A 68,155-nucleotide genomic window follows, 5' to 3' on the forward strand; every position below is an offset into this window, starting at 1 on the left:
ATTAGCCAGCTGTATGGAAATGCTTGCTTAATAGCTGATAATAGCTGGTCCTGATGGAGGAAGGAGGGCTGTGATCTGTGACTAATGACTGGCAGGAGGTGTAATCAGGCTTGTCTGCCCTTGGCCACTGCACCAGGCTGGGCTGCCTCGGTGCGGGGATGGTCAGGGGAGTGCTGGGGCTCTGCCCCTGTCACCCCGTGGCTTGTGTGGCATAATGCTTCCCTGCTCAGAGGGGTGGGTTGGTGTAAGGATGGCAGAAATATTTTTCCCCCAGTAGGACACTGCACTGGTCAGAGCAATGTCTGATTTCACACTGAATTTAGCTGATGAGCTCCCAGCCCTTGTTCTGCCTGTCCCTGCCAGATCACCTGGCATTTCCAGCCTTCCCTGGTACTGCATGAGCTCTCCAGTTCTTTCTGCCCTCCCTTGGCTGAGCTAAGCAGAGAGGTGGCCTTTCACCATAGGACTTCTTTCTCAGTCACTGAATAACTTCTTTGCCTCCCTCACTCCAGTTCCTCCATGGGGGTGACTGTGGAAGGACTTGCTCCAGCAGATTCTTTCCCCAGCCTTGGCCAGGGAGCTTCCAGTGTCTGCCTTGGGCCACGTGAGATGTCGATTCCACAGCCAGAGGTTTCATCCTGCTGTATTTGTGGGTGGCTTAGATACCTGGCCAGATCATGCTGCTCTCCAGATTGCCTTGCTCGTGCCGGGCAGTGGGAATCACTAGCTCAGCCCTTACGCAGCAGCAACTCCTGCACCAGGCACCTTTCAGGCAGTGCCTGCAGGATGCTCCTCCTGGGCAGGGAGGTGCGAGGGGCTGGGAGCTGGGCTGTTTGTGGGGTCTGCCTGCAGGTTGAAGGCGATGGAGGCGAAGTGCCTCCTCCTAGCCAGCCACCCAATGCTCCTTTCCCTCTGTTGTCCAGCACTCATTCATTTTCCTTTCTGTTCTCTCTAGCGCATGTAGACAAACCAGGCTCCTCTCCCAGTCTGGGCTGGGTCTGCTTGTTGAGAATATGATGATGGGACATGCAAGCCTGGCATCAGCTATGGGGCTGGGGAGGGGCTGGCAGGCACTGTTTGCTGGGCATCAGTGCAGGCTGGGTGATGCTCTGCCCCTGTAGCACATGGTGGCAATGCCTGGCTCTGCCATTGCACTGGGCAGATGCTGGGCAGGTCCCTCAGGCTGCACATGCTTTCCTCCTGTTTCTCAGCATTTCCTGAATTTTTGGCCCTGGCACTCAGCTGTACAAAAGTTACAAGAACCCCTTAGAGCTGTGATTTTGTGCCCTGGCTTGAGGCTTTCCCAGGCAATTTTCTTCAGCTGAATTTTGCCCACCAGCTTAGGTTCAGTGAGGGGTTCGGCACCACCTGGGGTTTGGGTCTATGTAACCCTCCTCCTCTGCCCTCAGATGTGCCCCCCAAGTGAGGTACCCACAGAGAGGCTTTGCCTCCTGCATCGCCCTGGGCAGGCAGGGTCAGTCCCCTTCCACAGCTCTGTCCAGCTTGGGGTGTCCCTGGGGGCACAGGCTGCTCTGTGAGGCCCCTCGTAGCCTGTCAGGAGAGTCCCCTAAAGGGTCCCATCATGTTTCATTCCAGCCCCTTCCCATCGCCTTCTCCTCCCAGGGTTTGTATGCCTCTGGATGGATTTGCTCCCCCAAGTCAGCCCCTAACCACACTCTGGGTGTGCAGCCGGACTGTTTTCATCTTCTTGCCCAGGCAGAAAATCTGGGGTGAAAGCAGTAGGAGCATGTGCCAGGATGGGCCTGGGGAGAGGCAGGAGGAGGTGGGAAAAGGAGTTGCACACCGTGAGCATCCCTGGGACAAGCTCTTTTATTTGTTAAAACAGCAGTGGGGAAGCAGAGGGAGAGGGCGAGCAGGTGGCACGTAGCACCGTGTGGCAGCTGTCAGCGAAGCGGTGCTGCAGTCAAGGTGGTCTCTGAGCACAAGTTGGTGGCTGTCCCCGTCTATCTGGGAGCTGGCATTGGGCAGTACAAGCCTTAGCAGAGGTATGGGCAGCTGGCTGGTGCCTGGGTGGCACGGTGATGCTGAGAAAGCCCTCAGTCTGTCCTGGGAGCAGGAGCTCACACTGGGGAAAGGGAGAGAAAGCAGCAGGTTAGGTCTGGTGCTCAGAGTAACTCCAGCCCACGCATTTGGCCATTAATCGCCCCACCAGCCTGACAGTGGGAGGCTCTGGCAGCTGGACACAGCTCCCTGCCCAGAGCCACCATCACTGTATCCCCCCTCTGCTACCCGGGGAGGTGGGCACAGGAGGGGGGGCTCCCGAGACCCTACCGTAGGAGACGGAAGGTAGCCTCGAGATGCATCTCCTTCCGCAGAAGGTTGGGCAGCACTTCTTGTACCGTGGACAGTGCCGGTCAGTGTAGCAGTGGTTTGGTGGGTTGACCATCGCGCAGGTGATGTGGACGGGTGGGCAGGATGAGGCACTGCCTGCAAGAGGACGGAGTTGTTTACTCCAGGCTGCTGGTAGCTGAGAGGCCCTGGGGAGATGCTCCCTGGCAAAAGCCCCCCTCTTCTCCCCTCCCATCCCACAGGATCCATGCAAACACAGGTCCTTCCCAGCCCCTGTGCTTTTCCTCCCTGTACCTTATCCTAGGACATCTCATACCTGTTGGCAGCTCTGTCCAGAGGATGAGCATCCCCACCAGGAAGAGAGCAGCCACTGACTTCATGCTGCTGTGTCTCTGAGAGATGCGAGCGTGGAGAGCTGGGGCATGCCGACATTTAAACCCTTGGGGAGGATGGGGGTGGGAAGTTGGGCTGGGCATGTGCTGGTGTTTGTACCTTTTTCCTCTGCCATTGCATTGTGTTTCCTGGAAGCCTTTTGCACAAGATACAAACGGGATTATTCAATTGCTCAAAAAGCAGATGTTCCGTTGCACAACTGTCCCCTGCAGCCACACCGGGGGCTGAGGGACAAGCCAAGGGGAGATGGTCTAGGGCATCATCCCCGAAGCAGGCTGGAGGCAGTGGAGCTGCTTTCTGCTGGGCAGGTATGCTTGTCTAGGAGAAACCATTGTGGTGACCATGCTGTGTTCCCTTCTGTGGGTCCATTATGTGCGTTTCCCTTCTACCTTGTTTCCACATGGACCTGCTAAACCAAACCTTACAGCGTGATCCAAATCAGCATGGGGCTGCCTGTGCCTTCCCAGGGATAATCCTTTGAGGTTTTTCCCAGAGGAAACCTGCCCCAGCCTCTCCTGGCTCCTGCCCCACTGGTGGCATAAGCTAGTGTGGGGAAAGCAGCTTTGGCTTGGCCAAGGGTGAGTCTTTCCCAAGCTTTGTGGGGGGCACCTGAATCCCAGCATCTTCTCCGGGTGGCTGCTGCTGTGTGGGAAGCAGGTGGGTGCTGGAAGGAAGTGGCTGGCTCACCAGGGTAGGAGCATTAGCTCCATACAGCCCTGTCATCAGCCAAACATCCGTGGTGTGACTGAGCCCTAACTCTTGATGGCTGTAGGGATAAAGGGCTGTGGTCCTCGCTCAGAGGGCAAAAAACCTCACCAGCCTTCAGGCCTCCATCTTCTCCCTCACAAGGAGATTGTACCCCTGCTCTGGGCAAAGCTGTTTTCTTTAGGTGCTCTTGGGTAATGGGAAATTACTCCATTTCCGACCAATGGGTCAATGTCCCCCTTGCCTTGTGTAACAGGTTCCTGGAGCCTTTCCTTGGGATTTCTGGGGCTGGCAGGAACCCGAGCTGTGCTGGAAATGGGCACTGGGAAGGCCATGGGAGGGGAAGGCATGCTGCAACCAAACTCCCTGTGCTCCCGCAAAAGGCTTGCTGGGGCAGCCCCCGATTTTGTAACTCGGCAGGGCAAGGAGCAGCAAAAGCCCAGGCATTGCCCCTATGTGCTCCATGCAGCCCCCGAGTCCCCTGCCATTGCCCTGCCCTAGCCCCTGGAGCCCCTGCTTTCCCTCCAGGGCATGGTGGGCATCTCACTGTGCCCTTTCCTGCTCAGACTTCCCTTCTCGTATCTCAATGTGCCACATGAACTGGACCTTAACTTACTGGGTATCTGTTAATTATTGTCCAGTTTCCCTAATGATCCTGTGGCTGTATTTAGCTCTTTGTAAAGTAATTTATTAAATAACTGGGAGAGTATTTAGCCAACTCAAATAGACTTTCTGGGCTGTGCACCAACAATTTAGCACTTTTAATGAGAAATGCAAGCATTGGATTAATTTTTAAGCAATCCTTTGGTGTTCAGCTGCTGCCAGGGCTGGAGAGGTCAGTGCTGTGCTTCCAGCTGGTGCCAGGATCTGGCTGAGGTGGTGCTTGGGGCTGCACCTCTAAGAAAGGAGAAAAGACAAGGAGCAAGGCTTGGATTCAGCTGCAGAGAAGCTGGTTGGGAAGAAATCCATCTGAAGGACTTTTGATAGCACTTTATCCATGGTGAGTCCATAGGGGAAAAGTTGAAAATCTGCTTCTATTGCAAACTCCCATGGAATAACCTGGACCATGGCATTTCTGTGCACAGAACTGCCTGCAGTTCCCATGTTGCACTCTGCTATGTGTGTAGCACCCGTTGCCCCAGGGTCCTGCAGAGCCATCCCCATCCCATACTGCTCATGCTGTCCTCCATGAAAAGCACTTCATGAGCCTCCTCCTGAGGCAGCAAGGCCTGAGCTGTGCAATACTGAGGATGCTGCTGCTTGATGCTGCAATTTCCCAGCCTTAGCAGGGCTCTCCAGTTTATATTTCCTGGGGATGGCAAGGAGGGAGGCCAGCAGCCCCTGGTCCCCCAGCTTGGGGATTGACCATGGCCAAGCCCCAGCCTTAGCAGGGTGCACAAAGCACCCGAGGGATGCCTTGTGCCCCACCAAGCAGCCCTTGTCCCCTACCAGGCGATGCAATGCTTTCAGCCTGATGTCAGGCTCCATCCATCTATCCCCAGATCATGGCTGAGGATGCTCCACTTGCTCCCGGGCTTGGTCCACCGCCTCGGGGTGCCCAGGAGAAGGGGGTGCCCCCCAGCCCAGCGCACCCTCATTAGCGCTGGTGTCTGGTGCCATCTAGTGAAAAGCCATTAATAAGGCTTTGCAGGACCACGCACACACGGCCCGGCTCCCAGATGCGATCCCACAGCCTTGTCCTGGGGATGCTTTCCCAAAAATCCCACCTCAGCTGATGCCCAGCTTCTGCTGCTCTTCCCTGTGCCTCCCACCTGCCCACCGACGTTTTGCCATCCCCAGGGCCATGCTGTGCTGCCAGCCCTCGTCGAGCCTCTCCATCTCGCTGCCTGTCCAGCTCTGCTTTGTCTATGGCTTCCCTTAATATTTGCCAAAATTACACTGGGCCAACTGGGGCTTAATCATGCCCTCAGGGTGTGCTGTTATCTGCTCTAATCAAGCCTGTTATTAAATCCCAAACTCAGCTAATTGCTTCCTCCCCCCCCCCCCCCCCTTTTTTTTTTTTTTTTTAAATTTTCCCTGCAGTTACTGTGCATTTTCTAGGGAGCTGCATACAAAGCAGGGAAGTCCCAGCCCCCAGTTTCGGAGCTGCTGAACACTGCTGTGGCTTTCTGGTCACTGCTCTGCAGCAACAGGATCTGGCTTGGAAGTGGTTTGTGATCATCAGCCCCTTCCTAACCTCTCCCCCCCCAGGGCTGTCTGCTGGGCTGCAGGGTAGGTGAAAGGGACGGGGACGGGGACGGGGGGGGGGGGATGCATGGATAGGATATGGGTCTGATAGGTGGGATATAGGGCTGACAGGAGAGCCATGGGGCTGCCAGCTGGGATCTTGTGCAGAGCTAATCAGCAGTGCTTCGTTTGCTGGCCCAGCAAACAGATACAATGAGGCTACAAATGCCCCAGTCCATGCCAACTGGGACAAGAGCCCTGCTCACAAGCCATCAAACCCCCACGCTGAACTAGGGAACCACTGCTTTTGATTGCGTGTGGCAAAAGCTACTCCTCACCTTGTACAGCGAATATCTGAGCACTTCCCAGCTCCTCTCCCCAGAGCAGTCCCAGCAAGCCCCACACCCCAGCCCAGGACCTGCCTTCATCCTCCTGCTCTTTGGCTCCAAATCCCAGCCTCAAGCACACAAAACCTTGCCACATCCCAGCTCCAGCCCCCTAGGACATGAGTCCCATGGAGCAAACCGTTCCCAGAAGCGGGACCATCAGGATGTGTCCTCCAGCCACCCCTGAAAGTGCCCTATAAACCCACCAGGAATATTCATGGCAGTGGAAACACCCAGGCTCTGCAAAGCAAATTGGCCAAGGTCGGTGCTGGAGCCACTAACAATGTCCCCGGGGAGAAGGAGCTGTGCTGAAGTGGTGTGAGCCCAGGGCTGTAACCTTCATCCTCCCCCCCTGCCCCACCAGCCCAGGCTGCACAGCACCCTGCACAGCCCCACGAGCCCCTCTGGGCACATGAATCCCTCCTGCATGAATTGCTAGTTCAGAAGCAACATTTCCTCTCAGTCCTGCTTTGCTCTAACATCCTGGCTACAGGACCAGCAAGCAAGATGGGTATGTGAAGGACCCCTCCAAAAACTTGTTGTCCCTATCCAGCAGCCTCTGCCAGCATGCAACAGACAGGACTAAGTGCAGACCTCCTTCCCCCTGTCTGTGGAGCATGGAGGCTACACCAAGGTGGGTTTCTGTGATTAAAAAGCCATGCACCTCTGGGAGATGGGTCCCTGGCTGCCTTGGCATCCTTCCCTGTGCAGCCAGCCAGGGAGCTTGGTGCCTCTCCTGCCCAGAGCAGACACATCCCAGCACCAGGGCCACGTCCCCCATGGGTGTAAGCGGCCCTGCACCACTGACTTGGCATGTTTGCACCCCCTAAAGTAGATGATGAGCTCCCTGTGCTCTGACAAGCACAGGCTCCAAAGCAAACATTGGGAATGGTGACATGGCGTCCGTGCTGCGCTGGCTCCCTCCAGCTGAGGCCGGCTCTGCAGCATCCTGGGGTGCTCATAGAGGAAAGATTTTCCCAAAGGATTTTTAGAGCCTGAGGACAGGGAGCCTTTGCAAAAGCCAGAGGCCCCCATTCTGATGCAGAGATGGCTCTGCAGCCCAGCTGAAAGGAGAAGGACATGTCATACAAATCTTCAGGGTGTTTATTGTCAGGATAGAAATTTCTTTATATAAAAGAAGTGTTTAAAAATAGCACTACCCTGCTCTCAAAATGAAATATATATATACACACACACATAGATATTTATAGAAAGAATTATTACCATTTTGCTATGTGATAAGAAAACAAGATAATGACCGATTCCCAAACAATTCTGCCAAAACAGGGGCAAGGGGATCTCCCGATTCGTGGCCCCCACTTTCCCATGGGTGCACACCCAGGCACTGTGCTGGGAGCCAGATGGGAGAGCCGGGGGGCCCACATCCCCATGCGCTGCCCGCGGCGCCCGGCTCTCCCTGCCCCACCACTTGGCAGCAGCCGCTGAGACGGCAGAAGCTCTCAGAGTGCGATCGCTGTAGTTTTTTTTTTCTCTTGCAAAGCAGCTTGCTGGGGGGGCTGCGCAGGGGCTGGTTCATCCCAGTCGTTCTGGGAAAAGGCTGGGTGTCGTATCTCCTCATCCAAAACCCAGCCTGCCCACACAGTCATCCCACCTTGTCCCAGACTTGCCAGTTCGGAGGAACGAGGCAACAGCGACGGCTGAACCCCTTGGCTTCACAGCAGGGGTTTTTGCTGAAGTTTGTTTTTGGGTTTTTTTAAGGATTTTTGTTTTTTTTAAATACACTCCACATCCCCCTGGGGATTTTGTGATACAAGAACAAACACTGATGCTTTACAATAACCTAGCAATAACAATGCCACATAGCTACTGTATGTCCCCGTGCCCCGTCTGAGCGCTGCAGCCCTCTGCAAGGATCACTTCTTGTTGGCAATCTGCTTTTCCAAGTCTTCAAGTCTGGCCGTCATCTGAGCAAGTGAACATGCTAAGGAAACAGCGTGAGCCGGACGGTCTGGTGGACAAAGGGCTTTTTCCCTTTGAAGGAGCCTAAAATTTTCCCCAATCTCATGTATCCATCCCTCCCTTCCCTGTGTGCAGTCTGTCCCCAGGCTGCCCTGCACCCCGGCAAGCCCAGGCATCACCCCAAAGGATATTTTTCTCAGTCAGGCTCTGCAGGATGGCCACGGTGTTTGTCTGGAACTGCACCAGCGCCTCACACTCACACGGGCTGCGGATCTCCGTCTCCCCTTTGCCCTCCTCTGTGACCGCAGGGGTTTGGGGGCAGTCAGAGCCATGGCCCCACGGTGCCCAGCTCCCCCCTGCTCCCACACAGCACGAGTCCCTTGTCCTTCCAGCCACCTCCCGGACTGGACCTGAGCCTCGGGGCTCTCCTGTTTTCTCTTTTTCCAGCCTTGCTCCTTTTCGCCAGGCTGCATCCCTGCAAGCCCAGTGACCTTGCCACCAGGCATCCCACCAGGCATACTGTGGAGCTGCCGTGCAAGTGATCACAGCATGCTGAGGAGAGCTAGTGCTGAGCTTCACTTTGCCTTCAAGCCAGGGTGGCCATGGGGGGCTGCTGACCCAACGTCTGCAGCCCCACAGGAGCCCCTGGGGGCCACAAGAGCACTGGGGAGCCCCAGCCTGCCCCAGGGCAGGGAGAACCCCACAGTAACTCAGCATGGTCCTCCTCCACCTGGCACCAAGAGAAGTGCAGGTCTGGCTGAGGAGACGGACCACCCTTGGAGCTAGGGCAGCATCCCTCAAGGCAGGGTGAGACCCCAGACTCTGCCCACGCAATGGTACTGGAGTGGATGCTCATAAGCCATCCCTTTTACATTAAAACCCCCAGCTCCACCTCTTCCTCTTCCAACTACCTCCCTGAGACCCACCTCTATACCCACAACAGCCCGATGAGATCCAGAGATACCCTAGGCTCACACTAGCCCAGATCGGCACTGGGGCACGAGACACAAGGTGACAGACACACAAACCACCCCGGCAGGGAAAGAAGGGCTCCCTCCAGCTCAGGGCTGAACCCCCGGCTCGGTCAGGACTGAGGGCACCCACCTGGGCAGATGTTCAGCTTGAAGTTCTCCACGAGGTGGGTCATGGTGGTGAAGTCCGCCGAGTAGGAGAAGTGCTGCTCCACCGGCTCGGAGGCAATTGCTCTCAGCTCCTCTTCCACAGCCTTGCCAACACCCACGGCGAACATGACAATCCCTGCATAGCAAGAATGGACCCTGAGCACTGTGCCAGCCACCCCGCACCAAGCAGCCCCAAGCCCAGAGGGAGCAAAGCCAAGGCTGCAGAATTTCCCCTGGGCAGTCAAGGATGCAGGATTTCCCTGGGGCTTCCCAAAAACACAGCAGGAATTTGGGAAGGACAGACACGAGTGCGGCACCACCGCCATGGTGCAGGCTGCTGCACGAAGGATGCTGCTCACAGCACCCTGCGACCACAGCAGAGGCACGTCTGCCCCTGAGGACCTGGGCGATGCAGCACCCCAAGGCTGGATGCTGCAGCCTCCCCCAGAGCCAGCCATCCCGAGGAACCATCCTGGGATGCCCAAAGCACTGCAATTTGGGGTTCCCCAGCTCCCCCGCACCTGACTCCTTTGCTCTCCTGGCCCATTCAGAGATGTCATCCTGGGAGCGCCCGTCTGTGAAGACGAGCCCGATTCTGGGCACGTTGTGGGAGAGAGGCCTGGCGCCTTCCAGCTCAGAGAAGCTGTGCTCCACCATGTGCTTGAGGGCAAGACCTGTCATGGTGCCTTTCTCCATGTACTCCACCTCCATCACCGCCTTCTTGATCTCATCCGCGCTGTGGTACTTGTTGAGGGGGAACTCGGTGCGGACGCGGCTGGAGTACTGCACCAGCCCCACCCGCGTGCCATGGGGTGACACCTCCAGCAGGTCCACGATGCGGTTCACAAACTGCTTGACCAGCTCGAAGTTTTGGGGCCGGACACTCTTGGAGCCATCGATCACCATCACCAGGTCAACGTGCCCAGCCCCGCACTCTGTGGGCACAGGGGGAAGGTGAGAAGGGACCAGCTTGGCCAGGGGCACCGTCGGGGTGAGGATGCCCAGGGCTGGGGCAGAGCTGCTGGGCTTCAGGATGCTGCATGAACCCCCTGGACCTGCAGCCGAGGTGAGGCCGGGAAGCAGGGCAAAGCATGCCCAGGGGTCTCAGCCCAAAAACCTCCACTGCCACCCCAGCGTTCCCTGAAAGTCTTTCCTAGGTCTCCCTTTTCCTGAACCTTTCCTCAAAGCTCCTGCTGCATCTTCCGGGCCACGTCTCTGAGGACGTGAGCCCACAATCCATCCCTGCAACAGCCGGGGTGCTCCCCCAAGCCCAGCCAGCTCTCCATCCTCCTTCCAACCCAGCTCTGACAAAGTCCCACTTAGACCCCCAGCCTCGTTTCAGGTAAGCCCTCGCCAGGAGCCCGGAGCCCAGATGAGGAGGATGCCAAGAGCTGCGTCCCGGTACTCACTGCTGCACGCCTTGCCGTCAGCCTGGAGCTGCTGGCCCTCGGGGCACACGCAGCGGTAGGAGCCCTCCGTGCTCACGCACTTGAACTCGCAGCCGTGATCCACCCCGTTGCAGAGGTCGGTGGCTGGAAGACAAGCCAAGGGCACAGGGTTATCCCCGGCCAGGCAGGGTGGTCCGGGAACAGCCCTTCCCCCGGCGACTGGGCAGGACATAAAGGTATCTGCCATACACCGCGGCCTGTGCCGTGCCGCCACGTACCTCTGCAGGACTTGCTGTCGGGCTGCAGCGTGAACCCGCTGCGGCAGCGGCAGTAGTGCCCGTTGGGGATGCTCACGCACTCGTGCTGGCAGCTGTGGTTGCCGAAGCTGCAGTAATCGATCACTGGTGAGAGAAGGAGAAGGGTGGGCAGAAAGGGGAAGACAAGAGAAGAAGAGGAAGGGCGAGAAGCAAACGAAGAAGGGACAGGAAGGGAGACAGCCACTTACTAGAGCAGCTCCTCTTGTCCTGGTTGAGGTAGTAACCCGCGCGGCAGTGGCACAAGTACGACCCACGAGTGCTGACGCACTGGTGCTGACAGCCATGTCTCCCGTCTTCGCAGGCATTGATGGCTGCGGGGGAACAGGACACCTGTCATCCTCCTGTCCCAGCCTCCCCGGGGCAGCTGAGCAGGGCCTGCTCCAGGGCTTCAAAGCAGCTCCCAGCACCATGAAGCAAGAAGGAACAGTCCCAGGGTGGTGGCCAGACCAACTAGTACAGCTTTGCACCCAACATACAGGGCCAAACCACCGTGCACTTTGGTGGCTGGGATGTGCATGCTCTGGTACCCACTGCCCGGAGCCCCCTCAGGTGACAGGCAGCTGATTGTGCCCACATGAACCCCAAGTGTCCCATCCCAGAGAGGTGACCAGGATTTAGCAATGCTGAATGTCTGCAGTCATTACAGACCCGGGAGGAGCGGGCCCAGTGAACAGAGCACCCAGGCTGCTGCTGGCCTCGCTGGGTCCTCTGCTGCATTTCAGCTTCCCTCCATGAGACCTGTAACTACAAGCCCTCTGCAAGAGTTAGGATAAAAAAAGGGTTTTTACGGGAACAGGTCTTTCCATCCACGTTGAGCCTGTAGCCAGGGTTGCATTCGCAGTAGAAGGAGCTGGGGGTGCTGATGCAGCTGTGCTGGCAGCCGTGCTCCTGCTCCATGCACGTGTTCACCCCTGCAATACAGAACGGGCATCAGAGCGGCACACGGGCATGCCAGATGCACAGGGACCCCAGCTCTGGCACATGCCCTGTCCCTGCAGCGAAAGCCACCAGGGCAACACACACAGCCCCAGTGCTCACCCACTAATTTCCAGTGCACAGACACAGACACTGTGCCGGGCAGGTTTCTGAACTGCCTCAGCTTTCTGATCTACTCAAGCGCTAACTCAATGCTCAATATTAATTGATACTGTTGATAGCTTGAGCTGAATGAGCAAAAGCTTGACCTCAGCTGGACCGTGCTGAAGGAGCCAGGTCTGTGTGTCCGTGCCGCCAGGAGCCTGTGGAGCTGTCTGGGAAGCAGGCACCAGGGCAGGCAGGCAACGGGCAGGGCATTGTAAGCAAAGGCATCAAGCACAGGAGCACATCAGGGCCCCAGGGGGCAATATCTGGTCAGCCCAGACCCCCCACCCCAGCAAGCAGGGACTCACCACGGCACTAACGCAGCCCTGCAGGCACGCACGTCCCCCTGGCTGGGAAACGCTGCCTGAAAGAGGCTGGCGGCTGCCTTCTGCCCTTCAACAGATGCTGAAGCACAGGAGCAAGGTCTTGCCAGCCCACTGCAGTGCCAGGTCTCCAGCAAAGCCCGCCAGCACAGGAGGGGACAGACAGGTCCCAGTCTGCAAGCTCCTGACCCACGCCAGCACGGCCATGGTGCAAACCAGCCTCCCGGCTCCCGGCCGAGACTGGCTGGACGCTCCAGAGCAGCACCATGTGGCCAGTGTTTTATTAAACACAAATGTGCATGCATCAGATGCCATGCACGTGTCTGCGTAGGAGGAGACCCTGCTAGAGCCACGTCGAAATGTGTACAGGGCTCCGGGATATGTCACCCGTCCTCATCACACCCAGGGAAACCAGCTCCACATTTCCTGCTCTTTAATATTCCCATCGCTGCTGCTACCACATCCTCACTTGGGGCAGAGCTACCGGACACGGGTGAAGAAAAGTGCTTGCTTGCAATGCTTTCAAAACTTTCCTTATCTCACTCCAGCAGAGGAAAGTTGAGCAAAAGGAAAGGTGAGCAAGAGGAAAGGCCACCTATCCCAGCACCCCAGTGGGGAGGTTGCTTCCCTGTCCATGCTGCTCCTAGCAAGGGCAGCCACCCCAAACACCCCTCTGAAGGTCATCTTCTAGCCTGGATGAGCAGGCACCAGGGCAACCCTTGCCCCCCTACAGCCACGGCTCTCACCCACCGCAGAGCTTGTCCTGGAACTGCTTCCCAAACTGCTGGATGAGCTCAAAGGACTCCACCAGGAAGACGTGCTCCTCCAGCGGTGGTGAGGCCATGGCCCGCAGTGAGTTCATGTCTGCCCGCTGGATGCCCACGGCATAGATCTCGATGCCAGCATTCCGGGCCTGGGTGGCCACCTCGGTGACACGGTCCTGGGGCCGTCCGTCTGTCACAATGATGGCAATGCGGGGGATCTTCTTGTGCAGAGGGCGTGCGCCCTCCTGCGTGGTGAAGGCCACATTCATGACGTACTGGATGGCCAGCCCCGTCATGGTGCCCTGGGCCAGCGGGACGATGCTGTTGATGGCCTTCTCCATGTCTGCCCGCGTGAAGAAGGTCTTGAGGGAGAAGATGTTCTGCACCTGGCTGGAGTACTGGATCACCCCCACCCGCGTGGCGTTGGGGCCCACGTCCAGGCTGCCGATGATGTCCATCATGAACCGCCGCATGGTCTCGAACTCGAAGGGGCGCACGCTGCGGGAGCTGTCGATCACAAACACGATGTCCAGGGGACCCGTCCTGCACTTCAGGGCTGGAAGGGGGCAAAGACATGGTTCAGCCTCATGGATGCCTGTGGGGAAGCAGGGCTGGGAGCGGAGACATCCCTGTTGTGTGGCTTGAGGTGTGCTCAGTGGAGGATGGAGAGAGCAGGTCTGGGCACCCCCCACAGACCAGCACCTTCCCACTGCCAAATAAAGCCAAGAAGGGTGCCGGCAGAACGGGAGCAGGGGCGACAGGGTGCAGAGACATGCCCTGGCCATGGGGCTGTGGGGAAATGGCAGTGTCCCCTCCTCCCTGACACTGTCCCTGCAGCCAGACCCAGCTCCTGCTCCCTGCATTTCCACACCCGACAGCCCCAGGGGCTGCAGAAACGCCTCTGTCTGTCAGCATCTGCCCTGGCAAGGTTTAGGCACAGGTTTAGGCAGTGGCATCTTCATCTCTGCAGCAAATCAGAGCATTAAAGTGTAAAATAGCCCAGTGCCTCGTGCTGTCCTCCGCAAGCTGCAGCTCCTGCTCCAGACCTCTGCTCTGCATGGGCTCCCACTGCTGCGGCACGAAGCACGAAAATACTGCTTTGGGCAATTCTTCTGTTGCCCCCACAGCTCCAGCTTCCCCTGGTTTTTACTGCATTTTGACAGTTTCTGCCTAAAATGAGGGCTTGCTTTGTTGTTGTTTTTTTTTTAAGGGCAAAAAATGAGACAGCGAAAAGCACAGCTCAGGGCACACACATGGCGGGGATCGAGCCAAAGAGCCTCTCTTGGACATATGGGTGCTGCTTCCAGTGCAAACTGGGAGTGTTTAGCAAGTAAAATGCCAATGAACATATTTTGCTTGGCTTGTGCGTACCCAAGCCTGGGAGAATTTGGCCCTAATGGTAAGCAAACACTTTGAGTCCCCTTGGGACGATGCCCAGACCTGGGCTGTCATCTCAGCTGCTCCGAAGTTCTCTGAGACATACCCATTCCTTTCTCCATTCGGTGCCTTCACTGTTTTTAAACTGGAATTGATTCAGCCCCCTCTGCCCTGGGAGGAGAGAGGCTGGTACCTCTGGATTTGCTTTTTCCCCTGCTATCAGGAGACCCATGCAGGGACGGGGTTCCCCCTCACGCCTGTGCCTCCTGCCGAGGTCAGAGCCCATGGGCAGGAGGGTGGTAAGCCCTGAGCTGGGCTGTGTCAAAGCCAAGGACGTGCCTGGAGCGAGTGGCACCAGACCCACCATACTGGGGCCAGGCTCAGGCTCCCGCTCCCCTGGGCAGCGCTGGGAAGTTCGGGTCCCACTCCCCGGGGGGATCCTCCATCCTCCTGGGGATGCCTCCAAAGAAGAGGCATCAGGTCCCCCCCACCTCAAGCAGCAAGCTGTCCTCCAAGGGCTTCACTGCCCTGACACACTCGCTTCTCTCTCCTCCAGGCAATCCCCACTGGCCGGGGCTCACCTGCAGGTTTTGGTCTGGCTTCCAGCGTTGTCAGTAGAAGCAGGAGGATGGGGGCAACGGGCAGAAGCTTCATCATGGCTCTGTGAGACCACACGGCTCCGGGGCTGGGGGGACTCGCTGCGGGGAGAAGATGACGTGCAATCAGCGCTGAGGGTGAGCTGAGCCACGGGGCCATGCTTGTCTGCGGTGGGTGTCCCCAGGCAGCGCCAAAAACCCTGGGCAGCAGTTTTGACAGATCCATCCCCAAATTTCTCTGAACCCACGTGGGACTTTTCCCATTTGAGGACTGGCAGTCTCAGCACAGCTAAATTTCATTACAGTAGCAACAATCTGCCAAAAGGTCTGATTTTCTGCTCTGGGTGGAGCTGGCCATCCGACAAGCCTTATTTTCACTTGCAAACCAGGCGGATGGGATGTTCAGCCAAATGCTTTTTCACTGGCGGTGCAGCTGCTCTCCGCAGCCAGCCGGAGAGTGGGAAAGCTGCACCCAGGGACGCAGACCACCGGCCCTCCTGCCACTCCCTCCGCCTGGGAAGAGAAGCCCCAAGATGAAATGCCAGCACAGACAAAACCTGCTCAAAAGTCTCTCAAAGTCACTGGCAAAGACCATTTTTCCAAGAAGCTCCATAAACTGATACTCTGACTTTTTCCAAACTACCTTTGGAGAGCAAAGAGCAGATGCCTCGGCAGGCACCAGGCGTTAACGGTGCCTGTGCAGATGGGCTTGCACCCATTCCCCCCGGGCAAGGTGCTGGGTGAAGCACTGCCAGCCTGCTGCTCTCCTCCTTTGCAGGGAGGCATCACCCCAGGGGACCCCATCACACTGTCACCAGCACTTTGCAGCTCTCCCCATCCTGCTGGCTTTTCTGAGGGATGCTCTGCACCCTGACAGTTTTTTCATGCATTTGAGGTGGGATAGTTGGGGGAAAGATATTTAGACTGGTTACCCAAAGGCTCAGCTTGTCACTTGTCTCCCTCCCTGCCTACCTCTGTGTTGCCTTGCCTTGCCTTTCCCTGCCCTTGCCTGGCTCCTGCAGGGACATGAATTTATTTGGTTTATTTTTATTCCAGCTCTGGTTGGAAACCCAAGGTGCCGGGGGGGATGGGGAATGCCACAGTTAATGCGGCTTTCCCCAGGAGACGTGCAGCGCCACGAGGGCACAGATACTGGAAGGGTGCACATGGAAATTCATTTTATCAGTAGTTATCAGCCGATATTTATTTAGCCCCAGGAGGTCTCAGTTGTAATTCATCACCAGGGCTGCCATTTAATTGCTCAGTGGTTACGTGCAGCCCTGAACCTCATGTATTTGATAGCAGGGACACTGATAATAGGTTTCACAGCTGCTTCTTAAAATTGTCTCCAGACTCAGTGTTCACACCTGAAAAATGATACTGAAGAACTAGAAGGACAGAAAAGGGCTACAAGAGGAAACTGGGATCCAGAATACCATCTCAAAGTGAGAGACATGGCCTTTTCCCGAAGAGCATGAGCAACCCAGCCAGCCCAGGACGTGGGGGCTCTGCAGCAAGTGTCAGGAGCTCCTGCAGAGCCATGAGGTGGAGGGGCCGGCGGGATCACTGTGGGTTGCGGAGATAAGGGGAGGCTGCAGCCCGGCAGGCATTTTCTAGGAAGCTGTGGGGCCGAGGCGAGCATCGCTTTGTGGCCAGGAGTGCTCGGGTGCCTGTGTCCCCTCAACAAGAGCACCATGTGCAAGCAGAGGAGCAAACGGCCCCTCCTATCCCAACTTCGTTTCCCATTTTACTTAGCAGATTCTTTTTCCAGCGATGCTTTTTTTTGGGAGAAAGCACTCACTAACCACGAAATATTTTGGGGACAGCTATGCCACCTATAACATTTCTGCAGCTCTCTGCTCTCCAAGCCTCCCTGCAATGGCAGGCTGGCACGCAGCCTGCGTCTCACAGCATCCAGATAGCTTCAAAGCCAGCCCAGAGAGAGGAATGAGCTCTTGGGCCAGGAACCAAGGAGGAGAAAACCAGTTCACGACTGATCTATTTTTAACAGCATCTCAGCTTTGGATGAAGTCTTGGCACTCCCCATGGCTGGAGGAGCTGATGCTGCCTGGACTGGGCAGGGCACGGCAGCTCAGCCATACATCCAGCACCGGTCCTGGCAGCAGAGACCCAGGCTGGGACAGCGTCCCGGTCCCCGATTCAATACCCAGCCCTGCATAAAAAAAAAAAAGGCGGGGAAGCACAGGTGAGAGGACAGATGCCCTCGAGTATCTCTCCCACCATCCCGCACTGGGCAACTTCCCTGCCTACGCAGTGCCTTCACTCCCTCGGGACTGGCAGCACTGGGGCAGACTTGCAGCCCTCTGGAGGGGTTCCCCCACCCTCAGGCTCCCACACCCCCCCCCAAGACCCCTTACTACCACGCAGGAGCAGGAGGGAGATGGGTGGGAAGCGACCGGCTGGCAGGCAGGTGCTGTGAGGCAAGGCAAACACTGCACCGGCTGCAATGCCACAGACCTTGAGATAACGCTGAGCTATAAAGGAAAAAAGGTCCAGGCGGGGCAAACGCTGCTGGCTGGGCTGGCTCAGCTGAACCCCACAGCAGCCGAGCCGAGAGGGACACTTGGATTATCTCCTGACCTTTCTGACTAGCGCGAGGGGAAAACCAGCCATTGCTTGTCCCTGCTGAAGGAGATGCTCAGTACATGGCGCAGAGAGGGTGACCAAGGGAAGAGCCACATGTAAGGACAGAAGGGTCGGCAATGACCCCAGCCTCCTCTTGACTCTCCTCATGATCTCGGACAAGGAGGACATGGAGATGAATCCCCAGAGGCAAATAGGTAAGCCAGCATGCTTTCCCCAGGCACCTCCACCGGCAGTCCTGCCCCTCAGGGCGCTTGCATCCCTCCCTGCTCCGCCACTTGTCCGTCTGCTCTCCCTGCCAAGTGCTGAGTCTCGGGAAAAACAGCCGCTTCAGGTTTCAGCGTGGCCTCCTTGGCAGCTCTCTCCTGGCTACAGGTTAACAGAAATGCTCTGAATATTACCCTTCTGGTTCATCTGCGCAGGTTGGACCTGGGCGCATCCTCCCTTGGGCAAGCCCAAAGGACAGGGCATGGCAGGGAGCAGGGTGAGGCATTCAGCCAGCTCCCTACCCTCCTTGTTGTTACAGGGGTGGGGGCTTTATATATTGAATTGTAGAGGGGATGAAGCAGATGGAGAAAGAAGGGGTGAAAGGCTCAGGAGGTGGCAGTGCATTCACAACCCAGGAAAAGCCCCAGCTGTAGAGTCAGGAGGAGGAAAGCAGGTTGTGGACCATGGCTATGGAGTCACGAGCCAGGTCTCTGGTACAACCACATGCAAGATTTCATACATATGGGCACATCAGCCTTTAGCTGAGATTTCTGTTTATGGCAAAAACACACAACTCCAGCCATCTGCCTGGGCTTGGCAGACCTTTGGCATGTTGTGGCAGCAGCAGCTCTGCCCTGGCTTCAGACCCCATGAGAAGCCAGGACAAGGGACCGCCATGCGTTGCAAGGAGTGGGGAACAGCCGAGAGCCTCTGACCGAGCACGCTGTTGCCCAACATGAGCAAAGCCGGAGGGCTGACCCATGCAGCATGCCGGTGTGCAGGAGGAGGACGTGCCTGGGCATGCATGGCAGGGGTGCACGGCACTGATGCTGCATGTGCTACCAGCTAATAGCACGTATTTCTGTGCTGGAAACCTTGGCCAACAGTAGAGCAGCCCTAGACATGATGTTCCTGAGACTCACCTGCCTTGCCTACCTCTCCAGCTACCCTGTTTGTTCTGCAGAGCTTTTCTTTGCAGATACCCACCCAGGCGGTTTTGGCAGGACATAATTCAACTCCCACATCAGTGTTATTTGATGAAAGTGTCAAAAAAACCCCCAAAATAGGCTCAGGAGCCTGGACACAGACTCCTTGTGCTTAGGACACCAGAGTCCTGCCAGGACAACAGCAGAAAGACAGCAAGAGCTGGCCTCAGGCTAGAGGATGGGGAGACAAATTTTCATGTCCTCAGCAGGACAGCAAGTCATCCTTCAGGTCCATGCCCAAGAAAAGGCTGCCCAAACAGTGCATGTGGGACCAAGAGAGTATGACCGTGTCTTGCCCCAGGCACAGGGGACAATGAAGCAAACAGAGCTACCTGGAGAGATGCAGACAACTTACATCAATCTGGAGGCACCTCTTGATGTCAGATTTTGCTGTGGAAACTGATGGACCACTGGCACATTGTTCATATGTTTGCAAGACCCTCAAGCCGTGTGAACAGATGAAGCCCAGAACAGTCCTGGAACTGGACCCACCCTCTCCTGGAGAGTTGCCCAAAGGTTGATTTCTCCCAAGGTGCACAGCTGTCAGCGGTGTGTCTGCTGCCTGTGAGCACTGAATCCACCCTCAGGACCATTTTACAGGCAGTGTTGACCTTGCACTCAATCACAGCTCCAGCATCTCAATGCTCATCCTCCACAGCAGCTGGGTGATGAGTTGCAAATCCCACGAGAGAGGACAGCAATGCAGTTTTCAGAGCAAGGAAGAGTCAGGGAGCACAGGCATGTCAAAACCAGGGAAGTGGCATGAATTTCCAGCCAAAAATGGTTTTTTCCCCCTTTTTAAGGACTGATGTGTCCTTGGTTTGTCCCAAACATATGTGTGGGAGAACAAGAGCAGACTCTTTCCAGGACATCACAGTACTCTCTGGTTACAACGCTATGGCAGCTTTACTGGGCCAAGTGCCACCTGGAAGTACATGTAGTTTGAAAAACAAGGCTGTATTTCTCGAACAGCACATCATGGCTCCAAACCCAACAGGAGTGAATCGGCAGGAGTGCTGTAACAGGAAAACCTTGCTGGATGCAGAAGGGACTTCTCTTTCTCTCCCCTTGCTCCCCCAAAAAGCCAATTCCCTGTTTTATGGGGCCCACTCCTGCACTCACTAGGATTACCATATTCACAGGGAGGGCAGGAAGAAGACAGGTTTCTTGTCCAGGTCCATTCGCAGGCTGAGTGACAGACGTCTTTGTCTCACAGCTCATGGACTTAACATCATACAAGTCCCGACAGGCTTATACTATGAGATGACATGTGAAGTCCCCCTGGGAGGGAAATGCTGGGTGTAGCAGTGGACAGAGCATCCCCTTTTAGATGTTCTCCATGACAGCACGTGGGGTCATTCTCTGCCACCACTCTATCTCTAAAAGACCTCCCAGTGCTCTGCAACTCAGCTAGGAGGAAAGCCTCTTGTCCAGCCAGCCTCTGCACTGAAACAGGCTGTACCTGGGCTGCTGCAGCAACAGCTGGCAAGAATAAGTGCCATATTCACTTGCAAATTAAATGTGGCCTTCCGAAGCACGTGTTAAAGATCTAGCCAAGAGGAAAACATGGTCAGCCGATTCCCCTTGTTCAACCAATCATGTCAAGAGATGGCTCCTATTTCAGGACTGTTGATGGCATTTCTCTGTTCCTCTCTGTCCCACTCAAGACGTTAGGCTGCACTTGTCCCCTGAGCTGCATGACAGGCAAACTCAGCCCTGCTCCTGACTGGTATTTTAAGCAAAACTGGAGGGATCTTGGAGTACTTTTAGATTTTGATGGAGAGTGATGAACGGGGGAAAGACCCACCTTACTGACTCTCTTTAAAAAGCAAATGCTCTTCAGCAAACAGGCCCCTGGAGGACAGCTGAACTGGGCCAAGACACTTCAACTTTGGAGGGAAGGAGGTCTGGGCCATCCAGAAGCTGAGGCAGCAATCCATTGCCCAAGTTCTTGTTCTAGGAGGAAGGTGTTAGAGCGCATTTTTTTCCCCAGAAATATGCACGTTCAACCACAAAGGAAAGAGAAATGGCCCAGAGCAGCTCCTGGTGCAGAGTTTGTCAGCTGAGCTCCTGATGCAGCAGAGCCAGTATCTCTAAGCAATGAGATTGATAGTTACCAGCAGGACGTCTGTCTCCCAAATCTGCTGGGACCAATATCCCCAGCTGACCTCCAGCAAGCTTACATGGCACAGACAACCACAGAGAATGCCTGCTATTTCAGCCCCACAATCATAGATTCATTGCCTGACCTCCTTCTCTAAACCTTTATATCATATTTCTCACTCTGGAGACGTGACTCAATGTGTTGGCATAAGGAAACACGCCAGGAGAATATTCTTGTGCCTCTCCCCTTTATCCTACCCATCCTGCTATGTGTTTAATTGAAATAGCAGAAAGCAAGGAGTGTTTGGCAGCTGCAGAAAAGCATGCGGAGACTTTTCAGCCCTCCTCAAGACAGAAGAGCAAGCTGGTTGAATTCTTTGTCTAAATACTTTTCACAGGGACAACCCCAACGGTAGCATGAGAAACTGTTTCCACCTAACTTCACAGCTGCCACATCCCTCTGAGAGCAGGATGGCAGGAGAACTGCTGTTCCAGGACTGGGATGCCATCAGCCCGTAGGAGATGCACCAGCAAAGAACTTCCACCAGCGCTGCAGTGGCTGGTAGCCTCACTCCTGCTCACACTGAAGAGCAGGTGCCTTGGGGACCCTTGTGCCTCAGCATCATCCTGTCATTGTCAGCACACACAGATGCTGCATGGAAACCTCCTGCGAGGCCTCCCCACGGACTCAAAGCAGCATTTGAGGCCATGGCTGAGGACCACTTGACCTCAGCCTCACCCCTGTGTGGGATTACCCCTTTCTGGTCAACTTGTGAGCAACTAGTTGAAATCATCTAATTCTGTTGCACTTACCAAGTTCTCGCCAAATGTGCCTACAAGGTCTTTGCTTCCAGGAGAGATGAGGGAACAGTCTGAGGTTGCTTCACTGAGGCTTTCAGGCCTCATGAGGCTCTCCAAGGAGAGTCCTACATCATGGCGTGAGGAACCAGAGACCCAGAGAGTCAAAGCCACTTGCTCAAGCCTGTGGGAAGTCTGTGGCAGAGCCAGGACCCGGGCTGGCTCTCCCACCTGCATCCCAGGATGAGGGCACAGACCCAGCTGGGGTGAAACTAGGGCACTTCAGACAGACAAGGGAAAGCCCAGACGTGCTTTAGGAAACCTGGGCACAGGGCAGCCACTCTCAGCCCATCATCTGCCTCAACAACTTGACACGAGAGGTTCAGCAGATGACAGGGAGAACAAAATGGAAGAGCAGTAGTGAGATTGCTGCCTGGCATTTGAGCACAGACTGAAAAGTTTTGTGTTACACTCATCCTGGCTGGTACTATTAAAGCCAAAGCAAGATGCTGTGAAAAGAGAAAAAGAACGAGGGGGATGTCTAACGTGACACTCTGGGGAAGCCATCCAAGTCCAGCTGCAAGCATAGGAGCTGAGAATACCCAAAGGCAGGGTTTTTCCGTCTTTTTCAGCTTGTGGACCCTGCTAATTTTCCAGCCAAGACACAGACTCTTGTGTAGTGGGTTGCCTCTGCTGTCAACAGGTCTGCTCCTACTGATTCCTGCCGTAGACCATGGACTCCTACAGGTCCACAGGCTACAACTCAAAAGACTCCCAAACTTATACATTAGCAATCAACCAGCGAAGCAGCACGACACAGCCCAGAGAGGGGAAGGCTCAAGTCTGGAAAGAAACTAAGTTACTGCCACCTCTCTGTAAGGGACCACAGCTGACCCGTACAGATTTCCATGATGGGCACCAGAGGGATCAGGTTGGTGATGGGTTCATGTGTGCAACCAAGGGCTGGCAAGGCGAGAGATTAGAAGTTTGTGGACAGAGACACAAGCAAGGGCAGAAAGTTGCTAGGGAAGATGGATCTGGCCTCCAGTAAAAAACACCAGGAAGGACAAGCTGCCCGAGGACCAGAAAAGCTTCAGACACAGGATCAGGCACGGCAGCCCGGGGGCACCCCACGTGGAAACACTGCCATAGATGTGCACCAGTCTCTGGAGTCTCCTGAGCATATGCCTATCCCCTCCCCTGCTTTAACAGACCTGTTTTCAAACTCCGTATATTTAGCCAGGATGGGAGAGGGAACCAAAGCCTTCTAAGTGCTAAAAATGTTACTTGATACCTAAAGGTACATCTGTGCTGCAAGTACCTACAAAGGGGTGACTCTTGCTAGCCTGCAGCAGGTAACAGAAAGCACAGAGTCCAGGTCCCCGCGCCCGTCTGCTCAACGGAGCCCTTACGGCAGCTGCGTGAGCTCCCTTCCAGCCAATGGAGCCCAAGTGATCAATTTGCTACTGTTTGGGCCCAAAGTGGAGAAAATATGATTACTGAGAGGTAATGACAAGTGGTGGGAGCCACTCAGCCTGCTGGCACGGCTGGAGGAGATGCGTGTGACATCTGGCACAAGGAGGACCGACTGGTTCTGGGGGAATAGCTGATTTTTATAAGTTTCTTTATAAGCACCACTCAATCTTTTTTTTTTTGGTGTGTTTCTTTCTAGGTCCCATTTATTCACTCACAGTAGGGCTCGTCTGTAATTCACATGTGCGTGTAGATACAAACACTACTTATCTCCCCCTCCATGTTTCAGCCCTATTCATCAAGCATTTGTAAATGGCATTTTATGAGGGCTGAGTTTTTAACAAGGCAGGCACACTGCTCCAAAAGCGAACAAAGGGGCCCCTATTGGAAACTTTAAAGATGTTTAAACAAAGGCCTCTCTTGAAAACCTTTAACCCCTAATGCCAACCTCAAGGGAAATGCTATGTTATGAGCAATCGGAGCACAAACATCTTCTGTGACCACAGATTGCCTACAACAGGCTGCCTTGTTGGCTACATCTTTTCTGTTCGCTACCATTGCCAACAAGGGCAGCTTCCAAGCCCATCTTGTACTAATCACATAAAATTTCTTTAATTCTTCAAGAAAAAAGAAAGTTAAAACTTCCACAAAAATCAACAACAGCTTTTTCCAGTTGGATGCAGCAATACCCTGCCTGCTTCAATGGAAAGTGTCGTTTTACTACAAACACCAAGATCTCCTGCATGCTTTCCAGACAGGAATTTGTATTTCGGATGAGGCCAAATTTATCTATATCCTGGTGGCAAAGATCAGGGCAGATATCCAAGAATAGATTTCCCCACACACACTTGTTGCTGATACCAAATGCCAATCCAATGAATCCCTGCATAGATCACAAGAATCTGCTTGTGAATGCAGTTTCTACTTGCTACTGAGAACCTGCACGCTCACTGCCTGTGATTAATTGCTCCTGGTTTTGGAAAAAGAAAAAAAAATAATCTTTACTATCAAGAGACACTACAGAGGGTCCCACAGGGAGGACTTCATAGTAACTTCATCAATAATCTGGGCTTGACTGAAGCAAAAATCCTATGGTTTTAAGCAGAAGAGCTGAAGTTGTGTGCCTTCTCTGAGTTAGGGCTCTGAACAGGCTCCTCTCTTGGAGCCCTCTTTCCCCCCTCCCAGTCCCACTGCACACACATGGTGGCTTCCTTCGAAGCAGGACAGTCCCATTTCGCTGCCAGCCTCCTCACCGACACCGGTTCCCTCTCTGCAACCCTGCCTCCCGGATGGATTCGGCAGCTCTCTGCACCACAGCAAAGGCCGTCCTCGCAGAACGAGGGGGAACACCCCAGCAGAGCACGTACCACCACCACATCGTATATCTGCTCAGCTCCACTTATCTCGGACGGCTGCATGTTAGCACAAATACGATGAGTGCAGAATAATCTGATTTTCCAAACAAGTTTTCCCACGTAATTGCTTGGAACAAAAGTGCCCAAAGCTAATTTTTCCCCGTGAAATGGTTGGAATTATAAGCCAAAGGTGGTGATTGCTTGTGCAAACATATTTATGAGTACACACAGACCCAATTTTCCAGTCGTGCAGAAACAGTGCATAACAAACTTAGGGCACACTTTCAAGCTTATCTTTTTGCAGGATCTCAATCTCCTGTTGCTCAGTACGCCTTGCCCAGGTGTACCAGACCTTATTATTCTCTGCTAAAAGAGATCCCTGATTGTATAAGCAGGAACCTGCCCGAAAGCTAGGCAAAAGGTGAGCAGGGCAGGCAGACTGCGAACTGTGCCATCCCGGCACCGGAGAAGGGTTTCACGTCCTCCGTACAGGCACCGACAGACAGACAGAGCGGGGTACCGTGCCCTCTTACTGCCCCACCAAACACCCCCCCCAGCCCACCGCTTTTGGGAATAAAACCCACGTCAAAGGCTCTGCTCTTCCGCCCACCCCCCGGCTTTGCTTGCTGCTCTTCATGCCCAGGACCGCTGCTCCCCCTCTCTGCCAGCCCCCCTCCAAGGAAAAGCCCCCCCCCGGAGGCTGCCAACCCCCGCGGCAGTGCTCGGCGCTGCGCACAGCCCCGCGGCTCAGCCCCCGCCGGGCCGGGGCCGGGGCCGGGGCCGGGCTCACCCTCACCCCCGCTCCTCTCCTCTCCCTTCCCGCAGGGGCGGCGGTGCCCGCGGAGCCCCTCACTCACCCGTGCCGGCCGCGGAGCCGCTCCCCGCCGCGCTACTGGGTCAGGTACGGCGGGCGCGGAGCGGCGCGGAACTGCGCGGTGCGGGGCGCGGAGCGGGGCGCGGCGGCGGCGCTGGGAGGCGGCGGGGCCCCGCGCGGCATTTAACGGGGCGGGGGGAGCGGGGGGGGGGGGGACGGCGGGGCGGGCACGGCCGCCGCGCCCCGGCCCGGCCCCGGGGCAGCGCTTTGGGGAGGGGGGAAGGAGGGGGGGTGTCCAGCCGCCTGCCCCGGCGTGGGGGGGTGCCCGCGGGCTCCCACCTCCCTCCCGCGTCCGTGCAGGTGCCCACGGGCGAGCGGAGCTGCGCGCAGGTGGAAACGGCGATCGCCAGAGCTGTGCGGCGGCATCGGCATCGAGCCGGGCACGGCCCGGGGTTACTCGCAGCCCTTGCCTGCCAGGAGCTCGTCGGGCAGGGAGAAGGTGTTTTTTTTCCGGTTTTTTTTCTTTTTTTTTTCTTTTCTTTCATCTTCCCCTGCTGTGGGAGTGCACCTGGGACCCCCATAAACTCGGCAAGTCCTGGAAAAAGGAGAGTCCAAGCTTAATAGCCATTTGCGCTACAGTGCCCTGGGAGTTTAGGAACCCCTGCAGGCAGTGGCTGCAGGGTGGGGAGGTGGGTTTGAACCAGGGAGCTGCAGACCGGAGCTCTGAGAGCTGGAGAGCCTCAGGCTGAGCTTCCAGCAAGAAGGTCAACTGATGTGCTCGACTGTAGTGATGGAGAACATCAGCAGAGTCTTCTTAGACACCCTGGAATAGACCTTCCCAGCCCTCCTCCTCTTCTCAGCACTTAGATCTACGTTGCGGTGGTAAGAACCACCTTTAGTGCTTTATAGGACTGTCTTTTACTGCTTTAACAGCACTTTCCTTCCTCTTTGCACTAACGTCAATGCCTACATGAGGAACAGAGAAAGGAGACTACGGTAAATCACCCACATCATCTGAATTTTCTAGCAGACGAGCCAATACTGCATTACCAAACTAGGGCATTTTGAGGGTGTTGGTGCTGCAGGGGCAGGCGCAGGGCAGCCGGGAACATGCCCGAGGTGACCACTCCGGCTGGCCCCCGGTCCCCCGCAGAGCTCACCGCCGCAGGGTTTTCGTGCTTCCTGTTCTCGGCTGGTGTTTGCTGTTGGTGTGGTCGATAAATCCCCCAAGCCCAGAAAAGGCTGAATTTCACTTGTGTGTGCAGTGAGGAAAATATAGGATTTATAAATACCCATGCATATACAAGGGCTTGTGGGTTGGGTTGGTCTGGATTAAAGGAGGTATTGAAAAATGAGGGAAGCCAGAAACTGCAGGCTTCTCATTTCTGTGATTTCTAATGGCTTTTCCTTTTGCATAAACATTGCATTGACTCCATACCCAAGAGCACTGCAGGCATTTTCTCCCCTGCTCTGTACAAAATATAACCCAGACTTCTAAAATGGATATTTTTTATTAGAACCTTTGGTTTCCCCAAGCTGAGGAAAGAACAATTGACCTCTGTGGCAGCAAGTCCCTAGCAAGCTGCAGGGCAGCCATCTCCTGAGTGAGGCAAACGGCAGCTCTTTTGTGGGGGAAAAGCAGCAAGTTAAACCTCTGCACTTGAATTTAGTGTTATCTGCACTTGAAGACACTGTTACCATGAGTTAAAGTTCTTGTATAAAGAGTTGATTTGAAGACCCAGTTTCTAAACAACAGCTGCTGGGATCGTATTTTGGTCTCCTGAGTCCGAGGACTTTCATTCCCAAGGGACTGAAAAAATTGGATGCCTTCCTCTGCAGACTGAGCTGGTGAACGTCAGTGAACTGGAAAGCAGCAGTGCAGAAGGCAGTTTGCTTCTCCCGGTGCCCATAAAGTGCTTTTTCTGCTCCTGCAGTTGCCCAAGGGTGGACACACAGGGTGTTGTGGGACTTCCCGGCCTGATCTGCCCTCGCAGAGCCGAAGGTGGTGTGGGGACCAGGATACGTCCCACACCATGACCGTGGCGGTCTCAGCAGAGACGTGCGACCCGGCGGCAGGGGAAGGCTGAGCTGAAAAGGCCCCTTGGTTGGGTTCTCCCCTGTTTGTGACACAGGCAGGAGCCGTGCCTGCGGCAGGGCGGTCACCCAGGGCGGCAGCCGGAGCGGGAAGGCAGGGCGCGCTGAGCTGCAGTGCTCTGAGGTGGGAGGTCGCTGGGGATGCACAGCCTTGCCCGACCCACTGGGACCAAGGAAGGAGAAGATGCGTTTCCCGGCTGGAGGCAGGACAAAGCGCTGAGTGATGCCCCCCATGCTCACCGCTGGGAAGGCGAGGGCTAAGTTTCAGCTGTGGTGTTAAACATCAGCTCTCCTAAAATCAGTGATGTGACTGCAGGGTCTGACCCTACCAAAGCCTCTCAACGCCTACCTGGGTTCCCTGCGTGCCCACATAAAACAGCCCTTCACCAGACGGTCCAGCTGTGTGTCTCCTACGAAAAGCACAGAGGGCACTCCTCATTTTCTGCTTCATTTCCTATGGAAGAGGGCACAGAAACATGGCCAGGGCTTGCAAATAGCCATGGGTGCCCTGGGTCTCTCCCACCTCCAACACCAGGGCAGAGCCACCCCAGAGATGCACCTCAAAGCACGCTCGCAGCCTCTCCGGAGGCACATCCTGACCTAAAGCCGGGGAAAAGCCTTGGTGGTAAGCGATGCCAGGCTGAGCAGGGAAGGGGAAAGGCTTACAAAAATCAGTGTAGGAGAAAGGTGGTGGCTCCCCCCTTGCTCCCCCCCTGCTTGCACATAATGCCTAACTGTGTGCGAGAGCACTCGAGTCCCAGCTGAGACCTCAGGCTCTGAAAAGGAGGCTTTTAGCATGAGTTCTAAGAGCCTGGCCCGTGCGGTGCTGCTAACGTGACACTGAACTAACACTGCACTACAATCAAAGCATTTTAATAATTTAATATAATAAATGTCAGAAGGAGTGAATAATTCCCTGTAACCCTGAGGAGGCTGTAGGTGCCAGAAGGAGCCAAGTGGGTATATTGAGCTGCTTTAGCAATAGCCCTTTGACTCTGTGAAGGTAAATTTAAACCAGATGATGGATGCTGGGTGGTCGCCTCCATGGGCAGAATGGTGAGCACTGTTCAGAAGTGCGTCACTGAAACAATTTAGCCCCAAAATTTGGAAGGCAATGGCTGCAGAGAATGGACAAAGAAAAGAAAAACAAGTTTCTAGGTAGTCGTTCTTCCAGCTAGACATCAAATCTGAAGAACTACGGTCTGTTTACCTGCCTTTGGCATGCATGTTCCCACTTTAAGCAGTAAATAGCATGTGGATAATTATTCCAGAAGGCTCTTTAATAAGCTCCAGGCAGTAACCCACGTGCCTCTGGTATTGCGTACGGATGGCAGCGAGCAGTGATACCTGCACAAGCCTGGCCCTGCCCTGAGCTGGTGCCGCAGGAGGCTCTGCGGAGCCGGCGTTGCTGCTGGCTATGCTGTCAGCACACGTCTTAATCCACAGGTTTTGGCAGTTTGCGCCTGAACACTCCCTGCCGCTGCCTGGCTTTGGTACCAGGCTGTTCCTTACTCTGCCAATGGGTTAATGGGAAAGGCTCCCTCCAGCAGCTCCCAGCCCAGCAGTTCCGCAGGGATCGGTGCTTCCCAGGCAGACCCCATGCTATATGGATGGGCGCTGGTGAGTGCGTCGGTGCTGGTGGGTGACACTAACAGGGATGGAGCATATGTCTCCGCAGCTGAGACACGAGCAAGGACCCAAAGCTACCCTCCTCATTTTGCACTGAATACTGAATGATAAGACTCCCCAGGGAAATATTCTCACACCCAGCCTGGTTCTTCCCCACTCTGTGCCTGCTGCCTGTGACAAACTGAGGGCAAAATGCTACTGAATGGAGCCAGCAAGGTTTAGTACTCATTTTTCATGATGTTGCATTAGTGTAAAAGAATATCCAGTGTCAGGCCAGTGGACAGCCGTTTCCTCGATCTGTTTCCACACTTATCCTGATCACAATCAGTAGTTCTGTAAAAAAAAACGCCAAAACTTTTGCAGAGAGATTCCCAAATGGTGCTTTTAGGTGAAGGGGAAAATAACAAAGGCAGATCAAAGCTGAAATCACACTATTGCTTGGCAGCTGAGGAGTGAGACAGCTGCAGATTGCCATTATGGAAAAAGATTAAATAACTTTCTTATGTTATCTTGCAAAGGATCTCTTTGGCTGTGCAGAGATATAAACCATTCAGGAGAGAGAAAGGCTGGAGTGCAGCTTTTCAGCAAGACTAAATAACCCCCCCTGGAGCGAGCACTGGTGGGATACTGGTTGATAAAGCTCAACTTCAGCATGCTGGAGCTGGACTCTCCCAGCCCGGCAAGGGTCAGAGGGAATAGATCCAGCCTGGGCACGGGAGCTGTTAAGGGCAATCTGAGGGTCTATCTAGCAAAGGAGCTCCTTCTGCCTTGCCGTGAGTGTGGGCTGGGGCGAGCCGTGGCTGACCCCAGAGCCGTGTGCTGGCAGCAGCACTGGGGCTGCCACGGGGAGAGGAGCTCGGTTGCAGTGTGTGCTCTGCAGTCAGGAACGGGCTTGCTGTGGCCATAAAACATTCATTCCCCAGACACAGAGCAGCAGCTAATGCTGTGGGTGACACTGGCACCAGCTGTAAATCTGATTTTGGCAGAGCTCTGTTGATTTATGCTTGCTGGTGATCTGGCTAACGCATCTAGGATAAAGAATTGAGAACAAGGAAGGCAGGAGACTGTATCGCCCATCTAATAACTGAACAGAGCAGTGGTGGGAGAATCTGTGGAGTGCAAAGCATCAGGTCCCCGTGGGACTACCCAGAGGAGACGCTGCGTAAATATTTGCTTGTATGGGAGATGTGTTTATCTTCCACATACAAACAGGAGAGCATCAACTCCATCCACAGTGTGGGAAAGCTGGAAGTGAAGGGATATACGTTTAAAGTGAATTGTAACATGGGTCCTAGAAGCTGTAAAGGGCACAGCCCTTTTAAAATACACATGTTGCACTGGGAAGAACAGAATTGGCAGGTGAACTCTTCTAAAAGGCTGCTTGGGATGACTGCTTGCTGCTTCTCTCCCTGGGAACTTGCTCTGACCTCTGAGCCCAGCAAGAGCTCACCATAGCCTGCCTTGGGGTGCTTGGCAGGACCAGATTTACCTCTCTTCACACATCTGATCATTTATGCCCTCAATTATTCTCCATTTCTAGCCCATTTAAGAGGAATAGGAACTGGTTTTAATGGGGATGCTCCACTGCGTACCTCTTGCAAGATTTTCCGTGGGTGGCTGTGGCCATGGCTGGTGCCCCCATCCTCACTGCTTCTCCTCTGAGCAATCCCCTGGCACTGCCCACAGTCCCCGGCCACTTTCTCCTGGTGACTCAGCCATGTGTTTGCAGCTGTGGTTCACAGCCTTCTCTGGCCACTGCTGTTTCTCTCTGTCTCCGATGCAAGGCCATTGCTCTGTGGAGAGGTCATGAGTGACCCCCAGCAGCCTTGGGAGAGTCAAGACCCAGAGCCTGAAGCCAGTTTCCATGTAGCTTTCTCTGTCCTGAGGATACTGGATCTGGTTTGGGTCTGATGCTCATCCAGGTGGGTCCAAAAACATCCCCTGACCGTGCAGAGCAGAAACACAGAGGCGTTGTCCAAATACCAGCAGGCACAAACACCCCTTTGCAGCAAGGCAACGGAGCTCAGCCCATGGAAGAATAGAGCTCAGGCTTAAGTCAAGACCATTTCATAACCAGCCAGGCTGGGTCCCCTTGGTAGGAGCAATTTCTTGAGTGTGCCCCGGTGCCATATCCCAAACATCGGCAGATGTGCAAAGGAGGGGCTCCTGCCCAGGCAGCAGCCCTTCCCTCTCCTCTGGTTTCCTTGTTTCCTCTTATCCAGCTGAAGGTACTCAGGAGGTCTAGGGACTTTCAGTAGGGCAGGAGCTGGTGTTATTCAGATGGGTGGTCTCACCTCCCCTGAAAGCAAGTCAGCACCACAGAAGGCCTCCCCAGTAGACACTCCATAACTCTCCCCGCTCTCATCCCCCAGTTCTTGCACACGAGTCCCAGGTGGCAGAGCAGGGCACCTCGGGCTTGGACCCACCTCATCTCTCTCTAGCCGGTTAACGCCCAACCTACTAAGTTAGCAGAGTTAAATGCCGGGTGCATGGGAACTCCTTCTAGTTAATAGAGCGGAAAGAATCGGCAAAACCACCCACTTCTTAGGTCTTGGAGAAGAATGCAGCTATTTTCACCCAACAGCTCTTGCAGAAGCCAAGAAGCAGCTCCTCCTTGCGTGACAGCTGCACTCACGGCTCAGCAGCATCATTTCCCAACTCACCAAAAAACCATACAGCAACAAGCACATCAGGTGGAAAACCAAATTAATAATCAATTAGAGCACTGCCACCATTGCGTGGGACTGGAAGTCTTAGAAATGCGTGTTTCAGAGCTATTAACATAGTGCCCTGTGTGTGTTTGATGGAAAACAAATAATAACTGTTAGCAGTTATTATTTATTATTATTATTATAACAATTATTATTATTATTATTATAACAAATAATAACTGTTAGCAGTTATTCAGTTATCCAAACTTTATGTTTTTCAATGCCAGCCCCAGTCTTAGAGCAACTGAGCTCCAGTGCTTCCCGATGGGAAGGCCTCTCCACCTTCCTCACCCCATTGGGCTGGACACGGAGGGAGCTCCAGGCTCCTGGCTCAGCATAGGGCTGGTAGGGCAAGGTGAGGAGCCCAATTCTGGTGTTACAGTGCTGGGGGACCGCTGTCTTGTAGATCCAACCCATACCAAACCAACCCACTTCGAGACGGTGTGCGGAGGTACCTGCAGCTGCCGGCAGACCAGACGGTACTGATACTGCATGCCAAAGTCGCACAGAAGTCATATGGCAACGAAAAAAGGTAGGAGATTGCTCTGGCTTCTCCTATAGCCGCTTCCAAACCCAGCTACCTAAAGCTTGATTTCAGCCTTGCTAGATTTCTGTGATCTCAGCTGGTGAAGCAAATGATTTAACATATCCTCTCTGCATCCACTCATGACCTCTTTGCATCCAAACCCATTGTTTAGTCTTTGTGAACTGAATAACACAAGAAGGATATTACCTCCCCCCTGCAGCCATCCCAGTTAGACATTCCTAGTGGTTAGGTTCCTCCTGTGAAGTACTGGAGAGCAGAAAGATGAAGTGAAGGAAGGAAAGATACTATTCAAATCTTACCCCCCAAGAAGGAAATTACAACGATGAAGAAGAGGAAAGGTTAGTGTTTTAAGTGCTCTGGAAATCTTGTCTTAAAATCCGAACAGCCACAGCAGGGACTGGGATGTTTCCATCAATGCCCACGGTCTCCAAAAGCTGCTATTTTTGAAAATCCTTCCCGCACTGCCAGCTTGAGGTTCTAGCCTGAATCTCCAAAATTGCTACTCCTGGGCAGTGACATCAGACTGTGGCACTGTAATATAATTAATCCTCCATTAATCCTTGTGATATAAATAATCCTCTGTTATTACCAAGTGTGGAATAGCTATGAGGCAACGAGCTCTACCTGTAAGGCGTAACCCACCCAGACCCCAGCGATCCCAGGAGACGGCTCTAAGCTGGGCTGGCTGTGCCTACAAAGTCCTCATCGCATCCAGTCTCCTGCCAGGGCTGCTGGTCCACGGGTAAAGGTTTTATTTCGGGACTGGGTCTCCCAGCCAGGAGGGAAGGCCCCATATCACTGAGCCTTTGGGACAGCCTCTTTCCCCTGCTCCAGACCCCATGCAAGGGGTGAAAATCAGATGCCGGGTCTGGAGAGGGAGAGAAAAGCAGCACGGAGCTCCCAGGCTAAAGTTTAAAGGTGCTGGTGCCATTTTTCTTGATGGTGGAAGTCAGGGGCCTGTGCTGTGGATGACTTGTTTAAATAAACCCGTGCCCAGGACTTTAGGGCTCTGAAATATCCAACCCCCCGCACTGGTGTTTTCTCTGCTAGCGCTTTACCCAGTATCAATAGAGGATGAATTTGCACCATTCACACAAGTGCAAAGACAGTGGAAACCCAAATAAAACACAGGAAAATAGGTTTCTAAAACCCTGGCTATAGATTTATTTGCATTGGGCTCTGAATCTGGCTGTGAATGCAAACTCTGTTCCCGACCTGCCGAAACTCCCACATGGCAGGCAGGCAGAGGCGGGGGGCCCGATCCCCCCCCTCGGCTCAGGGCAGGGCGGGCAGGCTGAGGCGCCCTGTCGTCCCCTCCTGGGGCCATCCCGGGGCCAGTGGGCTAGTGGCCATCAGCAGCACCGACAGATGTGGCAGCCACCCGGGCTGGGGCTGGACGCTGCGGCTGGAGGCAGCCGGTGCAGGGCAGAGAGGCTGAGACAGCTGCTTGAGCACAGCCCGATTCCTCTGGCCAGCCCTGCCCGTGCCCCCCCAGCCGGGGGGTCCCCAGCCCCTCGCTGCAGCAGCACGTACCTCCCAGGGTGCAGGGTTGCTCCCGATGCCGGTGAGCCTCGGGCAAAGGTCTGTGCTCTCAGCGCAGCCATCCCATCACCCCGGAGCATCTTTTCTGGATGCTGAAGTGCAGTAAGAAAATGTCCTCTTGCCTTTGCAGGTTTTTCTGTCCCCCACCTTGCGTTTACCTGAGCGGGCCAGGATGGAAGTTAAAACAGGAGCAGATAAAAGGTAAGCGTTTGGCAGCAGCCCTGGACCTCTCCTCCCTCCCTTCCCGTGCCACAGAGAGCTGCCCTCCACTTCTGCAAAGGGGAGAGTGACCCAGGTTTTTTTATCTTTGCACCCCCAAACTCCTCTTTCCCCCTTGAGGCTGAGCCCTCTGTGGTGCTGACCTGGGGAGGGCTGGAGCCTGGGGCAACCCACCGTGCCAGGAGGAGCCGAGCCCATGCCTGTGCCTGTGCGGGGCCTGGAGGGTGCTTCTCCCCGTCTCTTCCAGCCAGAGACCTGGGAGAGACGGGTTTTCGGGTGTGCGGGTACATGGGGCTGGACAGCATGGGCAGCAGCCTGATGGAGACCCAGAAACTCAGCTTTGAGGAGCAGCCGGACGCAAAGGTAAAGCCTGCTGCTCCCTGGAGCTGCTTATGCAGGGGCTGGGCTGTCCCCGGTGTCACCCCACGCCCTGGAATGTTGCATCATCCCCTTCCTTGGGATGTCGCCATCCTTCCTTCCTAGCCATCGCTCCCCACTCCTGCTCTGCTGCCCTGTTGTGGCACATGCGGCAGCCCGAGCAGCCAGGCAGGCTCCCTTGCCTTGCAAAGAGCCCCATCTTTCTTCGGCACCATCTTTTCAGGTTGACAGCCTTGTGGCAGGCAAGCTGCCAAAATTTGCACAGCTCCCTCAGCCCCGGTACCTTCTCCCGATGAGCGGCACTGCTGCTTATCGCAAAATGTAAAATGAAATGTCTTTCATTTGCAAATAAATGGCTAAAAAACCCTCAGTCAATCCCCAAGTTCAAGAGCTTCAGCAGAGCTCTGGCATCTTTTGATAGTGAGAAAAAAGAAGAAAAAGCATTATCTGGGGTCCCTGAAGAGCACGGGGTCTGAGTTGGGCCAGAAACCTTACAAAAAGACCCTTTGTCTGCAGTGCTTGCGTTGCTGCTATGGCACAGTGTATCAGCCAGGACGGCGGGGAAACCATAAACCCAGGGCGATTTCTCATGTTATGTGGGATAAATCACACGTGAACATTCATTTCCATGAGGAATTCTCTGCCCCCAGTGTAAATAAAGTCTTTGCTGATCCCCAGCTCTTCATTCCACCTGTAATAACATCTCTGGTTGTTTCCCCCTTTAAATGAACCTGGGGCTCTTTGAAAGGGCACTATTATGTCCTTGCGGGGCGGTGAGGAGGGCGAGGAAGGCTGGCAGGGCTGGGCTGGAGCTGCTGGCAGCCCCTCTCTGCCCTTGGCAGGGCTTCGGCTGTGCCAAGGCACTGTACATCTCGGACGCAGACAAGCGCAAGCATTTCCGCTTGGTCCTGAAGCTCTTCTTCAGCAACGGGCAGGAGATCGGCACCTTCCACAGCAAGCTGATCAAGGTCATCTCCAAGCCCTCGCAGAAGAAGCAGTCGCTGAAGAACACGGACCGTGCGTACAGGGATGGCTCTGTGGGGAGGAAAGCGGGTGCAAGCCCAGGGTGGGATGCTCTCTGAATGCTCACGGCTTGGCTCCGAAGTGGTCCAGGCTGGACCCAAAGCCCATGGGCATCCACAAAAGAGGGGGAATGTATCTGGGCGTATTGATGTCTCTTTTCTGAAGGGTTCAGCCACCACAGTGTGTAATGCCCTGATACCAACATGCTGCCCACTCCCTGGGCTTCACCTTTGAAAAGCCCACTTGGACTGACACTCATATACAGAGAAAGGCAGCTGGAGGGGGTGCTGCTCCCTGCTGGGCTGGTTACAGCATTAACCAGGACTTGTCCTCCCTTGGCTTGACAAAAGCCGTAGATCAAGCCACACGTGGACCTGGCAAGTGCTAACAACACAACCACCTCTCCCAGCAGTCTGCATCTCCTCGGGTTCCAAAGTCTCCCTCTTCAACCGCCTGCGCTCCCAGACTGTCAGCACCCGCTACCTCTCTGTCGAGGGGGGAGCCTTCATCGCCAGCGCCAGGCAGTGGGCAGCCTTCACCCTCCACCTGGGTAAGAAGCTTGTGGGACCACTGATGCTGGCCATGCCCAGGGCTGGCTGCCTCCAGCCCTGGCTCTCCCCTCCTGCAAAGCCAGTTTTGGGGGGGGGGGGCGAAAGGAATGGGAATTAGCCCCGGGGTGTGGGAACCTGACTCAGATCTCACCTCTGCCTGGTGTTCCTGCGGTATCTCTGGAGCCGATGGCTGTTTCCCACTGGCCTTGAGGGTTGGCATCATGCCCTGAGAGCACACAGGCTGCAAACGGGACAGCAAGAACTGTACCGGTCTGGAGGCTCACTAATCCAAACGAGTAACTTGCCTGGAAGAGGCCACAGCCCAACAGCATCTCTGCCCCCGCTGCCTCTGGCAGTGTCCCTGCGAGGTACCACATCCCAGTCCCGTTCTCCCATGCTGGGTTCCCAGGGAGCAGTGGTCTCTCCAAGCAGTGAGCACCTGCAGAGCAGAGAGGGCAGTAAGAAAGCACTGGGAGCACAGCCAGACCTGTGCATAGCAAGGCAGCCCAGGTTAACCTGCTCCCTAGCTGCTCAGGGCGGTGACTTTGCCTCTCTCCTTCCTGGCAAGCCGATGAGCACTGCACCCGGAGCGAGTTCCCCCTGCGGGAAGGGTATATCCGCTACGGCTCCGTGGTCCAGCTGGTCTGCACGGCCACCGGCATCACCCTGCCTCCCCTGGTAAGCCTCCATCCCTGCGGGTGTCAGGCACATGGACCCGGCTGCTCTGTGGCTCTGAGCGATGGATGCCATCCCTGAGATGCTGCTGCTGCCCACAGATCATCCGGAAGGTGACAAAGCAGTATGCCATGCTGGACGTGGACGAGCCCATCTCCCAGCTCCACAAATGCGCCTTCCAGTTCCAGGGCAGCGACCGCATGTACCTGTGTCTCTCCACGGAGAAAGTGATCCAGTTCCAGGTACGGCAGTGTGAGGAGGAGGTGAGGACCCCTGGCGTGCTCCCTGTCCTCTTTCCAAGCTCCTCTGGCTGGGGAACATGTCACCAGGAGGGGTCTTCCATTGAAGGGGGCTAGCATCCAGATTAAGGTCGGAATTGCTACAAAGCCATCTGCCTCTGGCTTGCCTGCTTCGGTGGGAACATTGTCACCGAGGTCTTTGCAAAGGCACCATGATCCGTGTTTCCCAGTGAGCGAAGTAGTTGCTTGCTGGAACCAAGACACCAGGGGAAGAAGCCAGGTGTCCTGGCCCCAGTCCCCTGCTGCCCCTGCTGCAGTGTTACTGGAGCTGTGACACTCTCCACAGGCATCTCCCTGCCCGAAGGAAGCCAACCGGGAGCTGCTGAACGACGGCTCCTGCTGGACCATCATCGGCACCGAAATGGTGGAGTATACCTTCAGTGAGAGCCTGGCCTGCGTCCGCGAGCCTGTCAGCCCCGTGCCACTCATCACTGCCCTGCAGGTAGGCACAGCGCCGGCCGCGGGCCACCCCCTCCTCTCCATCACCTGCCTCCATCATGGCTCCTGCTCCTGAGCCCTTGCACCCACGCTCGGCATCTCCTGGTTTTGGGATGCTGTGGGAATGCCTGGGTCTGGACTGCTGCGGCAGGGACGGGATGCGCAGGGAGAGCATCCTGCGGGAGAAGGAGTTGGGCTCATTCCACCACGTCACACACTGCCGTGCACTCTGCCCGTCACAGCTCACGGGTGGCGGGGATGTGGCCATGCTGGAGGTGCAGGGGGAGCATTTCCACGCACACCTCAAGGTCTGGTTCGGAGACGTGGAAGCAGAGACGATGTACAGGTAACACAGCCGAGGGGGCCAGGGAGCAGGCAGGGAACAGCAGCTGGGTTTAGGCTGTGCTGGGCAGCTCTGGGAGGGATGTGGCTGCTGACCTTGGGGACGGGGGCACTTGTACTGCCCGTTCTGTGGGACCAAGTATGAGCATTGCGAGGAGAGGCAGGGATGCGTCTGGCTGCTCTGCCCTGGCTGCAGTCTGGGGATAGCAGTGGGTGGGAGACAACAGGGAACTTAGGGGGCTGCAAACAAGCAAGCAGCCCTGGCAGAGAGGAATGAAACACCAGCGAGGAGAGGGGAAACTGGCCAGAGGCTTCACGCTGAGCTCCAGGCTGGAGGAGATGTGCCAGCACTCGCTGCCAGCCGCTTCTGCATGGGACCCTCATCTGTTAATGCATGTTTTCCTCTCCTGTTCCCAGGAGCCCCAAGTCCCTCGTTTGCGTCGTCCCTGATGTCTCTGCCTTTGGCAGTGACTGGAGGTGGCTGCGATACCCCATCACAGTCCCACTCCTGCTGATCAGGGATGATGGCCTCATCTACTCCAGCTCATTCACGTTCACCTACACCCCGGAGCAGAGCTTCATCCCAGGGCAGCAGGTCCTCTCAGATGTCCCCCAGGACTCGGACAAATTACTTGACAGCATCCATCAGGAGTTCACCAGGACCAACTTCCACCTCTTCATGCAGAGCTAGCAAGCTGGGCGGGCAGAGGCTCGGCCTCACCCCTGGCCCCAGGGTTCCCCATCCAGGGCTCAAGGTGGCCCTGCCAAAGGGTCCTCCCCACACATCGAATGCCCGCCATGTTACTGTCATTTGCTGACTTGTCTGTTCTTCACGGCAGCGTCTTACCCTGCTGAGATCTCACATGAAAGCGTCAATAAATCAGGCTTGAAGGACTTCTTTACTGATTCAATTGCTTCTTTACTAACCTTCACGATTTACCTCCTGTGCTAGCACAGAGAATCACAGCTCTCTTCATGTCCTCAGTCCATATATTCAAAGGCCAGGAGGGACAGGGATGATGCATGAACATGACCTTAAGTGTTATTGATCTATACCGGGAATCCCTGCATTGCTTCTGTGCTTTTCAGTAATGAGGAGCTGATTTCCAGCAGCCAAATACCCGGCACCAGATGTTTTGGTTTTTCACTGGAGGCCCAAATGGGGTTATTTCAAAAGGAAAAGGGAAAAAGAGAGAAAAAAAACTTCAGTGCAAAACCCAGCCCCTTCCTAGCTGGTGTGGCTCTGCCGAGCTCCATTGTTTTACACATTTATACACACACAGAAACTGCAGTGCTGGCATCAGCAGGAAACTGCTGATCTAAATATGCCATAAAAAGAAGCCAGGTTTCTTGGAGCTGGACCCGAGCGTTACGCAGAGTGGGTCTTACAGCTTTATTTAGTCTTCAGCTCTCCGTAGCATCAAAAGGCCCATGGTGTACATGGAAACCTGCTGGTTTGGCAGTCCTGAGCTGGGTTTTGAAACAACCCAACTGCCAGACCTATGGAGGTGTTTAACCCACACTGAACTCAGCGGCAGCGGGCAGGGGAACAGGGAAGGCATGGTGCCCCACGACCTGCAGCACCCCAGGAGTGTGGGGTGCCTGGCCCTGCACATCGACATCCATCACTGGCTCATCGCCCGGCTTACCCGTGTGTTTTGTGCGATCCAGCACATTTTGGATGCCGGCACTGCACAGACCGACAGCACCAGCATGCAGCCCGTCCTCAGCCTCGCTGTGTGCATTCCCTGCCATGCTGTGGCTCCAGATGCTGAATTTGGGGCTGCAGGGGCTCACAGCCTCACACCACCCAGCATGGAGGTGCACAGTGATGCCTGGTATCTGGGCCTCCTCCCTCTGCAGCTTGTGCATGGCCCTGGCTCCCACGGGAGCACAAGAGCTTGGGTCTCCGGAGTCCTAACCCGGGGCTTCCCGGGGGCAGCACCTCCCTAAACTCCACCAGGAGATGGGATTCCTTCTTCCCCAAAACAGGAACCTCAGAGAAGGTGAAAAGCTGTTGGCAGACACATCTGTGTGCATCTGGAGCTGCAGCTGCTGGAGGAAAAACTCGGGGAGAATATTACAGCGCATGCCAACAGCCAAGGGCTTGTGGAGGAAAGGGCTGGAGGACAGAGGAAGGGTAGCCATGTGGAGATCCGCAGGGGGTTTCAAAATGAAGCAAGTCCCTCGAGCAGGAGGCAGGTCCCGATGTGCTCATTAGGTGTCAGGAGCAGTTGGTACAAGACCTTACTGCTCCTGTTCCTGGCAAAGGCTCGAGCATCTTGTACAGGTGCTGGGGGCCACGGGGGCTTCCCCTGTGTGACAGCTGCTTACCCTGCGTGGCCACCCCATCGGCCCATGCTTACCGTCCCCTACGCTCACATCCCCAGAAAATCCACCCCTGCCCTAATGTAACTGAGGGCGAGATGCAAGAAAATCCTTTAATCAACCTGAACAGAGGATCCCTCATATCTCCCCCAAAAGTATTTCCTCCCGTCTCCTCAGGGACAAGCTGAAGGGCAGTGAAAGGATGGGGCCAAGCCTTTCAGTTTCTGCCTGCATCGCACACAGGAGTGTCTGGATGCTGGGGGCTTCTCAGCCCGCTCCCCTCCCTTGGAGGCCCAGGCATAATTCTCATTTTATGAATGGAAAGCACCCTCTGCTATATTTAGCAGCAGCCTGGTCCCGAAGGGCAGGAGGAGCACTGCTTGTTGACTTCAAGGGCTTGGAACAAGCCTGCCTTGTTATGTTTACGGTGCAGCGCTTTGCTGGAGAGGCCAAGAAAGCACCGAGTGGCTCATTCTTGAAGACTGATGGATTAAGCAAACGGCCGCAGTAATTCAAGCCACATGGGGAAAGGGGAGAGGCGGCGGCAGGCGGGCTGGGGGGGCCTCGAGGGGCTCCTGCTTTCCTCCGACCAGCCACAGGCTGCATTTAATCTGCTTTTCACAGCAGGTCCCACAAATGCAGAGGAGGAGCTTTGCAGCTTCTGGAGGAGACACTTCCCTGCCATAGGGAGCATATGCTCCATGTCTCAGCGGAGGAGCTGGTAGCATCGGCAGAGCTGTTTATTTGCATAATCACCAATTAACACAAATGTCTCGGAGAGGTGCCAGCCATCCAGTTGTATGTTCTCACTCGCTCGCGAGTCGGCAGCGCCAGTCTCCGCCAGATTGTACAATAACCCAGCACGTGTCCGGGAAATACGCACAGAACGTCCCTCCGGCTCTGGCGAGCTGGGCTGCCTGCTCAGAGCTGGGCTGCCTGGCGGAGCCCATCTGGCAGCTCTTTTCTGTGCTCCTGAATTGTACATGGAGCTTTGCCCCATCCCCAAGGCAGCCAGAAACATGGGTATAAAATGGAGCATGAAAAAACCTTCACATCACTCCAAGAGCTGGGGGTTTAGAAAAAGCATCAAAAGCTTTAGGGATGCTCAGGATAACTTACGCTGTGTGCAGCTGTGGCGTTGCATGAGCATCCCCGGGCAATGGCGAGGCTTGAAGGCAATGGGGATCCCCTGCTCCCACCAGGCCAGGGTGCAGCTGGGGCTGCCCGGAGCCCCACCACGTCAAGAAGCCATTTCAGGTCCCAGAGGTGAGTGTACCTTCAAAAACATCAAGAAGAAAATAAAATCCTGGCTTTGTCTCCATGAAAAATATCCCAGAGGAACATGAAGTCTGGTCTTGGTCTGCCTCCCTTTCTGCCTGGGCTGTGCGGGACTGTCCTGGCCGTTTGGAAGAAGACTTACTGCCATCTAGTGAGCCCAGGCACCAGCACCCTGCCTGCTGAGCACCGCCACACTCGTCACACTGCCTGTGCCCATGCTGTGCAGTGGCTCAGGCCAGCCCAGGAACCGCACTGAGTGCTGGGGATCACCTGGGCATCTCTGGCCATCCCCAGGGGACATTTTTCTGTCCAACTCAGAGGGTTTGCCTGGTATTTTTAAACAGCCATTGCATTGCATTTTGCACCAAGCATGCAGCAGGTTTCTAGTTGTGTTGGTTGAATGTTTTTTTCAGGGTGGGGGGCAGCCATGGCACACAGAGGGTGAGGGGAATGTCCCTTCCCTGCTCACCCAGCCCAAATCCAGCCTGGTGACACCATTCTTGGCACCGAGGCAGCCGGTGGGCTGGCTTGCTTGTAGGGCAATTTGCAACCATACCTGCAGAAAGGCCAGAAAAACTCCAGTTAAAGGGGGTTTTTGCACCTCCCTGAGCATGAGGTGTGGGCAGAGAGGGGGCAGCTGGCCAGGGGTCTGTAAGGAGTGGGGCTGTTCTGTGCCAGCGAGGTGTTTGCCTTGGCAAGAGGCAGCCCAGGGCAAGTCCCTCTGCTGCGCTGTGTCTTTGTCACCTCCCCGACACGAGCCAGTGGGTGATGCGGAAGGATTGGGAAGTTCAATGTGTACCTCAAGGAGATTTGATTTTGGGAGAGAATAGCCAGTGAATCAGGCTGTATGATGTTTATTGCTAAATAACCTGCCACTGTATGTCATTATATCTACAGTGGCTATGTGCCATATCAAGGGTATTACAGTAAGAATTACCCAAACGACTGAAGGATGGACTTTGAAACCGAGCGAAGTGCAGCAGTGATGGAACTTGAACTGACACCCAGCAATTTCCTCAAGATCGATATCTTCAACCTGCAGACCATGGGCATGGGTTTGTGCCAAATACACCAGCTGCAAGTTCCGGAGGCAGCACACAACAATCCAACGCCACACACCATCTCTCCTACCCTGAAGGACTGCTATGATAGGTGGACCCCCAAAGTCATGGATTGAATAAAATCGATGGACACGTTAGAAGGATGGCCCATAGACTAAGGGAACGCTATTTGTGTGTGGGTGTACATCTATCTATCTCTCTGAAAGACAGGGAAAGAGGAAATTGGGTCCTGCTCTCTCGTCCAGGCTGTGCTACAGGGACTGTTTACAGGCGCAATCCCACTACTGATCAGCACAGGAGTTTTGACCTGCTCTGTCTCTCACCTGGGGCGGTTCACCCCTCCTGAGGGGACCTGGTGGCCCCCAGCTCCCCCAGGGACCAGGGTGGTGGCAGCGCTCCCAGGTCCCTGCCCGTCCCCTGCAGAGGAGCACGGGGCTGCAGGCAAGCATCGCTGGGGACCCCGCGTCAGGACGAGCTGATGCAGCCGGTGCTGGAGACATGGGGCAAGCGGGGCCACCCCCCCCAGAGCAGCCTGTCCCCCCAGCCCTAAGCCCTTCCCCTGGGGCTGTCCCTGCCTCGCACCCCTGGGCAGAGCCTCCAGGTGGTCCAGCGGGCCCATGGCCCACGCTGCTTGGTATCAATGCCTGTATCGCTGGCCCTCGAGCATGGGGGATGTCGGGATGCTGCTCTGCCCACCAGCCAGGGGGAAGCTGCAGAGAAAAATCCCTTTCTTGGAAACATGGTGCCCCTGGGACTGACACCCAGGGCTGGTGCAGTGCACGAATGGGGCTCAGCCAACAAGACTGAACCAAGGGGCCTGTTACTGCATCATGAGCCAAAAAAATCCCCCTCCCTACCAAGCCCCTGCACTGGCCCCAGCCCTACCTGCAGACACCAGTGGGGTCCCATTACCCCAAGCATCCTTCCAAGGGCACCACTGGCCCCAGCCCAGCACACGGGGCCATAAGTTTCGGCAGTGCCCAGAAAACCTGTGCTGACTTTATCCTTTTTCTGACAGAGCTATAAATAACCCAGCTGGGCAGCTGCATGCAAAACTACACCAGGGCCAAAATAAGCTGAGTTGGGTCACTGAGGAATTACAATTACCTGCTCAAGAGACTCCAAGCGCATTGGGAACTGCCCAGGTGTGTGGCCCCACTGGCCAAACTCTAAAAAAAACCCAAATAGCACTAAGGACAGAGTGAGCTGGAGACACCCATGGGTGCCCACATCACCAATCACACCAGGAGTGGGTATTATTAGCCTCTGTCCTGAGACGGGCTGTTTGGGGGCAGAGACTACCACACTTCTATGCCCACAGCTCTGGGCCCTCAGCCCTGCCCATGCAGCCAAAAAGCCTGTGAAAAATTGAGTTTCCTTTTTTTGTTTTTTTTTGTGTTTTTTTTTTCTTTAAAACAAGAAAACCAAGTTGAAAACAAGCTTACTCCTGGCAAACTCTGGACTCCCTGCAGCCCAGGGAAGGACTGAGCACGGGGGCTGGCAGCATCCCTCTGGGATGCAGGGCTGGACCACTGCCCAAAGGCTGCAGCTGGGGCTTTGTGTCTGGATTAGGGGTGTGGGGTTAGTGCTGGACATGGCTCCCCACAACTGACCCCATGCTGCAGCGCTGCTGGGGGGTCCAGGGAGCCTCGCTAGCAGGGGCAAGATGGAGGGAGCTGGCAATCTGCTTTCATCCCGCTCTCAAAAGAAACACATGGGTAGTTTTCTCAGGGTTTGCTGGGGAGGCAAAGTAAATTTTTAAACAGCTTAAATAAACAAATGGGCTTGAAAAACACCGGCCTGATTTCCATGCACCGTTGCTGTAATTAGGCATGCAAACCAGGCAGACAGTTACAGATCAGCACTGAGAAAGAAATGACTGGGTGCAGTTCCCTCCCCGTGAACCCAGCAAGGACGCGGCGTCTGTGGAGCCGCCAGCAGAGGAGCTGAGCAGCACCCCTGGGTGCTTGTCCACAGCCCCAGGGCTGTCGGGCTGGGTGCTACCCCAGCACGGCTTTGCTCAGAGCACCGCGGGGAGCAGACAGTACTATAGTACCATACAGCACTGTGCACAGAACGTGCTGGCAGCCTGGCTGCATGGTCGTGCTGGCTGCAAGTGCCCCCTGCCCTGTTAAATCTGGCCTCCTGCCCTGGCTGGTTTGGGCTGGGACAGCTTGGGAATGAAGCCCCAAACTCCCCCACTGGTGCCCCTCACCTCTGCATCAGGCCTGGCCAGGACAGCCTGCTCCAACTGGTCTCTGTGAAGAGACAGGGATGTTGAGATGGGCACCAGGCTCTGCCAGGAGAGCGGCTGGAAGGAGAAGCAGCAGCTGGAGGGCTTCGACCCCGCAGTGATGTGCCATTGCTCCCTGCAGCCAAAACAGGGACCTAGCCCTGGCCGCGGCCCTGGGCAGCACAGGGATTTTGGGGTGTGGGCTGAGCGACGGACACAGGCTGGAAAAAAAAGTCAGGGGGAATGAATTGCTACAGTTTTGATGTGTGAGCACAGCTCCATCCAGCACAAACCCATTCCCAGAGAGGGAGCAGGCCCTGGGAATGTCCCTGGGGAGCGGGGCCAGGAGTGAGCGGAGCTACCTGCCCCAGCCAGACCCTGCCTGCCTGCACTGCTGCCTGACAGTCCCTGCCTGAGCCGGGCTGCAGCAGGTCCCTGCGAGAGGGGCTCAGCCCTGCCAGGGCCAGGCAACACGGCGCAGGGGCTTTAGCCCTTCACACACCCACTCCGCACAGGGATGCTCAGCGTGGTCCTCGCCTGCCAGACCTATGTGGGGCTGATGCGAGGCCCCTGGCACACCGCTTGTGGGGGGCTGTCCATCCCAACCCTGCACGGAGGGGCTGCCTGCCTGAACAGCAGCAAAGGGAGCAGCCGCTGCCCCCCCGCCAAGCCCCAAACCAGCACCCAGCAAAGGAGCTTGCAGGGTCTCCCACGCACAGGATGAGGCACCACAGGGGCAGAAGAAAAGACACTTTATTAAACCCGCTCTAGCGTACAACTAAATTAACGACAACAAGAGCAGGATCAGTGCTGAGAAGGTGGGGCAAGATTTGCTGGTTTGCTTTCTGCCCTGGGGTGCACAACCGGGAGCGTGGCTCTGGGAGAGGAGCCCCCCCACCCTGGCCACGGCTCCCAGGGAACCTGGGGACGCACCCGGGGTTTGTCCCCACACCACTGCCCAGGGTCACCAGCCCCGCCGGGCTGCCTTTGCGGGGGGACATGGTCACCATCCCCTTGCACCCCGCCAAGAGCTGACACGTGTGCGTGCACACAGCCCCCCGGGGCTGTGCTGGGGGGAGCGGGCAGGTTTGAAGGGCTCTTTGTTCCCCTGTGTAATTATACCCGAGCGGGGGAATAGAAACGTGCTGAAAACCCCTCGCTGGACCTTTCTGACAGGAGCTGGGGCGTTCAGCTGCACACTGGCCCCATTGTTCCCTCCCACACGCCTGGGGCAGCCAGCCCACGTCCCACCTCCTGCACCCCCGACTTTCCCGAAATAACAGGGCCATGATTAAAAACCAGGTCTTTTCCCTCCATAACATCAATACTGGGCAAAATGCCCTGAGCCTCCCCCGTGGCCAGGGCCAGCAGGGCAACGTTGCGGCAGCAAAGGCAGTACCCGGAGGTGAGACGGTGTCTTTTGGCACTGGGAGCACCCCCAACACCCCAGGCCCTCATACAAGGCCAGCTGGGCAGTGCCATGGGGACATCCACACTCATGTCCATGCCTGCCTCTGCCAAACATCACGGAGATCCGGGGACACCCAGACCTTCCCCTACCCATGCAGAAACACTCCCACCCTTGGGATGCAGAGGAGCAATGGACTTGTGGCTGCAGCAAACTGGTTTCCAACAATGAACTGGTCATTGGTGGTACGGCTGCTCACTGGGGCAGCGGCAGGGGATAGCAGGCCAGCCTGGCCCTCATGCTGGTCCTGGCAGGTTGCCTTCGAAATTAGGCAGCCGCAAGCTCTGGCTCTGCTTTCAGGCCTTGCTTCTTCCCGAGCCTGCTGCAAGGAGATATGTGCAAAATGGCCCCAGCCATCATCATCCTGGTTGTCCCAGGAAAGGCTCAACAGGAGGACCAGGGTTCTTGGATCACCTTTGCCAAGGATGGGCTTGCAAAACAAACCTGCAATGACCCCAACAGCGTCAGTAGCCTTGGTGGCCAGATCCTGCACAAGCACCACCCAGACCAAGGACAGGCTGCCGGCAGACGCTCAGCACCCCACATATCTGGTTGTCTTGGCCACACAGGTGAGCACCTGGGACAAGGGGCCACCAGTCCCAGGCGAGCATCCCATCCCTGCAGCTGAATGGAGATGCACCCACAGGGCTCAGGATGGCCCCACTCAGCTTCTCTCCCGTGGCAAAGCACGAGATGGGGAGGCTGAGCTGAGCCAGCATCCCTGCCCCAGAGATCCCCAGCAGTTCGGGCTCTGCACCGAGCCACCACCGCCCCCTGCCCCGAGGCTGGGGGTGCCGCTGGGAGCCAGGCTGGCTCCACCACACCCTCCGCAATGCTTGACACAGCCCTCGCAGGTCTGGGCTTGCCGGTGTCTCTGCGGACACGGCTCCCAGAGCTGCGAACACGGCAGCTCGTTGCAGTGTGCTGGTCCCAGGCTAGGACAAGCCCGGGGGGCTTGGGGATGCTGCTGGGGCTGCCGGCACCCACTGTCCCGGGGGAGCCCCATGCTGGGTGGTGGGTTCCTCCATGAAGCAGACTATCTGGCACCCCCAAGCCCCTCTCTAGGCACGGCAGCCCTGGCCACCCCATGCTTGGCACAGCTGCAGGTGGATTTTCTCAGGTGAGCTCCCAGCACCATGGGGTCAGACCAGACATGCAGGACCTGCTCCCTCAGGGTCCGTTACCCATCATCGAGCTCTGCCTCGTCTCACTGCATCAATCGGACACACCTTCACCGCAGTGACCCCATGTTATTAAGTTTAATCTGTTCCCAGGACAAATGCATCAGTACACCTTTTCCCACCCACACTTTTCCCAAGCCACCAATATTTTAGGATGGCAGGAGAAATACCTGCCCCTTCTGGTTTCCATGTGGGGCCAGGGGATCTGCGTCTCCATCTGCTGTGCCGGGGAAAGGGAGAGGGGAAGGGCCCGTCCCCGTGTCGCTGGGGCAGGAGGGGGGTGCTGGTGAGCTGGGGGGCTCTCCCTGCGCAGGCTGCAGCATGAGGCACAGCACAGTCTGATCGTCTCCAGGCACAAAAAGAAGCAGATCCTTACATTGGTGGGTGAGGTGGGTGCTGTCAGGGAGGTGCAGCTTTTCCCAGTCCTGCTCATCCACCACAGCTCAGCGGTGACTCGGGCATGGGGTGAGATCCTGGGACGTAGCCCTGAGCTCCTGAAACACGCAGCCCACACGCATGGGGAAACCAGGTCAGCACCTCACCAGCCCTTGCTCAGCCTGAGCACCTCTTGCCACACGGCCACTCTGGGGGTTTCCCCTTCTCCCGGATTCACACCGCATCCCCCACCCTCCCCAGCTAACCAGCCACTATGGGTGACCATCCTTGGTTTGCTGGGGTGTCTGGCTGTGTGCTGCTCGTCCCCACAGCAAAGCCCCACAAAGGCTCTTTTAACACATTTTGCAGGGAAATTATGTTTCCCTGTGGGTCCCAGATGCCTTTCAGAGCCCAGGCCACCTCTGTAAAGCTGCTCACAAGCTTTGGCTGCAATAGCTGTGACAAAAAGCGACGTAGCTAAGCCTTGATAATGCTTTCTCTGAATCCTCCCTGTAAGGAGCACAAACTTGGGCTGGGGAGCACCCTGGGAAGCGCTTGCTCCCATCTGAGAATTCAGAAGCTGGTGGTACTTCAGGTGAGAAGCTGTTTCAGTCCCTTCTCCCCATGCCCCGCCAAGTGCTCAGGGCCTTTAGCTGCATTGAGGCTCTTACAACGCACTGGAAAAAAAAAAAAAAAAAAAAAAAAAAAAGAAAATAGGGGGAAAAAAGGGGAGGGGGAAAGGGGTAAAAAAAGGGGGGGGGGGGGGGAGGAAGAGAAACTCTTAGCAGCCAGCTGGATTTACTAACTCTATCAGCATGATTGCAGTTCACAGTCCTGTGTCCGAGACCGCTGCTTGCCGAGGAATTCCCACCCGCGGCGGGGTGCCACGGCCGGACAGCCTGTAATTAGCAGAGTTGCCCCCCGAAAAAAAAAAAAAATCCGCTCCCCGATGGGAGCAGCGGGCAGGGGCCCGGCCGTTCCGGGAGGGCTTTGCCCGGGAGATGGCAGCAGAGACAAGGCGAGCGGGAGGGAACGGGCCCCGGGAGGGATGTCACGGGTGGGCCCGGGGTGCTCGGCCGCGGGGCTCTGCGAGGGCACCCAGGAAAACGGGGCCGGTGGGCAGGCAGGGGGGCATGGGCAGGGAAACCAGGCAGGCAGCGGCAGTCCAGAGTTTGCAGCCGAAACCCAGAACAGCACAGCTACACCCAAGGGTGCAACTGCTGGTGGAAAAAAAAAAAAAAAAGGCCAAAAAAAAAACCAACCCACCCTTCTCATCCACGGTGTGTTTCTTGTTAGCCTGCGTGGGCACTGCTGCTCCATCACACGGCAGCGAGCATCCCAGCCCTCCTGTTCCTCCGAGTCTGCCCGAAACGCAACCCTCAAGGAGCCACTCTGGTACGTGTGACAGACTGGGCACCCCAAAGACACCCAACCTTTGGGCAGCATTGCCTGCACCGGAGCTGGCACCGAGCAAGATGGGACAGAGGAGGGTGAAGGAGGAGCTGAAAGGCTTTAGCCCCAACGATCGGACCATCCCTGCAGCAAAGGGTCATCTGCGCCCAGCAATAACAAGGAAGGAAGGTTTTCACCTGACAGGCCCGAGGACAACCCATCCTGTTACCTCCTGCACAGTCCCGGCTCGTCTGGCCAACTGGGAGCCCAGTGACCCCCACTGGTGCCCTCCAGCCCCAGTGGGCAGAGGAGGGCTGTACTAGGACCCCCATCCCATGGGCTCTCCCTGTCCTCTGACTGCAGCCATGGGAAGCCCAGCTGTGCACCCCACTCAGCACCCGGGGGGCTGGGGGATACTTGTGGGAAACACCATGTCTCCAGGGTGCAGGAATTGTGCCCCCAGACTCCATGGTCTCTGTGGGCAGCCTGCCTGGGTGTCCTGCTCAGAAAGGTGGGTGCCCTGCACCCCTCTGGCGGGTTAGAGGTAGAAAGGACAGGCACCGCTCTCACTAACACTCTTGCACACCATCTCCGTGACTCATTTCGGCACCTCTCTGGCACGCAGCATGGCACAGCATTCAGCCCAGCACCATGGCTCAGCCTGCAAAACAAGGGACCCAAACACCCATGAACTTCACCTCAAACCCCCCCAGGAGCCATAAAATAAAGGGGATGAGCAAGGTTACGCTTCATCTCCCAGCTCCTCCACTCGTTCCCCTGAGCCCCTCCTGCCAGGGAGCATTTGGGAAGGGCAGACCTGCCAGTGGCCACTCGATCACATCAGTACCTGGGAAGGATCCAGCTATTTTCAAGCCAGATGAAGCAGGTCCTCGTGGTTTTGATTTTAAAACCAGAGCAGCGCGAGGAGGAAAAACAACAGAGTATCATCTCAGGGGGCAGAGCTGAAGACCAGGAATTTGCGAAGTGTTAGTGTGAGTTGCCCCTCAGCTAACAGCGGATACAGGCAGGCTGGCCAGGGAAGGCAGAAAGGCCGAAGGAGGGAATGGTGACAACTCCATCCCAGAACTGCAGCTCTGCAAGGACAGGCAGGCAGCCAGGCTTGCGCTCCGGGGATTCGCAGAGTACTTGTCCAGATCACATTGCAAAAACAAGGCACTTTTACGCTGAGGGCAGTTTTGGAAAGTACACGGGATTCTTACAACCAAGAGATGAAGCCCTGGAGGAAAAAAAAAAAAAAAAAAAAATAGAGAGAGAGAGACAAACATACGTTGTTCCAAGAAGCACGTCCAAGAACCTGTCACAGCCGCACGAGGCACAAGAACATGAAGATCACAGGCATACGTCACCAATTTACTGACAAACAGCAGCTCCCACGGACCAAAGGTCAGCCCTGGGAACAATGGCTCTGCTTTACTAGGTACTAGAAGCAGATTCTCAGAGGACCTTCGAGAGCACACCGGTGACAAACCAGGCAACAAGGAGCAGAATTGTTTGCTACTCCCTCACCCCTGAGGGAGCCTGTGTACTAGTCCTAATTTGTTTCCTCCATCCCTGCTAATCCTAACCACCCAGAGTAGGAGTTCCCACCAGGGAGGAGGGAATTAGATTTTCTCAGGGACAATAATCCATTTAAATACAGCACTTCCTGGGAGACTCAGCACTTTTCCCAGCAAGCAGCCCTGCTCTCCGCACAGCCTGCCCTCTCCCATGTGCCCGGGGAGACAGAGATGGGTCCCATCCCTCAAGACCACCAAGCTGCCAGAGCAGAGGAGCTTGGAGTGGAGAAGCAGCAGCTTCCTCCAAGTCTTGCTTAAGAGAAGAGCTGCTTTAGTCCAAAATGGCATGAAGTCACCTGTGGAGTTGCTCCCAGAGCAGCTGATCCCAGGGAAGCTGAAACAGCTCTACACCCACTTGAAGACCCACATCAGTTAAACAGGGTTGGCTTGAAACTTGGTTGAGCAAGACTCTCCGCACATTGCTCTCCTATGTTTGAGGGCACACGAATGTGCTGCTGTCATCAGGGGACATGCACAAGCCCATCTCTACCTCCCTCTGTGCCTTCCGGCTGCAAGGGGACAGCCCTCTCAAAGTGCTGTCACAAAACTGATCACCAGAGAAGGGATGGACTCACCTCATTGTGCCATACCGCATCTGCTTTACTTGCCTGGAGGAGCTTCACTAGCTCCAGAAACCCAGTGACGCTGGTCCCACAGGAGTCACTTGTGGGTCAGATGCTGAAGGGAGCTCGGGACCAGCTGACAAAGCTCCTTTGAGCTGCAGAGCTCCCTGTTACCCAGCTCCCAAAAGTAATTTCAGATCAGAAACAGTCCAAAAAGCCAATTTTAGAAAGTACCAGTTTATTTGAGGAAAAAAAATAAAATAAAAATCAGTAACAGTGGAAAATCCCCAGAGCAATTACACAAGAGAATCTAAATATCCCGAGATGCAGCACCACTCCTGCCTTTCTGGTAATGCTGTCCGTAGGCAGTAAAGTTCTCACTCTCCTTCCCAGTCTACAGTGAACTCTGTGTGGATTTTAGAGCCTCCCAGAGCCCACAGTTTCCCCGAACACACTTGTACTGCGACCAAGTGAGTGAGTCAAACTGGAGGAGGACCCTTGGGAAAAGTCCTCTTGCACTGATGTCTCAATACATGGCTCCCCTGCGTTCCTCACTTTGCCTGCCTAGCTCTGAGAAGCAGGTTCAGCTAGTGGCAGCTGAAGTTTTGTTCCATCGCCTCTGAATTTGGCCTAAAGCCTACAACAAAGCCTCAGTAAGGAGGCTTCAGGAGTCAATAAGCTCTCTAAAGAGCCTTCGCAACCATCTGGTTTTGTGCAGCCTACCCAGTTACTTAATCTGGAGACCCACACTCAGATTTTGTCTTAAACCACACCAGATTCAAAGAGCTGCAGGAGGACACGACTTGTGCAAAGTAGTTCTGTAACACCTTCCTGCTTCCTGCAACAGAGGCATCGGACACACACGTTACCCTCCACTCTAGGAGCCCTGGGGGAATTGGTCTAACTCTCAGCAGAGGTAGGAGCTATGTACATGATATATTAAGAAAGACCCACCGCAGGAGGTTCAGAGCTAGCCATCTATGAAAGCTCAGTGCTCCCAGGTAGGAGATGCTGCCAAGACAGACTTCTAGCTACCAAAGCCAGCCTTCTGCAAGAGGCAGGTACTCAGCACAGTACCGCAGGGGACTCTGCAGCACAGCCAGCCCCCAAAACAAAAAGTTATTTTCTCTGTACTGCGAGCTTCCAATGCTTGCTTCAAAGAGCAACTCCAGATAGGGATCTCTGCTCCAACTCCGAGGATCAAACCCAACCCATCACTGACTGCAGCCTGCTTCCAGGCACAGCCTGGGACACAGCAACAGAGCCCACAGGGCTCAGGCTGCTCCCAGTTGCCTTCCCTAGCACAAGCCCACCTGTCCTCTAGATAAGACACTGGACAAACAGCAGTACAAACGAGATCAAGCCTCTTACATACAGTAAAGCTGCTGAAGAATTAACTCCAGCCTTCTCACTCTTAACTGTATATTTCTCAGTAAAACATATAATATATAGCTCTATAGTACTGATTATAATATATTACAGGCTAGAAATACTCTCATCTTTTCCCTACTTCAATCATATTATGAATCCAATTTTGCATACAGATTAATCCTAGAAGTTATTGCCTTGAATTTATAATTAAAATTCACAGGATAAAGCTTAAATAGTTTTCACAGAGACTCATTATATTAGTGTTTTACATAAAAAGGACAGAAGTTACCAAATGAGAAGAGCAGCCATTTCAGAAACTATAAATAATTCTATTTTTAAAAAAATCAAATCCTAAAAAAGTTATGGGAAAACCATAAATATCTTTACCCTCTACAGTAGCTGCTATAGAACTACAAGAAACCTGTAACACACTGTAGCTAACTCTGCTTCAGTTCAGAATATGAATCATATAAAACAACATCTCTAGAGAAATGCCCAGCCAAAGGAAACACAAAGGGATTGAAAAAATAAATCTGAGGAAATTAAAAAAGTATTTTTTTTTTATTCTTTCAAAACAATTTCTACAAACTTTTATATAAACATTAGGCTATTTTCTTTAAAATTTTGTTATAAAAATATCCTACAAACAATCCTCAAAAAAGTTAAAGAGACTGAAGGCAAGGAAAGGGTGTCGTCATAGCCAAACAAAACTGGCTGTTGGGATTTCATGGACTAACGACCCTTGCCTGGGGCTGACAGGAAGAGACAGAAGTCTCCTGGGGAAAACATTCCCATAGGCCCTTTATGGCATTCAGGGATTTTTAGCCCCTATGGGCCTTTTACTCCCTGATAAGGCAACATTATCTGTAGTGTAAGAGATACATAAATAGTTCTCCACAAAAATGCTTCACATCAACAGCCTGCTGCAAGACATCTATTAGCAAGGTTTATAAAAAAAGCCATCTTCTATAGAAGCAGCCAATCTGAGCACAGCACACTGGATGCAAACACATGGTGTTTGCTTCCATACAGTCTGTTTTGTGTTTATATACCCTCTATAAAACCAAGCAGAAAATTTGGCATCTTTATTCTTTTCACACTAGCTTTAGAAAAAAAATACACTGAGGGTTTTTTCAGACTCTTTGTATTTCATTGGGCCCTTGTTAGCTGAGCAGGATGGGAAGGATCATGTAGGAAGTTTGTTTTTTCTCAAAGTTGCTTTGAAATTCAATCCCAAAAGAGCATTTGTTCAGCACATCTCAGCTGAGGGCACAGTGTTTCCATACAGTCTGTTCATCCCTTGATGGGCACAAGGTGCTGCCGAGCTTTAAGCATAGAACTCATTTGTAGGGGCTTTCTTGTAGATCGGTTTCTTCCCAAGGTCGTAACTGCCTTCATCCTTTTTCTTCATGCGATAGACTAAAAGGAGGATCAGGAAGACAGCAAACAGGAGGCCCACCGCCCCTCCTGCAATGAGAGCTGAGGAGGAAAAAAGAGCACGGAATAAGTCTAAACTTCTGGACAACTCCAAATGATCAGCTACATCTCAAAATCTGCTTAAGGATACCAGCCCCCAGAACTGCCTCCAGTGTCAGCGTTGTCCTTGTGTCTGTCACCATACATGCTGGCATTTTCAGCAACAGCAGATGCTATTGGAAAATGCCATAAATTGCTTTCAATCCAACCACAGAATAATCACATGTTCCACATCAACCAGTTCGTGTTAATCTTCCGGTTTAGTGCAAGAAAAATTGTGACAAAAAGACATCCTCCCTGCGTGGAGACAAAACAAAAAAAACCACCCAAAAAAGCCCCACCACAACCCACAAACAGCGTCAAGTCCAGGAAAATGGTATAGCTCCGATTCGAATGCTTTGTTAACTATCTGTGTGAGCACACTCTGGGGAGTCTGCATTTCAATTAAACAGCAACATCCCACTACCACCACCTCCCTCCAAAGAACACTCCAACAACCAAAAACCACAAACCCACAAAAACCCACCAAGATTTTCTCTCTCCTCACACCAAGGGTAGCCACAAGACTTCAGTGAAGTTTATCCTTTGCTGTGCACCTACTTGTTGCACTCCATCAGCTTCTCTGTTAGGTGGCTTTGCAATCCACTCTTCCAGTCACTCCTCCAACTGGAAGGATGGCTGCAGATCAGCAATATGTGCCAAGGTTTGTACTTGGACCATCAGGCCAAGTGCTTGATGAAGCATGCCTTGAGACAGATCTGTCCCACATGCTGAGGCGAAGCCAGTCACTTGGTTTTGCTCTAGACAGAGGTACTTAGATTTGTAACAGTTGACTAGGTGTTCAAATCCCTTAGAGGGGTTGTTTGGTTCTTGGCAAGGCTCACAAAAAGGCAGGACTTGGGCAAAGGTTAGAAGGAAAATGCCTCCACTTGATATGAAAGTCTATGATGTCATTGATTTATGGCTAGATACGCCTCTTGTTGAGGTCGTAACCGAGAGCAGAGCAGCTGCTGCATGACTTAAGTGGCACTTAAGCCAACACTCAGCTGGCAGGCTCAAAACCAATCTGTTTACCCCAGCAAGGCAAGCAGTAGGCTCTTCTGCTGTTTAAGGACTAGAAGGCAGAAGTGACCTTGCTACAGGTACTCACAGAGGTAATGCATCTCACTCCCCTTGTCAGCAGGGAACTGCTCCTCAGAAAAACAGGGAACAATAGAAACTATTTTGATTTACAGTATTAATGATTTATCAGGACAAGGTGGAGTATTACCTGTAAGGACTTCTGTTCTTTCAAAAATGCTGCTGTTGGCTGTGCTTGCCATGGAGATCTTGTTGGACAGGTTCTCTTCAACAGGTACAGCTTTGTCTGGAATGATTTCATTGTCCACCATTGTATTTTTCTTCTCACCTTCTATCTTTCTCTCAGTATCTCCAGGGATATAGTTGTCAGATACCTACAGAATATAGACAAACCACACCCATCAGTGGTAACACCCAGTAGCACCCAGCCTACCTACAATTGAAAGTAGGAAGGTGTGCAGGGAAAAGGAAGTTTGATTAGTGCATTACGAGTACACTGTTCCTGCTCATGCAGGTAGATTCATCTTGATGCCACATCTTGCAGGGGAAGGGTATTCAGAAAGCTTCACAGACAGACCGGAGTAGCTATGTGTTGCTTATAACATGCAGAGGCAATACCTACCACAGGAGTATCCATGGTGGTCAGATATATGGCATCTTCAGAGTCTGAGTAGTCTGCAGGGGGCGGGGGGGGGGAGGGGTGGGGGGGAAGAGTAAAAAAAAAAAAAAAAAAAAAAAAAAAAAGACACTAAGTTTTCCTCTCATTATTTTTCCAGAATTCAGACAATTCCCGCAATGCCAGCAAGTGCAGACAAACTAGGACTCTTGTTCTCTGCTGACTACAGTTCCCCCTTACCTACTAGTACTTTTGCCATTTAATGGCTTTGATTGCATAAGACGATGAGACATAATCTTAAAACCAACAGCTCTTGCATGGGAGGGGTCTTCAGCTGGATCCACTGGCCCCCGCTGCAGATTATCAGGAGTTACCCTGCAAAGCAGGTCTGCTATAGCTTGCTAAACTAATGCCAACGGAAGGCAACGCTCTCACCACCCATCCCTAAAGGATAGTTCGCCAAACCTCTAGTTACTGGATCTGCCTAAACATGTTGGGCACCGATTTCAGCACTTGTTCTTTCCCCTTTAGAGAACAAATGTTCACATAAAGGGGACACGGAGCTACAGAAACTGGTTTGGGCAGGGAACTTTGCATGTCACAGAGTTCACTTGAACATCAGTTAGTCCTTTACCTTGTTTGGCCTCAGCTGAGATACTAACTTTAAGCCTTTTAACACTGCCTCAACAACAGATTTTTTTTTAATTATTATTTTTACATTTTTTTAAAGTTTCTCAGAAGTTCTTTGGAGTTCAATAGGAAAGAGATCCAGCCACTGCAATGCCTTTTCACTTGCAGCAAGACAAGCCTGGCTGGACTCCATCTGTCCTCCCCGAGTGATTCAACATCACGGTACAACCACTTTCACTGTTCTCATCTGTGAGTGACTACGATTCACACAGCTTTCTCATCTCCACCTGACACTAGTTCCCTCCGGAGCTCTGGCTCTGCACTGAGCCCATCACTCATGGGCTGGTGCCAGAAGGAATTTCACAGCATCAACTGAGGGAGATCCGTTTCCCCCCCCTTCCCTGCGTACCTCCAGACCCAGATGCCTCATCTATATCTAATCCATCAGAAGTTAAGTGAGGCCTGAATTCGCCAATGTCTTCATCATCTGGCAAGTCTCCGGAGGCAGGGTAGTCAAGCCATCGGGCATCCATGGTCTCTGTTTCTCTCACCTGTAAAGGGGAGTGGAAAAGTGTTAAGTATCAGGCAACTCCTCAGAAGCATTTCACAAAAGGTCAGGAGTTCAGAGCCTGTGCTGAGCACATCAATTCCATCAGAAGAACATTAAATGCTGAACTTCCTCTCCACCAAGAGCATTATCTTCATCAGCCTGGAAATAGCCAAATTCCCCTAGAGTTTCTCAGAACAGAAGTGAGAGCCAGCCTGGGAGGGGAATTTCCCGAGGGCTACAGATTCAGGAGGTTCACTTGAACACACAGGGTAAAAATAACACAAGATCTTGGTCAGGAGTTTGTAGCAAAAACATTTGGAAAAGCAATACCTTCAGTTTGTGATAAGGGAGGATTTGGAAGGACTTGCTACTCCCAGAGAAAAAGCCTGGCACCTATAGGTCAGTTTTTTGCATAGCACCAAAGCCTCATGCCGAGGCAATTCGTTGCTCCTTGTACTGAGAACAAACCTATTTTATCACCCAAGGGTTAGAAACTGGTCTGTCAGTTCAGCTGAATTGGAGTGCAATATAGTATGACATTCAAGAGCACTTGCTATCGGTAATGACTTGCCTGAAGGAAGAGCTTCCCCTGCCTCACTTCTTAAAAGGCATGTAAACAAACAAGTCTGTAAAATGAAGTCCACGATCCTATGGCCAGATCAGTTACAGACACACCTTAGCAAAATGGCAGGAGAGCCTCCCAGAGAATCAGCTGTTTGGCCACAATGGCAATTTACACACCAGAGCTTGTTTGCACTTGGACCTTCGAGGAGCCGCAAGCACAAACCTCCTGCCCTCACCAAGGTTATGCAATTTCCCCAGAACTATTTCTCCTTGCCCCACAGCCCTGGGGCCAGCCCTGGTGAGGGCACCACAGGTATGAGCTCTCAGGTTGCTTAACACCAGCCTGCAGATTCCAGCAGCTCCAGATGCTTCCACAGCCATGAAGTCATGGGTGTGGGGAACTTGACCCCTTCCCCTACGGCAAGAAGTCCCATAGCTAGGGGCTAAGCTGTCAACATTTTTTCATGCTGTCCCCACAGAAAAATTGGCAAGTCTTTCTGAAGGTTTGTCTACCCAGGAGAGCATTTTTAAAACATCCCTTTACTCCATAGTCCTGCACATCCAACGGCTCTTCTTAATGTACCGGTTTACCACGAGCTACAGCCTCACAGGGGTGAGGATCAGAGACTCGTGGGGACAGTTAGAGCTGGGTGGCACCACTGGAGCCCCAGCACTTGCTGCTTCATCGGGGCAGCAAAGAGACCCTGACCAGCTGGCACCAGCCTTCCTGCTTGCCCAGCCAGGTGTGGCCCATCCTACAGCCCAGCGGTGACACTGACTGATGAATTACGTCCACTCACAAGCAAAGACCAACAATCAGCCACAACCCATGTGTCAGCTTCCTCTGTCCACAGCCCCAGCCCTGCTTCCAGCCCAGACTTCCCTGCCCATTAGCGTACCGGTTTTGCCACAAACAAGACCTTGTGGTTAGGACAAGATGTTTCTCATTTTGCATAAGGAGCAGTGGCTACTAGATGTGCTTTTCATTAGCTTATTGAGGCATCTTTGGTTTCCCCAGCAGCTCTGCTGGAAGATAACCAAATGAACAGCCTAGAGGGCATGAAGTGCTGAGGCCAGCTCTCCTCCTAGACCCCCTGTCTCCACTCTGCCTGAGCTTGGCATTAGGTGATGGGAAGGGGGCTGGGGAAGGCGGCCAGCTGGGAAGAAATCCCCTCCCGGCCTGGAACCGGGCATTCCTAACATTATGGATCACTCGCTCCAAGGCAAATTCATTTCAAGATATGTGAAACCCAGCCAAAGCCAGACCTGCAATGGAAACTGCTGCCAGCATGCAGTAGCTGTTCCCAGGACAGCTTCTGGCCATTTCATCAAGGGGCAGGAAGAGCCCAATTCCCATCTGCCCGAGATAGGGCACTGGGGAACACGTTTGCTGCAGATCTGTATAACTTGGCTGCGCCAGGGCAGACCAATGTTGGCAAAAGCGCTGTGCCGCACCCCTGTGCCAGCTCATGCCATACTTTGTTATGAGTCACAGCTAGCTAATGTCCTAATGAGGGCAGCTCAAGAAAAACCTGCGTTTAAGCCACCAAGTGGCTGGACAGCAGGCTGGCCTTATCAGATCAGCCCAGCCGTGAGCAAAGCAGTGGCAGACAGTCACGGTGATTAGTACATACAGTGGAACGCACCAGGTTCGGCTATCAGAAAAACCTATTTAAATCAGGACAGACAGTGTTTACAAGCCAGAGGACATAACAAGGAAATTACTGACTCACAAGCTTAAATAAGATTATATGGGAGCGTTCCCTGAACTCACTCTTCATCATCCTCTTGAGCAAGGACAGGGCAGTTCCTGGAAGCCATGAGAGCTTCTCAAACCATACTGGAAACTTTTCTTGTGGGCAGCGAGCCTCATTTTACAGATTCATCTGCCAGGGAAGTTAGAGGGCTGCTGGGCACCTCCACACTTACAGTCCAGGTTTCAAGACATGCTCTCCTAGGGAGCAGGCTCCCACGGGGACCTGGGGCATGGGCAGCCCAGGAAGAGTTAACACTGGAGTGCTGTGCTCACGGGGCAGGTCTGGAGCAGGCACATTCCTCGCATACACACCTGTGAGAAGGCAGACAGGCACTTTCACAGGCTTAAAAGCAAGGGCTTCAGGCTTCCCAAGTGCCACATAAAGAGCTCCCTGGAGTATTGCTTAAAAAGTGCATCTCTTTCCAAGAGGACTCAGTCCTCCCTACAGCTCCGCTACCAGGTGAACAGGCCCCATGGAAGGTGCCCATGCTTCCCCTCGGCTGGCAGGCCGCAGCCAAGAAGAAAAAGCTAGGAGACTGCCACAGGATGATGGTCAGCCCTTGCCAAGTTGTCTCTGGCTGCATTCAGCTTAACACCTTCTGCAACTGCCAGCTGGAGAAGGGCACCAGCACTGCTCGGAGTCTGCTTTCCACCACCTGTTATTGCAGCACTGGAGCCAGGCCAGGGACTTGCTGGGAGAGTCGGACTGGGCGGCTGCACAGCCCCACCTCACCTCAGCAGCTGAAGTCGAGCCCTACTATTAATATGCTCCTCTCTAGGAGTGGTCTGTACAAAAATCAACCTTTTCTGCAGGAGTCTAGTTCCAGGATTTCCTCCTCATGTTAAGCAGCTTTATCCCCAGTAAGCACCAAGGGGGATTAACCAACATGCTGGGAGCAGAAGCTTTTCCTCCCTCCCAGTGGCAAAAAAATAAGTTTATTCCCTGCCAGACAACCAGCATGTCAGGCACGTGAACTATGAGCATCATTCCTGGAAAAGCCAGGCACAGAGGTCTTATGTTTGAGCCTGAGACAGGCTGCACTACTGGATGAAGCCAGACACTGTTTGCTCAGTTGAGGCACAGGAATCACACCCCTGGTACCCCAGGCAGGGGCTTGCAGCTCTGCTGTGCTCCATCCCTAGCCCACCCCGCTCCATTCTGTGCTCCTGGGGCCTTCACTTACAGCCCTAGCATACCACTAGCCTCTTCTCAAAGCAAGAACATCTATTTATTGAGGGAGCAAGCAAAGTTTCTGTCCGATGTGTGAATTTCCCCAGCCGCTGGCTAGTTCTGGGAAATATCAAACACAGGCAGCTCGCCTGCCACAGCCCACACGTCCTCACCACAGCCTTTGCAAACCGCTTCAAAAAAACCAAAATGATGTTTTGGGGCAGAGACAAAGGTTCCCAGACATGGAACGGGGTTTTACGGCTGGTCCTTGTCTCTGATCAAACACAACAGAGTTCATTAAAAGCTTCTTAGAAGGGTCACAGCCAGCAAGCTGCAAAGGGAGTCAGATCTGCAGAGACTCAGGCATCTGAAGTGCAGGGAGCTTTTTATCAAGTTTATAACTTTGGCACGGAGACCCAGCGCTCACTCCTGCATCTCCCTCCCCAGCACTGTGTACACAAGTCTAGCAGTAAACAGGAGCAAGGTGAAAGTCAATCTTTCTTAGACAAAAGCACATGGAGCTGGGCCAGCCTGGGAGGTGGCAGAAGAGAGGGCAGAGGTGCAGACCTGTTAACTCTTTGTAGCCTGTAGGGACAGATAAATGTAAACTGCTGCTGGGGCTTTTCTCAGGTGCTCTGTACTAGGGGACAGTGGTACAGATCACCTCGTTTCACTTCAGCGAGCAGTATTACACAATGTATCTTTCCCAGACCTGTGCTGTCAGGGACAGATGTCACCTCACCACCACAATGCATATCTAGATCAGCTCAACAAGAAAGGGCTCCTGGATGACACGAGCAACAGGCCACATGCCCCAGCCTTGGAGCCTGATTATTAAGAGAGTGTTCCTGCAAAGCCACCACCCTGGCCCTCGTGCTGTCCTGCATCATGAACCAAAGAGCACCGAATCCAATGGGGCCTTTCCAGTGCAAGGATGCAAAGCTCTGTAAACCACAGAGCCCAAGAGAAGGGATTTCCGTATGGTTCACTTCCACCAAGCTCTTGCAGAAGCACGCAAACCAGGAAGGTTTTAAAGCTCACACAAAGCATGCAAAGGAGCAGGGGTTAGGAGCTGAGCTCATCCCCTTGAAGCACGCAAGCTCCCCAAAAGCAGGAAAGCTGAAGAGCCACAGTGCTGGAAACGGGGTGGCTCAGATCGGTGCGAGTCAGCCAAATAGAGCTGACCTCCAAGGGAGGTAGGCGTACAGTGAGGTAACAGGCAAAGACAGCTCTATCTTCCCATCTTAATAAACATTAAAAGAAAGTTATTAGAAGCGACATGAGCTTCCGGCAGAGGCAGCTCCTGCCAGACTAGTAAGGGAAGGGTCTATATTTCTCCCAAAAGACCCTTTACTCCCTCCCCTCCCCTCCCTCTATGCTCCAGCTCTATGTAGGGGGGAAAAAAAAAAACCAAAACAAAAGTCACTTTTGTCCTGAGAGGAAAGCAAATATCAGTATTTCAATCTAGGTCACACCTAACTCCTTCAACACATCAGCCGCAGTGAAAAAAAAAAAAAAAAAAAAAAAAAATCCACTTGTGCCAACTCCTTGTGCCCATGCTTGGAGAGTACCATTTTACCTCTTGTTCCTGGTCAGTCTGTCCCACATAATTCGCAGCACACATGGCCCGCACTGGCCTCTGTACCAAGGGACAGAAGTTGAACAACTCCCATCCAGGCACACGTGTATTTAGTTGCATGACAGGCTCACCCCAAGGCTTCCAGACATGGTTAAATACTACTGTGCCTTTGCTCAACACTTTTCAAGCAGTCCTAGAGCAGGACCACAGACACAGTGGCTTTGGGCAAAGCCAGCCTTGCCCATGTCCTCTCCAACAGCCATTGTACAGGTGCAATCGCACCACAGTGAGCCATAAAGGTAAATCTGCAATGTCTCTGAGGACTAAGGGGGAAATCAAAAACAGAAGTATAGATCAGGGCTTGCAGGCAGCTCTTGGCTGGCAGCAGGGTATAGCATTGCATCTCTAGTACCCCAGACCAGTTGTTGCATGCTGTCTCTTTGTGCCTCTTACCAAAGAGGGAAAAAATGTATTTATTTTTTGAATTGTGCTCAGGAATACAAGCAAGGAGCAGGGTCTTGCTTAATAAGACAAAGCAAGAGCAACATGCAGGCTGTTCAGCTGGTAAAAGTGTCACTCATTCAAGGTGACTTAAGAGAAGCATCCCCAGTCCCTGTCCAACCAGGTATCCATCTCCCTGCAGCCACATAACCAGTCCTGTGTGCTCACACTCAGCAGCCCACGTGCTATGTGGTGGCAGAGTGCAGTAACACACGTCCAGCACTAACACGGCCTCAGCCTGGGTCACTCCCCCACTTGCCCCCGCTCCCCGTGTGATTCTTTAAGCTGTGTCGCCACAAGCAGCTCTCCTGGGGGCTCATGTGGCAGCAGAGGCATAATCCCCCGTGACAATTACACCATAATCCCAGGCTCTGGAGAGCGACCCGCTGTCACGGGTGCCTCCCCTGCAAGAGGGATGAATCCTCCCGGGCTCTGCTTGCTCAAAATAGGCTTCCCTGCACTTACAAAGTCAAACCTCAGTTACCTTTTAACTCGCGTGCGTTTGCTTACACGCAGCCTGCTCTCTTCAGACCACAAGGTATGCGTGTGCCTTTCAGGCCATGCCATAGAAGCAAGCAGGAGGAGGACGTAGAGATTACAAAGGAATGAATTCTTGTTTAACCGCTCTTGCCTGACTATCAACCAAGAGCAAAGCCATAAAGATTGAGTCCTTTACCAGACAGGCACATGCTGGGATCTGTTTATTGCAACGGTGGCAAAACAGCTGCTCTAAATAGTCAATGCCCAGCTCCGGGAGACCTACAAGAGCCAGAGCGGGAAGAAGATGACTGCTTCCCGCCTTCAGCTAGAGGAGATAATGCTCAGCAGGCAGTTGCAGATAGCTGTGGGTCAATCACTTGCCCTGAAGCAAATAAAGATAAGGTTCAGAGGAAAACTGCAGGAGGGGAAAGCAGGAGCTCTCATGTGACTCAGGAGGAAAACAACTGCGGCAGAGACATTTCACGACCCTGAAAGGTTCTCCAGGTCATGGGCAGTGATACGCGCCTAGTTCATAAAGAGATTCTATTTTTTATGGTATTTACAAACCTGATCATAGGTATTTCATATACTTCACTGCCCAGGGCTCAGTTCCTAAGTTGGAGAAATCTAGTCAAGGTTAAAAAAGGAAGTTTTTCTGGCTCACGACTCACTCTGAGTTGCCCTACTCTATACCAGGAAGCTCCTATTGCATCCTTGCCTGTGGAAAAAACCAAGGATATAAAGGCCCCAGCAAGGCAGCTTTTCCATCAAGGATGATTTCTCATGCTGACACTTCAGGCTTGGGATATTTCATATATCATATTTCCCCCTCATGCTGGGGATAGGCCTGCCCTCATTGCCCTTTCCTAGAATACAGCTACACCCCAATACTTCCCTGGACACACATATAAGGAGAATTTCCACTTGGCAAGAAATGCGTGACATGCATTTTCGGGATCTTTATGCTCCCTCATGCCAGAGTGTTAGCAAAATTAAGCCAGGCAGACACCCAACTTCAAAGGGTGCCTTTCCTAGCGGGCTCACCATGCAGCTAATCTCAGCTTGTTTGTACAGTCAAGATTCCCAATGCTGCACCCTACAAATGCTTCCCCTCCCACAATCTGTTTTAATCTAATCAGAAGTAGTAGCCCAAAGCTTTAGGCTTAGCCCAGGCAGTTGAGCTCTGCCAGCACAGTTACACTATTTTAAGTTTTGCTCTGTTGGCAAAGATACCAGCAAAAAATTGTAGCAGAGGAAGTTATCAGCACGAAAGCACTTGACACAGCGTAGCCGTACCACTCTGCTATCAGGCTATACCCATGTAAGCATTTATACAAACAAGCATTTCAACAACAGGGATTTTCCTAGTTAGCTACAGCAGCAGAGACAGGGTTTCAGTGCGTGGGGTTTTTTCTTGTTTTGTTTTTTAATAGAGACATTCCCAACTTGTGCAGAGGTTGCCTTGGCTTCAGCCCAGAAAGCAGCAGACACAGCATGTGCTATTGGGGATCGTGCAGCTGTACTTTGGGAAACCTGTCACACCCGGGAGCATTTTCCTCTCTTGGAGAGCTCTGGACTCCCAGCCAGGCTTCCGCCCCTTTCCGAGCAGGGGGTGAGCAGCTGGCAGAAGTTTTCCAGCCCTCCCTGACCACATCTCTGCACCCACACTGTCACAGCCAGGAGCAGAGGGACCCAGCTATTGTTTTGGTCACTCCTTCCTTGGCTCTGCAAAGCCTGTGCTTGGCTGGACTAGCAAGTCGTTTAGTAACCAACACGCAGGACCAGCTCCTCATACTCAGCCTCGGGAAATTTAGAATTAGCGCCAAGAACAGCCCGCACATAAACAGTCTCCTGCAAGATCCTGGCTCCAGAATCTGCTCCACTGCACACTGTGGATTTGCAATAAATATTTATCTTGCTGGGAACAGCGTCTTCCAAGCAAAAGCTCCTGACATCAGTACGGACTGTATTTCCATTTGGGGAAGAGTAGAACTTTCTCTGTTTTTACAGGGGCACACTAGCCCACAAAAGAAGCTTCTACCACCCTCCTGGCACCATGCTGGCCAGGATCCATCCCTCCACCCATGGGTCCCACTCCTCTCCAAGCCAGCCTGGCAGCACCCCATCACGCCAGGAGTCCTCCTTCCAGCCATGCTCCCCTCAGTCACCTCACCTTAAGCGCCGAGATTCCTGGCTACTGTGCCACGCAGGCCATTTCAGTGCAAGTCCAAGGCAGGCACTTTCACAGCCACTAATGCACGTTAACATTTTATTGCTACAGTTTGACTGTAATGGCAGTTAAAGGGCAGGAGGCAGGGTTAGCCTCGCAGCAAGGTAAACGGGGCATGGCCGCATCACTTTGTATTCAAGTTCTACAGCAGACAGCAGCACAGTTTTAGCTGAACTGTGGTGGAGACACCTTTTCCCCTTCAGCAGCTAAGGCAGAACAACATCAGAAGATAGAAATCCTTCCCATGGCAGGCTTTGCTTTCCCTGACAGAACACAATTTGTTTAAGCAAGAAGAAACGTCGTTTTTGTTTGACACGACACTAGCTGCTTGGGTAACAGTGCTACGGGTCTCCCAGTCTCCCTCCCACCCCAAGGAGTGTCTCTCTAAGATTTTAATTAACTGCTTTGATTTTTAAGTTATCCCAATAATTTGTCTAACAACAGCCTCTTGGCATTTTATAAGCAGAGTCTCAGCCTCAAAGGATTTAAGAATAAAAGTGACAGGAGTGCATATTTCCAGCAAAAATAAGACTTTTACAAGAAGTGTATTTTTGAAGTCAGCCAGCCTTCAGAAACTGAGAGGGACGCAGCTACATCTTGCGTGTTTTCCCCTCCTACACTGACATTTTCTCCAGATTCAGGATTAAGTATTTAACCCTCTCCTTTGAGACTTTCCACTCCTTCAGCTTGCTTTGAATGCTTTCAGTCATTTCAGATAATACTACTGCCTTCCCCTCTCCCCCACGCAACTCTGGTTTCCAACTGTATCTGTCTGAAAACGCAGCAACCACAGAGCTGCCAGAGCAAGTTAGTGGTTGCTCAAGACAAGGCCATTTTCTGATCTGCCTGTGCCAACACTAGCTCAGCTACTGGCAGCAGTCATATGTCAGAGCCCCAATAGCTTTTTTGCCCACCATAGCCACAATGCGAGGCAGATTAGACAAGAGGCAGCAGCAAAGGTGCTCAGTGCTGAGGGCAGCACAGACCATCTGCCAAGCAGCACTAGTTTTGCTTGTCACCCCTTTTCTAACCCCATAAGAAGAGATCCACCTCCGTGCTGCAGCACCTCGGAATTCTGAGTCATTGCTTTGGGTAAGGGGCCAGGGCTGTTACTCAGAGGGTGACAGCAGAGTGTCTGGGAGCTGCGAGGCCAGGCAAGTGCCAGAAACCCTGAGTCAAGAGAGCATGACTGCTGCGAGTCAGGGCTGATGGTGACACACAGCAGAGCTGGTCAGAGGCAGCAGCATTTGCTGGACGACCATTCAGGCACACGCTTAAAGAAAAAAAAAAAAAAAAATAGAAGTCTGAACTAATCCAGAAGTGAAGCCCTAACAGCTCATTAATGTAGGATCTTTTACAGCCCCTCAGAGCAGTAGCTTATTACAAGTTAAAGAATTTAACTAGGCTGCCCTGTCTATTCAGAGCCACCAAGCCCAGTCTCATCACAAGAGTCTCATTCTAGTGCAAATCATCTGAATCCTTAATTTAAAGCATTTGCATTCCACCAAGTCTCAAACAAACAGCCACATATGCTCTGCAACAGCAGCCCGGAGGTCAGGCGTGCGCAGGGTTTGTCCCCACTGGTTTTGTAGTGCTTCAACGGCATTAGCTTCTAGTTAGAGGTTGCAAAAGCAGCACAACCCTGCTGTTGTTACAGAGCATAAAGGAACAAGCTGTAATGAGTGGAGGGGGAGAATGCAGCTGCAAGGATCTAAGAGCAGGCTGAAGAGGATAAATGTTAACTCAAGAGGAAGGAAGTGTTTTGAAGGATGGACACTCCGTTCTGTCTAGCGAAAGCAATAGCTGGGGAGTTCTGCAGCATCAGTGAGCCACAGTAACTTAATCAAGTAATCTTATGAGTCAACTTAAGTCATTTATATTGCAGACCATAGAACCACAGTTATCATGCCTCCTTTATTGGTACAGTTACTATCACTGAATTAAAAAAAAAAAAAGTTGGTTTTAAAGACAAGGTCCATCAATCTGTCCATTTGAGAGAGAACTTAACACACACAAAATGCAACACAATGCAGTGTGAACTTATAGCCAAGTGGATTCAAGCAGCCAGCATGTTTTCAACGGAGCGTTTCCCAGCACCAGGAGTCAGAGGGGAGGGAAAAGTAGCTGCAGGAGTTGTGCTGATGTCTGCATGCCAAGCAGCGAGCCCGAGTCCCTCCTCTCCATCATCACTCTGAAAGTCAAGTTAGCAGCTTCCAGCTTGTGGTAGAAGTGGGACACAAGTGTATCAAGAAGGCAGTAAGCCACCACAGGAAACCATGACAAGGACCCATTAGGCTCCACTTCAGGCATTTGAGACCAGCAAATAGCCTCCCCACCCCTACCATTCATACAGCTCAAAGCAATAGTAAAGCCATTAACAGAGGCTTGGAGGGGAGAGGGGAAGACACACAGCAAAAAACATTTTCACTGTTGTTGGACTGGATCCAGGCTTTTGCAGGACCTCAAAGTGCCAAAGCCTGGGGAGACAACAACAGGAGGGGCAGGGAAGAGAGCAATCATGTTGGCTAACAGCCTTAACTTCCTAGAGTGAATGAGTCTCTGGTATCGTGAGTCTGGAAACTACCAAGTTCAGCCGCGATTTGCCTCTTGCATAAGCTGTTTGGAAAACTGAACCCCAAGGAAGTGCTCTCCAGCATGGGAGCTGGCAGGCACTTAAGACAGATGAGAACTGGGCAGCAGGGCTGTTTCCCTGACTGTGCCCCAAGCACTGCAGGGGCGACTGCTCCCACCCATGTGGGTACCTCCATGTCTAGTATGGACAAGGTCCTGGGCTGCAGAGGGACCCTGCATCCCTGAACTCCCACCCCAGGAGCTGTGTATGCAGTTTGACAAGGTGCAAGCTACTAGAGAGGCTATTTCTTTCTACACGTTACAGGCCTTTCATCCCCACAGCCAGCTCTAGGTTCGGCTACTAGAAGTCATGGGCTCCTTCCTTTCAGGACTAAGGGACATCACCTTAGACACTGTAATTTTGCTGCTCTGTGTTTTAGGGAGGCTGAAGCAAAGCAAGGATTTGCTC

The 68,155-nt window shown here is 53.7% G+C and overlaps 4 protein-coding genes across 9 annotated transcripts in view; 1 reads left to right on the top strand and 3 right to left on the bottom strand.

Moving 5' to 3' along the window:
- Positions 1–1,814: 1,814 nt before the first annotated feature.
- Positions 1,815–2,748, bottom strand: PI3 (peptidase inhibitor 3). The gene is made up of 3 exons (XM_030010149.2): positions 2,627–2,748; positions 2,293–2,448; positions 1,815–2,086 (listed from the first exon to the last, which is right to left on the bottom strand). Exons 1-3 carry the CDS (start codon positions 2,688–2,690, stop codon positions 2,082–2,084), a joined length of 225 nt encoding a protein of 74 aa, XP_029866009.1. The 5' UTR covers positions 2,691–2,748; the 3' UTR covers positions 1,815–2,081.
- Positions 2,749–7,698: 4,950 nt separating this feature from the next.
- Positions 7,699–25,305, bottom strand: MATN4 (matrilin 4). Of its 2 annotated transcripts, XM_030010144.2 has the most exons (12): positions 25,251–25,273; positions 21,581–21,693; positions 14,853–14,969; positions 12,881–13,450; positions 11,516–11,638; positions 10,916–11,038; positions 10,689–10,811; positions 10,432–10,554; positions 9,544–9,957; positions 9,006–9,158; positions 8,093–8,197; positions 7,699–7,914 (listed from the first exon to the last, which is right to left on the bottom strand). In XM_030010144.2, the coding sequence occupies exons 3-12, from the start codon at positions 14,926–14,928 to the stop codon at positions 7,856–7,858; spliced, it is 1,869 nt and encodes a 622-aa protein (XP_029866004.1). In that variant the 5' UTR covers positions 14,929–14,969; positions 21,581–21,693; positions 25,251–25,273; the 3' UTR covers positions 7,699–7,855. The 2 variants fall into 2 exon arrangements, with proteins under 2 accessions (XP_029866004.1, XP_029866003.1); XM_030010143.2 differs by lacking the exon at positions 21,581–21,693 and having other exon boundaries at positions 25,251–25,305.
- RBPJL (recombination signal binding protein for immunoglobulin kappa J region like) lies at positions 15,292–38,539 on the top strand. 4 transcript variants are annotated; one of them, XM_030010145.1, is made up of 12 exons: positions 15,292–17,668; positions 25,219–25,294; positions 32,048–32,173; positions 33,861–33,931; positions 34,197–34,312; positions 35,170–35,344; positions 35,760–35,900; positions 36,470–36,579; positions 36,678–36,839; positions 37,162–37,317; positions 37,556–37,659; positions 38,073–38,539. In XM_030010145.1, exons 1-12 carry the CDS (start codon positions 17,620–17,622, stop codon positions 38,344–38,346), a joined length of 1,560 nt encoding a protein of 519 aa, XP_029866005.1. In that variant the 5' UTR covers positions 15,292–17,619; the 3' UTR covers positions 38,347–38,539. The 4 variants fall into 4 exon arrangements, with proteins under 4 accessions (XP_029866005.1, XP_029866006.1, XP_029866007.1 ...); XM_030010146.1 differs by having other exon boundaries at positions 35,763–35,900; XM_030010147.1 differs by having other exon boundaries at positions 15,293–17,668; positions 36,678–36,818.
- A 12,793-nt stretch (positions 38,540–51,332) lies between these two features.
- Positions 51,333–68,155, bottom strand: part of SDC4 (syndecan 4) — a 20,446-nt gene continuing 3,623 nt past the window's right edge. For both annotated transcript variants that reach the window (XM_041122431.1, XM_030009322.2), the window contains exons 2-5: positions 56,694–56,835; positions 55,661–55,713; positions 55,229–55,412; positions 51,333–53,961 (exon numbers count right to left, since the gene is read on the bottom strand). In XM_041122431.1, coding sequence (XP_040978365.1) covers positions 53,810–53,961; positions 55,229–55,412; positions 55,661–55,713; positions 56,694–56,835 — 531 coding nt within the window. In that variant the 3' untranslated portion in view covers positions 51,333–53,809. The remainder of the gene's footprint in view (positions 53,962–55,228; positions 55,413–55,660; positions 55,714–56,693; positions 56,836–68,155) is intronic.

The sequence above is a fragment of the Aquila chrysaetos genome, chromosome 3 (assembly GCF_900496995.4).
Source record: "Aquila chrysaetos chrysaetos chromosome 3, bAquChr1.4, whole genome shotgun sequence".
NCBI lineage: Eukaryota > Metazoa > Chordata > Aves > Accipitriformes > Accipitridae > Aquila > Aquila chrysaetos.

Excerpts from the sequence above, each read along its gene's own strand:
- PI3 (XM_030010149.2), bottom strand. The coding sequence starts at position 2,690 with ATGAAGTCAGTGGCTGCTCTCTTCCTGGTGGGGATGCTCATCCTCTGG. Across the intron at positions 2,449-2,626 it reads CTGGACAGAGCTGCCAACAG|GCAGTGCCTCATCCTGCCCA; the intron begins GTATGAGATGTC and ends GTCCTCTTGCAG.
- MATN4 (XM_030010143.2), bottom strand. The coding sequence starts at position 14,928 with ATGATGAAGCTTCTGCCCGTTGCCCCCATCCTCCTGCTTCTACTGACA. Across the intron at positions 11,639-12,880 it reads GTTCCAGGACAAGCTCTGCG|GGGTGAACACGTGCATGGAG; the intron begins GTGGGTGAGAGC and ends TCTGTATTGCAG. Across the intron at positions 8,198-9,005 it reads CAAGCTGAACATCTGCCCAG|AGGAGGGCAAAGGGGAGACG; the intron begins GTGGGTGCCCTC and ends CTGCGGTCACAG.
- RBPJL (XM_030010145.1), top strand. The coding sequence starts at position 17,620 with ATGATCTCGGACAAGGAGGACATGGAGATGAATCCCCAGAGGCAAATA. Across the intron at positions 33,932-34,196 it reads AAAACAGGAGCAGATAAAAG|CCAGAGACCTGGGAGAGACG; the intron begins GTAAGCGTTTGG and ends CGTCTCTTCCAG. Across the intron at positions 37,318-37,555 it reads CACTCATCACTGCCCTGCAG|CTCACGGGTGGCGGGGATGT; the intron begins GTAGGCACAGCG and ends TGCCCGTCACAG.